The 71,927-nt window shown below is 46.1% G+C and overlaps 1 protein-coding gene and 4 non-coding genes across 7 annotated transcripts; 1 reads left to right on the forward strand and 4 right to left on the reverse strand.

The window, feature by feature from the left end:
* Nucleotides 1-30,516: 30,516 nt before the first annotated feature.
* Nucleotides 30,517-35,322, reverse strand: LOC125973204 (janus kinase and microtubule-interacting protein 3-like). Of its 3 annotated transcripts, XM_068651628.1 has the most exons (14): nt 35,188-35,322; nt 34,947-35,051; nt 34,690-34,800; nt 32,740-32,804; nt 32,454-32,516; nt 32,269-32,367; nt 32,077-32,175; nt 31,936-31,995; nt 31,756-31,821; nt 31,642-31,710; nt 31,487-31,564; nt 31,197-31,430; nt 30,992-31,032; nt 30,517-30,622 (listed from the first exon to the last, which is right to left on the reverse strand). In XM_068651628.1, the coding sequence occupies exons 4-11, from the start codon at nt 32,797-32,799 to the stop codon at nt 31,538-31,540; spliced, it is 543 nt and encodes a 180-aa protein (XP_068507729.1). In that variant the 5' UTR covers nt 32,800-32,804; nt 34,690-34,800; nt 34,947-35,051; nt 35,188-35,322; the 3' UTR covers nt 30,517-30,622; nt 30,992-31,032; nt 31,197-31,430; nt 31,487-31,537. The 3 variants fall into 3 exon arrangements, with proteins under 3 accessions (XP_068507729.1, XP_068507728.1, XP_068507730.1); XM_068651627.1 differs by having other exon boundaries at nt 31,197-31,564; XM_068651629.1 differs by having other exon boundaries at nt 30,992-31,117; nt 31,197-31,564.
* Nucleotides 35,323-57,986: 22,664 nt separating this feature from the next.
* LOC125974404 (U5 spliceosomal RNA) lies at nt 57,987-58,098 on the reverse strand. The gene has a single exon (XR_007483523.1). It is a non-coding gene; the product is annotated as a U5 spliceosomal RNA (small nuclear RNA).
* Nucleotides 58,099-64,324: 6,226 nt separating this feature from the next.
* LOC125974405 (U5 spliceosomal RNA) lies at nt 64,325-64,436 on the reverse strand. Its single transcript, XR_007483524.1, has one exon. It is a non-coding gene; the product is annotated as a U5 spliceosomal RNA (small nuclear RNA).
* A 1,400-nt stretch (nt 64,437-65,836) lies between these two features.
* Nucleotides 65,837-65,918, forward strand: trnas-gcu (transfer RNA serine (anticodon GCU)). The gene has a single exon. It is a non-coding gene; the product is annotated as a tRNA-Ser (tRNA).
* A 4,924-nt stretch (nt 65,919-70,842) lies between these two features.
* Nucleotides 70,843-70,952, reverse strand: LOC125974403 (U5 spliceosomal RNA). Its single transcript, XR_007483522.1, has one exon. It is a non-coding gene; the product is annotated as a U5 spliceosomal RNA (small nuclear RNA).
* Nucleotides 70,953-71,927: the final 975 nt, after the last annotated feature.

Below are 71,927 nucleotides of genomic sequence, written 5' to 3' on the forward strand. Positions count from 1 at the left end.
CAGAGGGATGGCAAATCACCAGGGCAATGACCCCCCTGGCGACCCTCTATCCAGTGTTGGGAGGAGCATCTTGGCCGGCATATGATAATAATCAGGCCATGAAGAACCTTTATCTGGCCTTGGGCCATTGTTGGCCTTGGCCAAGGCCAGTCGGCCGGCCTGCCCCCGACAGTTATACAGAAAAGGCCGACGAAATGGCCTTGTTTGCTCGTGAGTCGGTTCTTTCCGCAGGAGGAACCGCAGTCCTTGGGGACCTGCTTGAGGGACCTTGGAGGCCCATGACTTGGGCTCGGTCTATAGCCCAGTTGTTGGCGTGCAAGGATGCACCATTGGTCAAAGTGGAGGCAGCCCCTGCGGAAACAAGCCCGACCGTGAGCAACATGTACTGCTATCGAAGTGTTTTGGACACAAGTAACAAAGACTTTCAGTATGTGACCAAAAAGGGAATATACTGTTTTGCCCCTGGGAATAAAGTCGGATCAGTCCTTATAGTGAATGAGGGTGAAGCAGCACTGGTAGGGATTACAGTGAAAATGGCCATCATTCCTTACGAAGGAATATATTCACTGGGAATCAAATTGGAGGCCAAAAGGCTTAGCCAATTTGTAGCCATAAGAAACACCGGGTCCCAGATACGGGATATTTTTAGGGAACAAATACAAACGAGAAAGGAGCACGGCACAGTAGCGGAGATAGAACCTCAAGAAAAGGCCAAGGAGACAGATGACCTTGACCGGTCGGAAGCAAGAGAATGGGATAAAGGTCCCAGCCAGGAGTTGGCACAGGGATGTCCAGCTGGAGGAAGCATGTTCCAATCGGTGGTGACGGAGGAAAATTCAACCACTTCTCTCCCGCCAGAAGCAGGAGCCCAAGTGGAAATTCAAACAACTTCTCTCCCGCCAGAACCAGAAGTCCGAGTGGAAAGTCAACCCACTTCACTCCTGCCAGAAGCAAAAGTCCAGGAGGGAAACTTATCATGTCCAAAAGCGGAGGGCGGTGGCGTAAGTGACCAACCCAGGAGGATTCTACAAGACTGGACCCCTTTTGATTGGACGAAGTTGTATCCGGCAAATTGCCCTACTCCTGGCTGCGACGGGAGCGGTAGCGCCCGACCAGGGGCAACACACCACCGCTCATTTAGAGCTTGCCCGGTGTATGTGGGGAGCCTCGAGGTGTGTCCCACGCCTGGATGTGATGGAAAAGGAAACACCAGATGGGGTCCGGAGCGTCACCGCACCCTTAAGACATGTCCAGTGCTGGCAGAAATGAAGCGCAAAGCCTCCGAAACCAGGAAACAAGCCGGTAGCCAAGAGAACAACATGTCGAATGATGCGGTAGACACCAGGCCCGAGGAACCAGGTCCGTCTGCATCCGATAGGCCGCTGGGAACGTTGGCTCGAACGGCCTCCTATTATGCAGTGTGGTCCACAAAAACAGAACCTCAAAAGAAAAAGAGGGGTCGGGCCGCAGTAGAGGAATTGACTAGGCTGTGGAGCCAGCCAGATTCCCAGGGGGAAGACAACTGAAAAAAAAAAAAGAAAAGAATGTGTACATACGTGTATATGTAAATGAATAGGCATGTAATTGTGTATGTATACATGTGTATATAGAAGTATGATGACAATGTATCATTAATGGACTGTACATAACCAAGAACAGAAAGAAAACCAGACGGGGACAGCAGAAGGAGTGACCACCTTGGCCAAGGAGGTGGACGTTTTCCTTGGCACAAGGGAGGAGCCAGGGAAGGAGGAGGGGCTGGAAGATCCCCTATAAAGCCAGGAGAGAAGAACCAGATCTTCATTCAGCCCTGAGAAGTGACCAACCATGAACTTCCCGCGCGGAGTCAAGAGAAAGAGAACAATGAGCCTGGAGAGTGGGGAGTCACCAATGGCCCCCCCAGGCTACACGGATGATCCCGCTGGTTGCAACCCGGTGGAACCAGCGGGTAGGCTGAGCCCCGGGACCGGGGCTTCCACAGACAACGATGGGAAGAACTGGAGGAATCCGTTTTTCATGGAAGAAGAGCAAGAGATTTATGTAAATCAGGAATGGATAGCTCTGGAGCCAATCTACGCGAACGCAGTTCCCGTGAAAAAGGATCCAGAGCCGAACTTTGAAAGTCCAGGAGCAACTTTATTTGCAGACAGCGGGTATGAGATTCCCAGCACTTCGCCTTTTTGCAACGAACCACCGAATCTACCCGACAACCCTCCAATGGATTGGAGTACAATTGAATGGAGACCATCTACTTTCCCTCAGCCGGCGATATCATGGAAGAAGAATCTGGTGACGGATTGGCTGACAGCTATAATACTTTCAGTCATTTTGACAGGCATCCTACTCAGCTTCACACTTTGGAAGAGCGCGGCCCGCTATGATCCGATGGAGATGATCAATATCGAGTACGATGGAACGAAACTCTTCAATCAAACCTGTTGGGCAGTGGACTTTGGAAGCGTCACCGTGAAATGGAATACATCCATAGCACCAGACATCGCTACCAGACAATATTGGACATCGGTGCTGCGACGACGAGAGAAGATGATCGCCTTGCCACTGGAACCAGGAGCAATTCCGCGCGCAGGAGACGAGGAGGAAAGACGGTATAAGACAAAAAGGGAAATAGTGAGTGAAGTAACTCACTTTCCCGATCATTTGGGTCTCGTGAATTGGACAGGGCAAATAATAAGTAACATCAGTGCTTGTGATATGAGGTACTTCAAGGCGCCAGAAAACTTTGCTAATCTAACGATAAGCTTGATTTGCAAGAACAAACGTGAAGAGAAAATTGTTAAAAGAAATTGGATTTTGAAAGTGGGCGAGGAGCATGCGGAATGGTATAGCAATGCCTCGTGTGTCCCGTTGCCCGAATCAAAAGGAGGGTATTGGGAAAAGAGTGGGAAAAGGCCGGATGAATTTTCATTCCCGGCCCCAATGAAAAACTCCACGTGCCGTGGCACTTATCCCGGATGGGAGCCGTGCTGGAGTTGTTTAGATTTGGTTTGTGAAAAAACTCAGGATTATTTAAGTAAGCGTCGCCTTAACCGGGTGCCGAGAAGCCTGTCCGACAGCCAGAAGCCAGTATTTTGGGACTGTCAGAGAGTTTTTAGTAGGTTAAATGCGTGTTACTTTAACGTGGGACAATTTTGTGAGAATAATTATCATGTGATAATGTGGGCCTATAAATTTCAAAAGATGAAGTCCCCTGTCGCAGTGTCAACAAGGGGAGGGAGGAAGTTCAACCCAAATAAGGAACCAGTGGATTTTGAATTTTGGCTAAATAGTTCATTTCCATGGTTATGGCAGGTACAGAGACAAATTGCTGTGCCCAGCAGTGACCAGGGCAGACACCGGTTGTACCCGTCGGCAAGGCACTTATGGGTTCAACGGTTACCCACTCCTGCCGATTTGTTGACGGTAACTCCGGGAGAATTTGATAAAATTGACCAATGTGTAGTGGGCAAAATTTATGCTGGATTGCATGGGAAGGATGTGCGGATTTGATGACCACCGCGACTCTGCTCGAGACAACTACAGGGCCCCTGATGGCACGTACGGTTCTCATGCATGGAGCAGGAGTAACCCACGGCACTATCTGGCCTTTGATTCACATGACCTGGCGTCAACAGAACGGCACCCGATGCGTCACTTCACATTGGCAATGTGGGCGCTGTCTGACAGTGAGCGCTCCTCATCGCTTTCTCCCGGCTGACTTTTACACACACCCAAACGCAGGATATGGATTACACCGACCTATGGGGATGCCCAGCGAGGCCCCTGTGGGGCTTGTCCGGCCTGCGCGTCGGGGAGGAGGACGGTGTGTTGGACATTGGACCCTGGATGGGTCTTACGTCCGGTGCAGAGAGCCATGCGAGGGTTGCATGGGGCGTCGGGATCCAGACGGCAGCCGTACGTATGGAGGGCCTGGCTACAATGATGATCCTCCCCTCGACTCGCCCACCAGCCCCGTACGGCTGATAAGCCCGCTGGATGTGGATGCAGCTCCTTCTGAGTCTGAGGACGACGATGAGGCTCGAGACGGAGGACGCGGGAGCGAGGCTGAAAATGAGGAGGCAGATGTCGAGAGTGTGGCCACGGGGCGTTCAACACCGGGGCTGAGAGCCCTCGCCGTGGAGAACCACGCTGACGACGACAACGCTGCTAGTCGGTTGTCGCGCCTGATCAACGCCCTCGCAGAGATCGCCCGGCAGGGAGACATGGCAGCGGCCTGCCCTACTTCAACAACCGCTGAGGTTGTGAATATCTCAGACGAAGACGACAACATGGCTGTGTAGCTCTTGGGGATCAGGGATAATTTATACCTGTTTTCAATCCAAGGGGAGGGTGTCGTGTAACATGGGGGTAGAGATGGCCCAAATGGTAGAATATGGATTGTTCACAGGAATAAATTGGCAGAGCTGAAATTCCAAATTTGTCCAAAAGATGGCGCCAGACCGAAACGTGAGACCAAAAGAGGGGCCAGAATAAGCTAAACCGGTTAAAATGGATATAAAAAAGGAACACGGTGTCAGAGTGTGAGTCACGCATGGAAGCACAAATGTGATTTTTATTTTTATTTCTTTGCTTGGCTAAAAATGTATTCTGTAACCGCTTTAAGCAATATTATTTGTCAATTTGATCAAGAGACCCGTCACTGAGAATAGTGGCTTCTCAGTGGCGTGACAAATTGTTTGGAGAAGCACAAATGAGATTTTTATTATGTGATTTTTATTTTTTGATTTCTTTGCTTGGCTAAAAATGTATTCTGTAACCGCTTTAAGCAATATTATTTGTCAATTTGATCAAGAAACCCGTCACTATGGGAATAGTGGCGTGACACAAATTGCTTAAGAAAGTAGGTCAAAGGTGAAAAGGGGAAGTGAAAGGTTTTACCACTAGCTGTGCATTTGGTGGAAAGTACTGCGTGGTCAGGGCGGAAACAGCGGCTGAAGGCCACAGATAACAAAGCGTGGGGAGGCTGGCCAGTTCCCTCTATGGGCGTGGGAAACTGGCCAGTTCCCTCTATAGGCGTGAGAAAGCTGGCCAGTCCCTTCTATAGGCGTGGGAAAACTGGGCAGTCTTACCCTATAGGGAAAGTACCGGAGAAAAGAAAGGGGAGGGGGGGGACGGAGAGGTCTATAAAAGGTCCTGCTGGAGAAGCTTCAGGGCTTTTCCCCCCAAAGGAGCTCTGATACGTGAAGAGGCCCGGAGGAGTTTCAAGATTTTTTCCAAAGTCCCAAAGATCTTTGTGTGAGACGCAGGATCACTGGACTGAAATTAACTTGGATTTACTCCTAAAAATTGGACTGGACAACTTTAAACGAGAAATTGGTGAGGATGACCGTTTTTATGTATTTTAGCGAGAGGGGGGAATAGTCATCGGGCCGCCGGCTTCCTCGTGGCCAGCCTGTTTCTCTAATTTGGATTTTAGAAGCAAGATCGAACTGATCACTCGACTTTGCTTCCACCAAAAATAGCACGCAACTGGTATTTACCTCTTCCCTTTTTTATGAACTGTGTTTTGCAATCGAATTGTTCTGGGATTGAATGATTTTATTAACACGGGTATCAGTGAGTGAAGTTGTTCAGTTTCTGGAGTAATTGAGATTTGTAATTCTATTCCATGTTTCTTCAATAAATGTGTTTTGTATATTACTTACTTCGTTGTGCGCGGATTTGTACTAAATATGCAACCGAAGGCTCAGGCCCGCTTCCCCTTTTAGACGGGCCGCGTAAAAAGGAACTCCGAACAAGTTAGAGACTTAAATAACTTCCGTAGTTATCTGAGCCACGAGTGAATTTCGATCTGTTCGAAAGTTGTTTCGTCTGAATAAAATTAAAGGAAGTGTTTAAATCAGATTATTGGTTTTGTGTAGAACGGAAAGTTATTTAACTATTTGAAAGGCTCAGGCCCGCTTCCCCTTTTTGACGGGTCGCGGAAAAAGTAACTCCGAGGAAGTTGGAGAATTAAATAACTTTCGTAAATATTTAAAGGAGGAGTGGATTTCGTTAAAAGTGAATTGTTGGAAATTTACTTCCTTTAAATAACATAACGACGATGATTAAAATAAATCAGTGAAGTTGGTGGAGGATAAAAGTATTTCGATTGTCCGTCGGGCGCGGCCCAGTTCCCCTTTTTGACGGGCCGCGTAAAAAGTAACTCTGAGCAAGTTAGAGAATTAGATAACTTTCGTAAATATTTAACGGAAGAGTTGAGTTCGTTGAAAGTGAATTCGGTTGAGAATTTACTTCCTTTAAATAACATAACGACGATGATTAAAATAAATTAGTGAAGTTGGTGGAGGATAAAAGTATTTCGATTGTCCGTCGGGCGCGGCCCAGTTCCCCTTTTTGTCGGGCCGCGTCAAAAGTTAAATAGGACACGATCAAAAAATAGACTTGCCTTCCAAATTAATTATTGGGCAAATCTAAAGACAGCACGACATTTTTATTCGGTTTAAGAAAGTCGCTATTCTCTTCGAAGCAATTAAGTGGGGTGAAGAACTCCGACGGTCAAGTGCTAGATCTACGTATACGAAGTTAGAATTAATCATATAGGGTGCATTAATTTTCTTCTTAAATGCTATTATTGTCACACTTTTATTAATTCGATTCTCTTTCGAATAAAAAAGTTGGTCGGCTCGCTGCATGAGCGACCAAGTGGAACGGACCCATATTGACATTTACTTCGGCAAAACTAGTGCTTGGGTGCGCTATACAAACGAATCCCTGAGGTCTTAACAAAGACATCTAAAAAAATATCCGTAACGAATAAGAACTTCAAACATTAGCGGGGAGCCATCAATACGATGCGGTCACTTCGAAGTCCTGCCTCGAATTGAGTTACTCGGCACGCGCTTCGGGTGACTTGAGAGGGATTGGCGTCGTACAGAAATTAGATTGATTCCGGAGGAGTTAATTTAACTCGGGTGGTTAGATTACGGACGAATCTCCGAACCCGGCTAAAACAAACCCGTTACTGGGAAGCCGGGGGCACCTTAATTCGAGAGGTGCGTTTGACAGCAGCTAGTGGCAAAATGCACCCTGTTAGAGTTGCGCTCGCTCCAACTTATTTTGCAAGAACCACACGGGAGACAAGTAAGTTCTTTTGGACACCTGCAGGTGGAGAGTCCATCCGTTGTACGAATGAAGTCTGACTCTCGGCTCCTGCACGAGCATTTTAATTAAGAGAAACAGGGTGGGTGTAAGAGTGGATTGAATAGAGGAAGCCCTTGACCTCTAGTCAAAACATAGCAAGGGGTGTTTTACGACTTTGTGTAGGAAGGGATAAGCGATAGGGATAAATAAGGGATAAATAATATTATTTATTACAGGTCGCAGTCAAAGTCAAAGCAACACAATGATACGATAAAGATAATCTGGAAAACCCTGACACACCCTGTAGTTGTCACTTTTGGAAAAGACGAGCGTCCCTCCAATCATCGCCGGTGACGTGTTTTTCAGGCTCTGGAGACAGGAGCTCATGTCAGAAATGTCATTGTGAGTCGCGTTTGTTTCTGCGCCGGAGCCGTTCGTTCCCTTTGCATCCAAAGAATCTCAAAGGCGGATTATTTGTGTCGACAGGAGAGAGATTTGCTGCTACGATACCGACGTCGAGAATCTCTGAGGAGGAACAAAGCGTGAGGTCCTGCAAGGTGAGTCTGTTTGTTTGCGGCTGCTTGGTGTTGCGCAAGATGAAATGGCCTTTTTCTCGCTATCGTTCCTCTCGTCGATTCATCGTGAGGTGTCGCTTCAGTTTGTTCAGAGAGATGTTTGCTTCCGCGCCCGCAGGTCATCGAAACATTTTACGGCTACGACGAAGACGTGTTGGTGGACCCGGACGGATCGTCCTTGTCTTTTCACACCGACAGAACCCCCGACACGGAACCCGAAGAGGTAGCCCGCCATTTCTGCCAGCGTATTGGCACCAAACATTCCTCTTCAGCCTGGAATCGGACTCGTCTTTGCGTCGCGGGTGCTTTGTCGCCGGTCTGACTGATTCTGGTACTAGTGCTGTGTTGCATTGGTGTGTGCATGAAGAGGCGGAGCTTCGCTACCGCCAGCTGAGGCAAGAATATCAAGCGCTGCAACGAGCCTACGCTCTGCTAGCCCAGACCAACGAAGGGGACTACGACGCCGAGAAGGAGATCAAGGTGGCGCCCCTTCCCGCAACCCCCGGCCGGGTCGCAGCCTCCCCGTTCTCACCCAGCCTCGGGTGTTCTCTGGTCTGAAAGGAGGAGGAGGAGCCTCCCTCCTCCTCCTTTCAGACCAGAGAAAAGCTGATGGTAGAAATGGGTCACTATCAAAGCAGAGTAGCAGATCTGGAGTCAGCGCTGAAGCAACAAGGACAGGTAAGCTCATCAATGAGCACACCTTTTTCTCAGACAAAATAGCTACATTCTTCAGTCACTCATCCGTCTGGCATTACTGGACCAACCCCCCCCCCCCCCCCCCCCGAACGTGGCTGGGAAAATGCGGAGAAAAGCAAATGTCATTTTCCAGTCAACCAAAGAATTTGTGGATGAAAATGACACAACATTCCAAAGCTGTCCACGCGTTTGTCTCTTCTAGAATGTCAAGTGGGTGGAGGAGAAGCAGCTGCTGCGTCAGAGCAATCAGCAGTTGGCCGAAAAGGTGACGGAAAGAAAGGCGCTGGGCGGAGTCGCTTGGCGTCACACCTGTCGGGAAGCCCCGCAGATGAGGTCTGACTGTCTTTTCAGGTCAGGCGGATGGAGGCGGAAGAAGCGCGTCTGAAAGAGCACATCCAGGATATCCGAGACCAAAACGAACTGCTTGAGTTCCGCATCCTGGAGCTGGAGGTGGGAAGACTCGCACAAGCGTGTTGAGGCCAGAGATGTGACGGACGGACGGACGGACGGACGGACGGACGGACGGACGGACGGACGGACGGATGCATGCCTCTGCCTTTCAGGAGAGGGAGTGGCGCTCCCCCGTCTTGAAGTTTCTGCAAGTCCGTTTCCCAGACGGCCTCAGCCCTTTGCAGATCTACTGCGAGGCCGAGGGCGTGAGCGTACGTAAGGCGTCCCTTGCAACCCTAACCTTAACCCGAGGTCCCAGAACACCTTACATTGCTCCTTGCGCCTTTCCCCCGGACATCGTCATCAGTGATCTGATGAAGAAGCTGGACATCCTGGGCTATAACGCCGTAAGTGTATGTCGAACTCCTTATGTTCGCACTCCACGAGACTCGGCGGCTCAAATGTGACTTTTGGAAGGCTTTGCGCTGAAAGAAGCTTGTTGACGCTGTGCCTTTGGGCTCTTGCAGAATCTCACCAACGAGGAGCAGGTGGTCGTGATTCACGCCAGGACCCTTCTCACCCTAGCCGAGAAGGTAACGCGCACGTCCACGCACGCTCTCGCATTCTGCTTATGTGACAGCAGCCTTTCCTCAGTGGTTAGAATACATCAAAGTGACCAAGTCAGCACTTCAACAGAAGATGTTGGACATTGAAAGTGAGAAGGTAGACAGACACGCGACATCAGCCAAGGGGAACTCCGGCAATGTGCCCCAACAATTCTGACCTTGAGCTGTGCTAGGATATGTTCTGCAAGCAGAAGGGCTACCTGGATGAAGAGTTGGACTTCAGGAAGTGTTCCATGGACCAGGCTCATAAGGTAAGCCGCCCTCAAATCTCCCGCCGGACCACTGATGGACGAGGTTTGCGGCCCAGAGGATCCTGGAGCTGGAGGCCATGTTGTACGAGGCGCTACCGCAGCGGGACTGCCCCGCCACGGACGGCGAAAAAGCCAGCCACGCTGGCGTGAATGACGTGCTGACGGCGGATCAGAGAGAAGAGCTTAGGAGCGCCGTGGACCAATGGAAGCGAGCCCTGATGTGCGAGTTGAGGGAGCGCGACGCTTGCATCCTCCAAGAGAGAATGGATCTGCTGCACAGCGCGCAACAGGTAAGGGCCCAAAGCCAGCCCGGCACTTACTTGCACGCTTACTGGCTTTTGAATGCCACTTTCCATTTGTCCGTCCTAGAGGAACAAAGAGCTGAAAGAATTCATCGAAGCTCAGAAGAGACAAATCAAACAATTGGAGGAGAAGTTTCTGTTTCTCTTTCTATTCTTCTCCTTGGCCTTCATTCTGTGGCCCTAACACCAGCTGGTGAGTGAGCTCCAGCGGCACCGCACTCGACACCTCCGATACACTGCCAGCCGGTCTCAGACGTTGGCAGACGCTCCGATGCCAACGTATACCCCCCGCCACGGTGACAGAGGCACCGCGTCACACCGGCGCTCATCCAATCAGAAGGCAGGAAAAGCAAATTCACATGCAGGGCACTTTTGAACCAGAAGAGAGCGCCACAAAAAACGGTTGTTGCCCCAAACGCGCACTAAAAAGGGTCAGAATAACAAGAGTCCCACTGGCCAGCCGGGGCCACCCGTCCAGCTGTTTCTTCAGGGGGGAAAAAAATTGGAGTCACCGGTGAGTACATTTTGCATTTAGCTCTGCTTTTCTGCTTCTGTCTTCAAGTGTGTGGCATCCTGCGATCAAAGATTCAGCCAACCCCAAAGCGGTTGACCTCAACGTCCCACCACCATGCCTACCAGAGCAGGTGACGTGATGCTTTGGACATCCTTCCGTCTCAGATGCCCAAAAGTACTCTTTGCCACATCTGCGGCAATACGGTGTCTTTTCAAAGGTGCAAATAAATCCAGCGTGGGCGGAACACGCACGTCTTCGGTTTTTCCCGCTTTGTTTGTGTGACAGCTGTTGTGAAAATTTTATACAAATAAAGTTGTATAGTACAGGTTTGGCCAAGCCGCAACTCCGGAACCGCATGCGGCTCTTTTATGTTCATATCAACATTTGTGTGTGTGTGTGTGTGTGTGTGGGGGGGGTTGTGCGTGTTGGCTTCACTTGAGTTCAATTTGGTATTTTGGTCAAAAGCGCATGTGGTGAAATTCCACAAAGTAGGATGGGCAAACACATTTCTTTAAACTATGAGTGTCAATTGGGCTCTCGAAATGGCAGGGAAAAGATGCACAGCAAAACGAAAATACGTAGATGAACACAGGACGTTTTAATCAGAGTGGGAAAGTTTCTATTTTTTGTTGAACGTGATGGCAAACCATTCTGCCTGATATGTCAGACCTCAGCGCATTTCAAAGATTCAAATCTTCAGCGCCATGCACTTCAGCTCACTCCATGCTAACATTGATCAGGCGTCGAACCCGCAACATCATGCTTAAGAGGTGGCCATGCTAACCAGTGCGCCATTATGTCAACGCATAATAACTGTAAGTCTACTGATCAAAACAGCGGTTACTATATGACGTCGCTACGTCGTGGTCACGTGACGCAGACAAGACGTCAATGGACGTGGGCAGAGTTAACTTGTTTAAAAGGGAGTGGGCAGAAGAAATATTTAATTTATTTAAATCTATTTTGAGTGCACACCATTATGCCAATGCATAACAACTGTAAATCTACTAAACAAAACAGCGGTTGCTATATGACATCTGCCACGTCGTGGTCACGTGACATACGTGACGTCGATGGGCGTAACTTTCGCCGGAATTCAAATCCGCGGGGAGAGTTAACTTGTTTAAAAGAGAGTGGGCAGAAGAATTATTTAATTTATTTAAATCTATTTGGTGTGTGCGCCATTATGTCAATGCATAACAACTGTAAGTCTACTAAACAAAACAGCGGTTGCTATATGACGTCTGCCACGTCGTGGTCACGTGACGCGGACGTGACGTCGACGCCTACTTTACATCCCACCGATCACAGGACCCCTCGGCTGCATAACCGTGCCCCCTTCCCAACCAATCGGATTTGCTATACGCGAAAACGACGCCAATGGAAAGAGCTTCCGCCCAAATTTAAATCCGTGGGCGTGGCTCGCAGCAGGAAGTAGGAAAACGGCGGCGATGTTGACAAAGACACAGCGGATGGTAACATACGACTAACAAGAGAAATATTTTTATTTTCTGCTTGCAACTGGACCGTCCAGAGCGTACACGGTAAGTACAACTCATCGTTTTTAAAAAGAAGTACTTTTGTTGCCCTGAAAAGCGAGTGAGCGTGGCGTTTGTGGGGGACGTCGAATTTCGACGATTCTTTCTGGTCAACGGTTGTAAATGATTGTGTTGATTAAAAAAGAAAACTTGATGTAACTCTACTTTTAACTGCCGTTTCAGATAGATTTGGAATTGCATCACATCCAATTTTGCCTAGAGCGTACACGGTAAGTAACACTCATTGTGTTTAAGGAGATTTACGTTTGTAATAGCAGAAGTGTAGCCGCGTTGCGTTGTACGTGTGAAAATTGGTCGAGGCGAAATGTTAATGTTTAATTTCATTCCTTTAGGTTCCACGGTGTTTGTTGGCTGCAAGTTTTCCACTGCAAGAAGAGGCTCGTATCATTGACCAGGAGCGAGCTACAATGGTGAGTAGCCATAACATTTATGTTAAACACTTCCTATTTCATGTCTAACAGTACTTGATTTAACAAATAACCATAAATAAATACAGTGTGGGCACTGAAGTTAACATATGTGATTATACTGCCTAATCTGTCACCGAGTAGATTGTTGCAAAGTAATATAAGATCCAAAGTTGTAATTCAGAATAGTTTTCAAAAGAAGGCCATTAGAATTATATACAAGTCTGATTACCCTGAACAAGCTATTAATTAAATCACAAATTCTTCAATTCAAAGATTTGGTAGATTATCAGACAAATAATGTCTAACAGTAATTGATTTAACACATCACGATAAGTAGATTGAGTGTGGGCACTCTCAAGTTAACATATGTGATTATACTGCCTAATCTGTTACAGAGTATGTTGTTGCCAAGTAATGTAGAATAGATCCAAAGTAGTAATCCAGAATAGTTTTGAAGAGGCCATTAGAATGATAAACAAATCTGATTACCTTGAACATAATAACAAGCTAAGTGTTTAATATGTCCTATGAAGTCAAAATTGGGCACCATCATGTGGTGAAATTTGGAATTGCATCACATCCAATTTTGCCTGGGAACAAACAGATTACATAAATCTTAGTTTTGAATAAACCACTCCTTCTCAAACAAGTAAACTCTGCCCATTTTGCGCAGTAGATGTTCTGTTAATATCTAGTATTTATACAAAGTCATAATTTAAATTGCTTTCAACCTTCATTCATCGGTTCAACCAACATTACTCGCTCTTATTACCAACTTGTATTGATTTAACTAAGCGTTTAATACTTCCTATCAGGTCTCAAATCGAGATTTGGCAAAATACAATTTCAGCAAATCCAATTTTGCCAGGGAACAAAAATAGATTAAATAAACTAAATAAGTCCTCTTCCCATTAAATAAATCAGAAAAGTCTGTCTTGTAACCAGTCCTCTTCAAACAAGTAAAGTCTGCCCATTTTGTGCCGTAGATTTTGTGTCTATGCCTAGTATTTAAACAAAATCATAATTTAAACGACTTCTTTCCTTCATTCACTTTGGAAATTTGGAATTGCAGCAAATCGAATTTTGCCAGGGAACAAAAATAGATCAATTAAACTAAATAAGTCTTCTTCCCATTAAATAAATTAAAAAAGTCTGTCTTGTAACCAGTCCTTTTCAAACAAGTAAAGTCTGCCCATTTTGTGCCGTCGATTTTGTGTTTATGCCTAGTATTTATACAAAATCATAATTTAAAGGACTTCATTCCTTCATTCACTTTGGAAATTTGGAATTGCAGCACATCAAATTTTGCCTGGGAAGAAAAGTAGATTAAATAAATTTAATAAGTCTTACTACTTCCCATTAAATAAATTAAATACGTCTTACTTGTTTCCACTCCTTTTCAAAACAGTAGTTTAAAATGAGGGCCCTTCACTCAATCTTTAACCTCAACCCCGCACGTTGTGTTGTATCTGTGAATGTTGGTTGTGGCCAAATGATAGTTTTCTTTCATTCGTTTAGGTTCCAAGAAAACTTGATGTAACTCTACTTTTAACTGCCGTTTCAGATAAGCGGGTATTACGTCGCAGTCATGTGCCGCGGATATGACGTAATTGCCGGAACCTCCGCCAAAATTCAAATCTGTTGGCGCGATGGCCGTGAGCCACTGAGCAGCGACGATTATCAACAGAAATATCTTTATTTTCTGCTTGCAACTGGACCGTCTAGAGCGTACACGGTAAGTAACACTCATTGTGTTTAAGGAGATTTACGTTTGTAATAGCAGAAGTGTAGCCGCGTTGCGTTGTACGTGTGAAAATTGGTCGAGGCGAAATGTTAATGTTTAATTTCATTCCTTTAGGTTCCACGGTGTTTGTTGGCTGCAAGTTTTCCACTGCAAGAAGAGGCTCGTATCATTGACCAGGAGCGAGCTACAATGGTGAGTAGCCATTACATTTATGTTAAACACTTCCTATTTCATGTCTAACAGTACTTGATTTAACAAATAACCATAAATAAATACAGTGTGGGCACTGAAGTTAACATATGTGATTATACTGCCTAATCTGTCACCGAGTAGATTGTTGCAAAGTAATATAAGATCCAAAGTTGTAATTCAGAATAGTTTTCAAAAGAAGGCCATTAGAATTATATACAAGTCTGATTACCCTGAACATAACAACAAGCTATTAATTAAATCACAAATTCTTCAATTCAAAGATTTGGTAGATTATCAGACAAATAATGTCTAACAGTAATTGATTTAACACATCACGATAAGTAGATTGAGTGTGGGCACTCTCAAGTTAACATATATGATTATACTGCCTAATCTGTTACAGAGTATGTTGTTGCCAAGTAATGTAGAATAGATCCAAAGTAGTAATCCAGAATAGTTTTGAAGAGGCCATTAGAATAATAAACAAATCTGATTACCTTGAACATAATAACAAGCTAAGTGTTTAATATGTCCTATGAAGTCGAAATTGGGCACCGTCATGTGGTGAAATTTGGAATTGCATCACATCCAATTTTGCCTGGGAACAAACAGATTAAATAAATCTTAGTTTTGAATAAGCCACTCCTTCTCAAACAAGTAAACTCTGCCCATTTAAAGTCCCAATGATCATCGTCACACACACATCTGGGTGTGGTGAAATTTGTCCTCTGCATTTAACCCATCCCCATGTGATTTTGATCCATCCCCTGGGGGAGAGGGGAGCAGTGAGCAGCAGCGGTGCCGCGCTCGGGAATCATTTGGTGATCTAACCCCCCAATTCCAACCCTTAATGCTGAGTGCCAAGCAGGGAGGCAATGGGTCCCATTTTTATAGTCTTTGGTATGACCCGGCCGGGGTTTGAACCCACAACCTTCCAGTCTCAGGGCGGACACTCTACTACTAGGCCACTTCGCGCAGTAGATGTTCTGTTAATATCTAGTATTTATACAAAGTCATAATTTAAATTGCTTTCAACCTTCATTCATCGGTTCAACCAACATTACTCGCTCTTACTACCAACTTGTATTGATTTAACTAAGCGTTTAATACTTCCTATCAGGTCTCAAGGCAAGATTTGGCAAAATACAGTTTCAGCAAATCAGATTTTGCCAGGGAACAAAAATAGATTAAATAAACTAAATAAGTCTTCTTCCCAATAAATAAATCAGAAAAGTCTGTCTTGTAACCAGTCCTCTTCAAACAAGTAAAGTCTGCCCATTTTGTGCCGTAGATTTTGTGTCCATGCCTAGTATTTAAACAAAATCATAATTTAAACGACTTCTTGCCTTCATTCACTTTGGAAATTTGGAATTGCAGCAAATCGAATTTTGCCAGGGAACAAAAATAGATCAATTAAACTAAGTCTTCTTCCCATTAAATAAATTAAAAAAGTCTGTCTTGTAACCAGTCCTTTTCAAACAAGTAAAGTCTGCCCATTTTGTGCCGTCGATTTTGTGTTAATGCCTAGTATTTATACAAAATCATAATTTAAAGGACTTCATTCCTTCATTCACTTTGGAAATTTGGAATTGCAGCACATCAAATTTTGCCTGGGAAGAAAAGTAGATTAAATAAATTTAATAAGTCTTACTACTTCCCATTAAATAAATTAAATACGTCTTACTTGTTCCCACTCCTTTTCAAAACAGTAGTTTAAAACGAGGGCCCTTCACTCAACCTTTAACCCTATTTATTCACCTTCTAGGCTAAGTGTTAAAGGCTAAGTGTTAAAGGCTAAGTGTTAAAGGCTAAGTGTTAAAGGCTAAGTGTTAAAGGCTAAGTGTTAAAGGCTAAGTGTTAAAGGCTAAGTGCCAGAGGCTAGGCGCCAGAGGCGAGTTTTTGTGGGCTGAAGTTTTAGTGGGGTTAGTGTGAATACAATCCAAAAGAATACAACAGAATACAATACAATAGAATATAATACATAGATTAAATTCAATAGCTCTTACTACTTCCCATTAAATAAATTAAATACGTCTTACTTGTTCCCAATCCTTTTCAAAAAAGTAGTTTAAAACGAGGGCCCTTCACTCAACCTTTAACCTCAACCCCGCACGTCACATTGTGTTGTATCTGTGAATGTTGGTTGTGGCCAAATGATAGTTTTCTTTCATTCGTTTAGGTTCCACGGTGTTTGTTGGCTATGTTTTCCACTGTCAGAAGGATGAAAATACAAAGTACAACGCTTGGACGTGGGCGAAGACGTCACCGGTGAGTCCTTCCTTCCTATTTATTTACCTTCTAGATGCTAGAGGCTAAGTGTTAGAGGCTAAGTGTTAGAGGCTAAGTGTTAAAGGCAACACAATACGAACAACACAACACAATACGAACAACTCAACACAATATGAACAACACAATATGAACAACACAACACAATACGAACAACACAACACAATACGAACAACACAACACAATACGAACAACACAACACATTACGAACAACACAACACAATACGAACAACACAACGATACTGCACTGAACAACACGATACCGCACTGAGAAACACGATACCGCACTGAACAACACGATACCGCACTGAACAACACCATGCCGCACTGAACACCATGCCACACTGAACAACACCATCCCGCACTGAACAACACCATGCCGCACTAAACAACACCATGCCGCACTGAACAACACCATGCCTCACTGAACGACACCATGCCGCACTGAAAGACACCATGCCGCACTGAACGACACCATGCCGCACTGAAAGACACCATCCCGCACTGAACACCATGCCGCACTGAACAACACCATCCTGCACTGAACAACACCATCCCGCACTGAACAACACCATGCCGCACTGAACAACATTATGCCGCACTGAACAACATTATGCCTCACTGAACATTATGCCGCACTGAACATTATGCCGCACTGAACAACACCATGCCGCACTGAACAACACCATGCCGCACTGAACAACACCATGCCGCACTGAACAACACCATGCCGCACTGAACAACACCATGCCGCACTGAACAACACCATGCCGCACTGAACAACATTATGCCGCACTGAACAACACCATGCCGCACTGAACAACACCATCCTGCACTGAACAACACCATTCCGCCATTGAACACCATGCCGCACTGAACAACACCATCCCGCACTGAACAACACCATCCCGCACTGAACAACATTATGCCGCACTGAACAACATTATGCCGCACTGAACAACACCATGCCGCACTGAACAACACCATGCCGCACTGAACAACACCATGCCGCACTGAACAACATTATAACGCACTGAACAACACCATCCCGCACTGAACAACACCATGCCGCACTAAACAACATTATGCCGCACTGAACAACATTATGCCGAAATGAACAACACCATGCCGCACTGAACAACACCATGCCGCACTGAACAACACCATGCCGCACTGAACAACACCATGCCGCACTGAACAACACGATCCCGCATTGAACACCATCCCGCACTGAACAACACCATGCCGCACTGAACAACACCATGCCGCACTGAACAACACCATGCCGCACTGAACAACACCATGCCGCACTGAACAACACCATTCCGCACTGAACAACACCATGCCGCACTGAACAACATTATGCTGCACTGAACAACACCATGCCGCACTGAACAACAACATGCCGCACTGAAAAACATTATGCCGCACTGAACAACACCATGCCGCACTGAACAACACCATCCCGAACTGAACAACACCATGCCGCATTGAACAACACCATGCCGCACTGAACAACACCATCCTGCACTGAACAACACCATCCCGCACTGAACAACACCATGCCGCACTGAACAACACCATGCCGCACTGAACAACACCATGCCGCAATGAACAACACCATCCCGCACTGAACAACATTATGCCGCACTGAACAACATTATGCCGCACTGAACAACATTATGCCGCACTGAACAACATTATGCCGCACTGAACAACATTATGCCGCACTGAACAACACCATGCCGCACTGAACAACACCATGCCGCACTGAACAACACCATGCCGCACTGAACAACACCATGCCGCACTGAACAACACGATCCCGCATTGAACAACACCATGCCGCACTGAACAACACCATGCCGCACTGAACAACACCATCCCGCACTGAACAACACCATGCCGCACTGAACAACATTATGGCGCACTGAACAACATTATGCCGCACTGAACAACACCATGCCGCACTGAACAACACCATGCCGCACTGAACAACACCATGCCGCACTGAACAACACCATGCCGCACTGAACAACACCATCCCGCACTGAACAACACCATGCCGCACTGAGCAACACCATGCCGCACTGAACAACACCATCCCGCACTGAACAACACCATGCCGCACTGAACAACACCATTCCGCACTGAACAACACCATGCCGCACTGAACAACATTACGCTGCACTGAACAACACCATGCCGCACTGAACAACACCATGCCGCACTGAACAACACCATGCCGCACTGAACAACACCATGCCGCACTGAACAACACCATGCCGCACTGAACAACATTATGCCGCACTGAACAACATTATGTCGCACTGAACAACACCATGCCGCACTGAACAACACCATGCTGCACTGAACAACATTATGCCGCACTGAAAAACACCATGCCGCACTGAACAACACCATCCCGCACTGAACAACACCATGCCGCATTGAACAACACCATGCCGCACTGAACAACACCATGCTGCACTGAACAACACCATGCTGCACTGAACAACACGATCCTGCATTGAACAACACCATGCCGCACTGAACAACACCATCCTGCACTGAACAACACCATCCTGCACTGAACAACACCACCCCGTACTGAACAACACGATCCCGCATTGAACAACACCATCCCACACTGAACAACACCATGCCGCACTGAACAACACCATTCCGCACTGAACAACACCATTCCGCACTGAACAACACCATGCCGCACTGAACAACACCATGCCGCACTGAACAACACCATGCCGCACTGAACAACACCATGCCGCATTGAACAACACCATGCCGCACTGAACAACACCATCCTGCACTGAACAACACCATCCCGCACTGAACAACACCATGCCGCATTGAACAACACCATGCCGCACTGAACAACACCATCCTGCACTGAACAACACCATCCCGCACTGAACAACACCATGCCGCACTGAACAACATTATGGCTTACTGAACAACACCATGCCGCACTGAACAACACCATGCCGCACTGAACAACACCATGCCGCACTGAACAACACCATGCCGCACTGAACAACATTATGCCGCACTGAACAACATTATGCCGCACTGAACAACACCATGCCGCACTGAACAACACCATGCCGCACTGAACAACACCATGCCGCACTGAACAACACGACGTCGCACTGAACAACACGACGCCGCACAGAATAACACAATACCGCACAGAACAACACAATACCGCACAAACAGTTTTAGATAATATTACGTCGCAGTCATGTGACGCGGACATGACGTCAATAGGCGGAACTCACGGCAAAATTATAATCCGTGGGCGTGGCTTGCAACAGGAAGTAGGAAAGCGGCAATTCTGGCAAACAAGACACAGCGGTTAGTAACACGATGACTTACAAGGCAAATATTTTTGTTTTCAGCTTGCAACTTGACCGTCTAGAGCGTACAAGGTAATTACAACTGTTTTTTTTTTAGCCCTGAAAAGCGAGGGAGTGTGGCGTTTGGGAGGAATGTCGAACTCGGCGTCTGCTTCCAGCCACAGACGCCAAATTTCGACGATTATTTCGACTGGTCAACGGTTGTAAATTATTGCGTTGACTAAAAACTTTATTTAACTCTACTCTTAACTTTGCCGTTTCAGATATGCGGGTATTACACCGCGGAAATGACGTCAATAGGCTGAACTCTCGCCAAAATTCAAATCTGTGGGCGCAATGGCCTTGAGCGAGACACCGGATACAAACACGACGATTATCAACAGAAATATCTTTATTTTCTGCTTGCAAGTGGACCGTCTAGAGCGTACACGGTAAGTACAACTCATTGTGTTTAAAAAGATTTACGTTTATGTAGTTTGCGTTGCCATGGGCTCACCACCTGTGGGAGGGGCCGAAGGGGTCGGGTGCAATGTGAGCTGGGCGGCAGCCAAAGGCGGGGACCTTGGCGGTCTGATCCCCGGCTGCAGAAGCTGGCTCTTGGGACCTCTCTGGCTGGAAAGGAGCCCGAGCTGGTGTGTGAGGCAGAAAGATTCCGACTAGATATAGTCGGACTAGCCTCCACACACAGTTTGGGTTCCGGTACAAGCCCTCTCGAGAGGGGCTGGACTCTCTTCCACTCTGGAGTTGCCCACGGTGATAGGCGTCGAGCAGGTGTGGGTATACTTATTGCCCCCCGGCTGGGCGCCTGCACATTGGGGTTCACCCCGGTGAACGAGAGGGTAGCCTCCCTCCGCCTTCGGGTGGGGGGACGGGTCCTGACTGTTGTTTGTGTCTATGCACCAAACAGCAGCTCAGAGTACCCACCCTTCTTGGGGTCCCTGGAGGAAGTGCTGGAGAGCGCTCCTTCTGGGGACTCTATCGTTCTACTGGGTGACTTCAATGCTCACGTGGGCAATGACAGTGAGACCTGGAAGGGCGTGATTGGGAGGAACGGCCCCCCTGATCTGAACCCGAGCGGTGTTCTATTGTTGGACTTCTGTGCTCGACACGGATTTTCAATAATGAACACCATGTTCAAACATAAGGGTGTCCATGTGTGCACTTGGCACCAGGACACCCTAGGCCGCAGTTCGATGATCGACTTTGTAGTCGTGTCATCGGATTTGCGGCCGCATGTTTTGGATACTCGGGTGAAGAGAGGGGCGGAGCTGTCAACTGATCACCACCTGGTGGTGGGTTGGCTCCGATGGTGGGGGAAGATGCCGGTCCGACCTGGCAGACCCAAACGCTCTGTGAGGGTCTGCTGGGAACGTCTGGCAGAATCTCCTGTCAGGAAGGGCTTCAACTCCCACCTCCGGCAGAGCTTTTCCCACGTCCCGGGGGAGGCGGGGGACATTGAGTCTGAGTGGACCATGTTCCGCGCCTCCATTGTTGAGGCGGCCGACCGGAGCTGTGGCCGTAAGGTCGTTGGTGCCTGTCGTGGCGGCAACCCCCGAACCCGCTGGTGGACACCGGCGGTAAGGGATGCCGTCAAGCTGAAGAAGGAGTCCTATCGGGCCGTTTTGGCCTGCGGGACTCCGGAGGCAGCTGACAGGTACCGGATGGCCAAGCGGAACGCGGCTTCGGCGGTTGCTGAGGCAAAAACCCGGGCGTGGGAGGAGTTCGGTGAGGCCATGGAGAATGACTTTCGGACGGCTTCGAGGAAATTCTGGTCCACCATCCGGCGTCTCAGGAGGGGGAAGCAGTGCAACGTCAACACTGTTTACAGTGGGGATGGCGTGCTGCTGACCTCGACTCGGGACGTCGTGAGTCGGTGGGGAGAATACTTCGAAGACCTCCTCAATTCCACCTACACGCCTTCCATTGAGGAAGCAGGGCCTAGAGACTCTGAGGCGGATTCTCCAATCTCTGGGGTCGAAGTCACTGAGGTAGTTAAAAAACTCCTCGGTGGCAAGGCCCCGGGGGTGGATGAGATCCGCCCAGAGTTCTTAAAGGCTCTGGATGTTGTGGGGCTGTCATGGCTGACACGCCTCTACAACGTTGCGTGGACATCGGGGACAGTGCCTCTGGATTGGCAGACTGGGGTGGTGGTTCCTCTCTTTAAGAAGGGGGACCGGAGGGTGTGTTCCAATTACAGGGGAATCACACTCCTCAGCCTCCCTGGTAAGGTCTATTCAGGGGTGCTGGAGAGGAGGGTCCGTCGGGAGGTCGAACCTCGGATTCAGGAGGAGCAGTGTGGCTTTCGTCCTGGCCGTGGAACAGTGGACCAGCTCTACACCCTCGGCAGGATCCTCGAGGGTGCATGGGAGTTTGCCCAACCAGTCCACATGTGTTTTGTGGACTTGGAGAAGGCGTTCGACCGTGTCCCTCGGGAGGTTTTGTGGAGGGTGCTTCGGGAGTACGGGGTGCCGAGCCAACTGATAAGGGCGGTTCGGTCCCTGTATCACCGATGCCAGAGTCTGGTCCGCATTTCCGGCAGTAAGTCGGATTCGTTCCCAGTGAGGGTTGGACTCCGCCAAGGCTGCCCTTTGTCACCGATTCTGTTCATAATTTTTATGGACAGAATTTCTAGGCGCAGCCGAGGCGTTGAGGGGGTCCGGTTTGGGGACCTCAGCATCGCGTATCTGCTTTTTGCAGATGACGTGGTGCTGTTGGCTTCTTCAGGCCGTGATCTCCAGCTCTCGCTGGAACGGTTCGCAGCCGAGTGTGAAGCGGTCGGGATGAGGGTCAGCACCTCCAAATCCGAGTCCATGGTCCTCGATCGGAAAAGGGTGGAATGCCCTCTCCGGATCGGGGATGAGATCCTGCCCCAAGTGGAGGAGTTCAAGTATCTTGGAGTCTTGTTCACGAGTGAGGGGAGGATGGAGCGTGAGATCGACAGGCGGATCGGTGCAGCGTCGGCAGTAATGCGGACCCTGTACCGGTCCGTTGTGGTGAAGAGAGAGCTGAGCCAAAAGGCAAAGCTCTCAATTTACCGGTCGATTTACGCTCCTACCCTCACCTATGGTCACGAGCTATGGGTCGTGACCGAAAGAACGAGATCTCGGATACAAGCGGCCGAAATGAGTTTTCTCCGCAGGATGTCCGGGCTCTCCCTTAGAGATAGGGTGAGAAGCTCGGTCATCCGGGAGAGACTCGGAGTAGAGTCGCTACTCCTCCACGTTGAGAGGAGCCAGATGAGGTGGCTCGGGCATCTTATCAGGATGCCTCCTGGACGCCTCCCTGGGGAGGTGTTCCGGGCATGTCCCACCGGTAGGAGACCCCGGGGACGACCCAGGACGCGCTGGAGAGACTATGTCTCTCAGCTGGCCTGGGAACGCCTTGGGATCCCCCGGGATGAGCTGGATGAAGTGGCTGGGGAGAGGGAAGTCTGGGAGTCCCTCCTGAAGCTGTTGCCCCCGCGACCCGACCCCGGATAAGCGGAAGAAGATGGATGGATGGATAGTTTGCGTTGCGTTGTATCTGTGAATGTTGGTTTAGGCTAAATGTTAATGTTTAATTTCATTCCTTTAGGTTCCACGGTGTTTGTTGGCTGTATGTTTTCCACTGCAAGAAGAGGCTCGTATCATTGACCAGCAGGAGCTACAATGGTGAGTACCCCTTTCGTCTTCCATTTATGTTAAACACTTCCTATTTCATGTCTAACAGTACTCGATTTAACAAATAACCATAAATAAATACAGTGTGGGCAGTCACGTTAACATATGTGATTATCCTGCCTAATATGTTTATCACAAATATGTCACTAATCACTAATATGTTTATTTGTTTATCACAACACCTTTGGACCTTCAGCAATCGATTATTTCCCTTCATCTACATAGAGACAGAACGATGGTGTCTTAAACATCTCATTCATTTCACCAAATAACTTCACGCAGGTGGATAACGGCCGTCTCGGTCACGCTATGTTGCGTGATGCAGTTTTGAAGAACCAAATGCATTTATTCAATGAATAAGTCAAGCTAGTTCTATGTTTATGATGTTGTAAGTTACGGTACCGATTGAAGTTGAGTTCGAAGCCAGTGGAAAACAGCGCTGCGTTTGTGCTCTCCAGGTACAAATGTTGTGATCTCTGACTGACGACCGGGCGAGACTCGAGTAAGAGATGTCCAAACGAGCTCCGGCAGGGCGGGCCAAGGCGGAGCGAACGGACGCCCTTCAGGCCGCCAATGACGAGCTGAGAACCAAACTGATGGACGTCCAGTTAGAACTTCAGCAGGAGAAGAACAAGGTGAAAACCTCAACAGACAGACACTGCCTGCCTCCCTGCCTGCCTCCCTGCCTGCCTCCCTGCCTGCCTCCCTCCCTCCCAGTTTTCCCGATGTAGATTAGACATGCGTGTGCCATGACTGTGTCAGCCTACATCAACAAATGCACCGAGGACGTCAGCACCACTAAGAATATCATCACCCGGGGCAACCAACGACCCTGGATGACTGAGGAGGTACGTCAAACGCTACGAGCGCGAACTCTGCCTTCAAGTCTGGCGACAAGGAGACACTGAGGACAGCGAGAGCCAACTTGAACCGTGCCATCAGAATAGCGAAGCGAGACCGCAGTCGAAAATTTCAGGATCGTTTCCACGACGTCAAAAACATCAGGAGTATGTGGCAAGGCATACGGGCGATTACAGACGACAACTCACCCTCCCCCCCCCCCGGTGGGTGTAGTTGATGCTGACTTTCTAAATGGTCTAAATAACTTCTTTGGGAGGTTCGAGGCACTAAACGGCACTCCAGCAGTTAAAACTGTCCCCCATCAGGAAGAGGAGGTACTCTGCCTTGACTCCACCGATGTGTTGAAGACCCTGAGGAGAGTCAACCCCTGTAAGGCCCCTGGCCCGGACAGCATTTCTGGGCGTGTGTTCAGGGAATGTGCAAGTCATCTGGCTGGGGTCATCACAGACATTTTTAACACCTCGCTGGGCCAAGCCACAGTGCCGGCGTGCTTTAAGACTGCCTCCATCATTCCGGTGCCGAAGAAACCTCAAATCACCTCATTTAATGATTACCGGCCTGTTGCACTGACTCCGGTTATGATGAAGTGCTTCGAAAGGCTGCTTAAAGGTCACATCGTTTCCAGACTCCCCCTATTATTTGACCCGTTCCAGTTTGCCGACCGGCAAAACCGCTCCACTCAGGAAGCCATCTCCTCCGTTCTTCACCTGAGCCTGGCTCACCTGGAGGAGAAGAACACCCATGTGCGGAGGCTGTTCCTGGACTTCAGCTCAGCGTTTAACACCATCATCCCACAGCATCTGGTAGGAAAATTGGAACACCTGGGCTTCAACACCCCCCTTCGCAACTGGCTGCTAGACTTCCTCACCAACAGACCTCAGTCAGTCCGGGTCGGACAGAACACCTCTGATGTCATCACCCTCAGCACAGGCTCCCTTCAGGGCTGCGTCCTGAGCCCCCTGCTGTGCACCCTGATGACACACGACTGCGTCCTCAGGTTCACCACCAATCACATCGTGAAGTCAGCAGACGACACAACGGTGGTGGGGCTCATCAGAGACAACAACGACCTGGACTACAGAGAGGAGGTGGAGCAGCTGGTGGGCTGGTGCAGAGAAAACAGCCTGATCCTGAATGAGGAGAAGATGAAGGAGATCATCGTCGACTTCAGGAAAAAACAGCCTCACCACGCTCCACTGATCATCAACAGCTCAGCTGTGGAGGTGGTCAGCAGCACCAAATTCCTGGGGGTCCACATCACAGAAGACCTCACCTGGACTATGAACACTACGGCACTGGTCAAGAGGGCACAGAAGCGCTTGTACTTCCTGCGGAGGATGAGGAGAGCCCACCTGCCCCCACCCATCATGAGGACGTTCTACAGGAGCACCATAGAGAGCATTCTGACAAGCTGTCTCTCTGTGTGGTGTGGAGGCTGCACCGCCTCCGATTGGAAGAACGTGAGGAGAGTGGTGAGGACAGCAGAGAGGATCATAGGGGCTCCTCTTCCCTCCATTCAGGACATTTCATCTCAGCGCTGCATGTCCCGTGCCCGTAACATCATCAATGACCCATCACACCCCCACCATGGACTGTTCTCCCTGCTGCCCTCTGGGAAGAGGTTTGCAGCATCCGCTGCAGGTCCACCAGGTTCTGCAACAGCTTTTTCCCTGCTGTCATCAGACTGTTGAACACTAGAACTGTTGAGCTCTAAACTGAACTCTGCATCACACATTCACAGAACTGTACTTTATGACACTACGGACCTCTATCTTGCACTATCTCGCACTACCAACTTTACTGAACTTGTATAAACCCTTTAAATAGAAGTTTAATACATGGTTTAGCATTCCTCTGCACACTCTTGAATACTGTTTTGCCTACTTGCACTATTGCATAATTATCACTGCTGCACTTTATACTTATTTTTAATATATATATATATATATATATATAGTATATGTATATATATATATTTTCATAGGATATGTTACTTCTATTCAACTGCAATATCACTACTTTGTTGTAAGACGTATGCAACGGAATTTCGTTTTGTATGCACCATGTGCAGACAAGATGACAATAAAGTTTGTCTAAGTCTAAGTCTAAGTCTAAGTCATGTCAGGTCAGCTGTCTGGAGAGAGAGAGAAGTCAGGACCTGCGGGCGGAGCACCACCGTGCCACCGCCGCCATGACGGAACTCAAAAGCAAACTCCATGAGGAGAAGCAGAAAGAGTTAGCCATTACCAGGGAGACATTACTGCGGCAGCATGAAATGGAGCTGATGAGAGTGATCAAAATCAAAGATGGAGAGATCCAGCGACTGAATGCCTTGGTCCTCAGCCTGAGGGACGGCTCCATGGACAAGGTGATTCGCTCTATCCGTGTCTGACTATCCGCACGCCACGTCGGGCTTCGATGCGGCCGCTACCGTATTGTGTAGCTTGTCCCCAGTAAGCGTCGCGGCGCTCCGTTGCAGTCTCAACGGCCCGGTGTGGCGCAATGTCTGCTCAGGTGAGGAGGGGGGGCGCTTTGCTGGCGGAGGTGGAGGAGGCGCGGCGGTGTCGGGAGACGCGGCGGTGTCGGGAGACCGAGCGGTGTCGCCTCCACCAGGAGCGCGGAAGAAGCCCTGGCAGCGGCCCAGCAGGCCTGGCAGTCCCGAGCGGCCGAGCTCCGATCGGCTCATCACCAGCATCGGGAGGAGCTGAGCCGAACCAAGAGAGACTGCGAGAGGGAGATCCGCCGACTGGTAGGACTGATCAGATGCGCGGTGCGTGGCTATGTTCCCAATTTCGTTGTATACCTGCAGTGCAATGACACCTAAGGCATTCTATTCTATTCTATTTCACAAGAAGAAAATGTCCGGTTGCTCGCTTCGCTTTTGTCACAGCAAAGGTGTTCTAGTCGATTCAAGAAAAAAATTGGCCGGTTGCTCTCTTTGTTTTTGTCACAATTCTGGCAAATGAGTTTGCCCGCCTGCCTGAGCGCTCCCCGTTTGTACATCCAGACGGATGAGATCAAGCTGAAAGACAGAGCGGTTAGTGTTTGGATGAAGCCCTGGGGCCGGCCACGTCCACCGCCTTCAGCTGCAGACTCAGGCTGCCGAGCAGCAGATCGCTGCCCTGAGGGATTCCCAAAGGGCGGGCCTAAACTACCCTGGAAGTGGGGTCAACGCCGCTACTAGCAATCCTCTTCATTGCGTAAGCCACCTCATCACACACTTGCAGTACGCATGACTTAGTTTGTTGCTGGAGGAAGGTAGCACAAAAACAGTTTTGAACTTTGAACGAGTGCTTGTGTGTGTGTGTTGCGGGGCGTTTTCAGTCTCAGGAGGATCGGGACACGCGACGGTTTCATCTGAAAATCGCTGAGCTCAGCGCAGTCATCAGGAAACTGGAGGATCGAAACGCCCTGCTTTCTGAAGAGCGCAATGAACTGGTAATTTATTGACGGCACGCTTGAAGGTTTGCGCTACGTTTGATGCGCGCCATCCAGCGAGGCACCCATTGCGCTTGCTTATTAGTTGAGCGGCGCGGCGAGTCGGTTGCCTGGTAGATGTCTTTTATTGGGAGCCAAAGCCACGATTCCGTTCAAACCGATGCAAAAGGAATGGATACGTTCTGGCCCGCGTGTTGTGCGTCTTTCACATCCCGCACTTCATGCTTGCAGCTAAAGCGACTGAGAGAAACAGAAAGCCAGTTTCTGCCACTCCTGTACAAAAACAAACGCCTGAGCAGGAAGAATGAAGAACTCTCGCTGGTGCTGTGTCGCCTTGAAAACAAAGTGCGCTTTGTCACCCAGGAGAACGAGGAGATGGCAAGCTTGGTAAGTCGACGCGGACAACGGCGGCGTGCCAACAGAGTCCACTGCATTTGTGTTCCACAGAGAAGGCCTAGTTCGCTCAATGACCTGGACCGCGGTTGCGGCCAGCAGGACGGTGAAATGGAGTTCCTTCAAGTTGTGGAGCAGCGGCACATCATCGACGACTTGTCCAAGGTCTTCAGGCAGGCGACTCGGTGCACGTACGGCAGCGCCGCGCTCGCTCGCTGTCGCCAGGAAACCTTTTCCGTCCAAAGCTTGGCCGGCGGCCGCCATCCAAAAAATTGGCCCCTTAAATTCCGACCTTTCAAGCAGGAGCATTGTGCGCACGCGTTTGAACACGCTTTAGACTTGTTTTGCCGTTTTCAGCAGCTCAAAGCTCCCGTTTTGTCAGCGCCTTTGCCACTCGCTGTGCGCTGAAAACGACGGACTTGCCCGGCTGCTCAGCCCGTCAACCATGAGCCGCGAGCGCGACGTCATTGTCCGTAGGCAGCTAGTGGCAAAATGCACCCTGTTAGAGTTGCGCTCGCTCCAACTTATTTTGCAAGAACCACACGGGAGACAAGTAAGTTCTTTTGGACACCTGCAGGTGGAGAGTCCATCCGTTGTACGAATGAAGTCTGACTCTCGGCTCCTGCAGGAGCATTTTAATTAAGAGAAACAGGGTGGGTGTAAGAGTGGATTGAATAGAGGAAGCCCTTGACCTCTAGTCAAAACATAGCAAGGGGTGTTTTACGACTTTGTGTAGGAAGGGATAAGCGATAGGGATAAATAAGGGATAAATAATATTATTTATTACAGGTCGCAGTCAAAGTCAAAGCAACACAATGATACGATAAAGATAATCTGGAAAACCCTGACACACCCTGTAGTTGTCACTTTTGGAAAAGACGAGCGTCCCTCCAATCATCGCCGGTGACGTGTTTTTCAGGCTCTGGAGACAGGAGCTCATGTCAGAAATGTCATTGTGAGTCGCGTTTGTTTCTGCGCCGGAGCCGTTCGTTCCCTTTGCATCCAAAGAATCTCAAAGGCGGATTATTTGTGTCGACAGGAGAGAGATTTGCTGCTACGATACCGACGTCGAGAATCTCTGAGGAGGAACAAAGCGTGAGGTCCTGCAAGGTGAGTCTGTTTGTTTGCGGCTGCTTGGTGTTGCGCAAGATGAAATGGCCTTTTTCTCGCTATCGTTCCTCTCGTCGATTCATCGTGAGGTGTCGCTTCAGTTTGTTCAGAGAGATGTTTGCTTCCGCGCCCGCAGGTCATCGAAACATTTTACGGCTACGACGAAGACGTGTTGGTGGACCCGGACGGATCGTCCTTGTCTTTTCACACCGACAGAACCCCCGACACGGAACCCGAAGAGGTAGCCCGCCATTTCTGCCAGCGTATTGGTACCAAACATTCCTCTTCAGCCTGGAATCGGACTCGTCTTTGCGTCGCGGGTGCTTTGTCGCCGGTCTGACTGATTCTGGTACTAGTGCTGTGTTGCATTGGTGTGTGCATGAAGAGGCGGAGCTTCGCTACCGCCAGCTGACGCAAGAATATCAAGCGCTGCAACGAGCCTACGCTCTGCTAGCCCAGACCAGCGAAGGGGACTACGACGCCGAGAAGGAGATCAAGGTGGCGCCCCTTCCCGCAACCCCCGGCCGGGTCGCAGCCTCCCCGTTCTCACCCAGCCTCGGGTGTTCTCTGGTCTGAAAGGAGGAGGAGGAGCCTCCCTCCTCCTCCTTTCAGACCAGAGAAAAGCTGATGGTAGAAATGGGTCACTATCAAAGCAGAGTAGCAGATCTGGAGTCAGCGCTGAAGCAACAAGGACAGGTAAGCTCATCAATGAGCACACCTTTTTCTCAGACAAAATAGCTACATTCTTCAGTCACTCATCCGTCTGGCATTACTGGACCAACCCCCCCCCCCCCCCCCCCCCCCCGAACGTGGCTGGGAAAATGCGGAGAAAAGCAAATGTCATTTTCCAGTCAACCAAAGAATTTGTGGATGAAAATGACACAACATTCCAAAGCTGTCCACGCGTTTGTCTCTTCTAGAATGTCAAGTGGGTGGAGGAGAAGCAGCTGCTGCGTCAGAGCAATCAGCAGTTGGCCGAAAAGGTGACGGAAAGAAAGGCGCTGGGCGGAGTCGCTTGGCGTCACACCTGTCGGGATGTCCAAAGCATCACGTCACCTGCTCTGGTAGGAATGGTGGCGGGACGTTGAGGTCAACCGCTTTGGGGTTGGCTGAATCTTTGGTCGCAGGATGCCACACACTTGAAGACAGAAGCAGAAAAGCAGAGCTAAATGCAAAATGTACTCACCGGTGACTCCAATTTTTTCCCCCCCTGAAGAAATGGATGGACGGGTGGCCCCGGCTGGCCGGTGGGACTCTTGTCATTCTGACCCTTTTTAGTGCGCGTTTGGGGCAACAACCGTTTTTTGTGGCGCTCTCTTCTGGTTCAAGAGTGCCCTGCATGTGAATTTGCCTTTCCTGCCTTCTGATTGGATGAGCGCCGGTGTGACGCGGTGCCTCTGTCACCGTGGCGGGGGGTATACGTCGGCATCGGAGCGTCTGCCAACGTCTGAGACCGGCTGGCAGTGTATTGGAGGTGTCGAGTGCGGTGCCGCTGGAGCTCACTCACCAGCTGGTGTTAGGGCCACAGAATGAAGGCCAAGGAGAAGACTAGAAAGAGAAACAGAAACTTCTCCTCCAATTGTTTGATTTGTCTCTTCTGAGCTTCGATGAATTCTTTCAGCTCTTTGTTCCTCTAGGACGGACAAATGGAAAGTAGCCTTCAAAAGCCAGTAAGCGTGCAAGTACGTGCCGGGCTGGCTTTGGGCCCTTACCTGTTGCGCGCTGTGCAGCAGATCCATTCTCTCTTGGAGGATGCAAGCGTCGCGCTCCCTCAACTCCCACATCAGGGCTCGCTTCCATTGGTCCACGGCGCTCCTAAGCTCTTGTCTCTGATCCGCCGTCAGCACGTCATTCACGCCAGCGTGGCTGGCTTTTTCGCCGTCCGTGGCGGGGCAGTCCCGCTGCGGTAGCGCCTCGTACAACATGGCCTCCAGCTCCATGATCCTCTGGGCCGCAATCCTCGTCCATCAGTGGTCCGGCGGGAGATTTGAGGGCGGCTTACCTTATGAGCCTGGTCCATGGAACGCTTCCTGAAGTCCAACTCTTCATCCAGCTAGCCCTTCTGGTTGCAGAACATATCCTAGCACAGCTCAAGGTCAGAATTGTTGGGGCACATTGCCCCGAGTTCCCCTTGGCTGATGTCGCGTGTCTGTCTACCTTCTCACTTTCAATGTCCAACATCTTCTGTTGAAGTGCTGACTTGGTCACTTTGATGTATTCTAACCACTGAGGAAAGGCTGCTGTCACATAAGCAGAATGCTTGCGCGTTACCTTCTCGGCTAGGGTGGGAAGGGTCCTGGCGTGAATCACGACCACCTGCTCCTCGTTGGTGAGATTCTGCAAGAGCCCAAAGGCACAGCGTCAACAAGCTTCTTTCAGCGCAAAGCCTTCCAAAAGTCACATTTGAGCCGCCGAGTCTCGTGGAGTGCGAACATAAGGAGTTCGACATACACTTACGGCGTTATCGCCCAGGATGTCCAGCTTCTTCATCAGATCACTGATGACGATGTCCTGGGGAAAGGCGCAAGGAGCAATGTAAGGTGTTCTGGGACCTCAGGTTAAGGTTAGGGTTGCGAGGGACGCCTTACGTACGCTCACGCCGTCGGCCTCGCAGTAGATCTGCAAAGGGCTGAGGCCGTATGGGAAACGGACTTGCAGAAACTTCAAGACGGGGGAGCGCCACTCCCTCTCCTGAAAGGCAGAGGCATGCATCCGTCCGTCCGTCCGTCCGTCCGTCCGTCCGTCACATCTCTGGCCTCAACACGCTTGTGCGAGTCTTCCCACCTCCAGCTCCAGGATGCGGAACTCAAGCAGTTCGTTTTGGTCTCGGATATCCTGGATGTGCTCTTTCAGACGCGCTTCTTCCGCCTCCATCCGCCTGACCTAAAAAGACAGTCAGACCTCATCTGCGGGGCTTCCGGACGGGTGTGACGCCAAGCGACTCCGCCCAGCGCCTTTCTTTCCGTCACCTTTTCGGCCAACTGCTGATTGCTCTGACGCAGCAGCTGCTTCTCCTCCACCCACTTGACATTCTAGAAGAGACAAACGCGTGGACAGCTTTGGAATGTTGTGTCATTTTCATCCACAAATTCTTTGGTTGACTGGAAAATGACATTTGCTTTTCTCCGCATTTTCCCAGCCACGTTCGGGGGGGGGGGGGGGGGGGGGGGTTGGTCCAGTAATGCCAGACGAATGAGTGACTGAAGAATGTAGCTATTTTGTCTGAGAAAAAGGTGTGCTCATTGATAAGCTTACCTGTCCTTGTTGCTTCAGCGCTGACTCCAGATTTGCTACTCTGCTTTGATAGTGACCCATTTCTACTGTCATGTAACATGGGGGGAAGAGATGGTGCAAATGGTAAAATATGGATTGTTCACAGGAATAAATTGGCAGAGCTGAAATTCCAAATTTGTCCAAAAGATGGCGCCAGACCAAAACATGAGACCAAAAAAGGGGCCAAAATAAGCTAAGCAAGTTAAAATAGAAATAAAACAGGAACACGGTGTCGGATTGTGAGTCACGCATGGACGCACAAATGTGATTTTTACTTTTTGATTTCTTTGCTTGGCTAAAAATGTATTCTGTAACAGCTTAAAGCAATATTGTTAGTCAATTCGATCAAGGGACCCGTCACTATGAGAATAGTGGCGTGACATAAATTGTTTGGAGAAGCACAAATGTGATTTTTACTTCTTGATTTCTTTGCTTGGCTAAAAATTGATTCCCTCTTTCATGAACTGTGTTTTGCAATCGAATTGTTCTGGGATTGAATGATTTTATTAACACGGGTATCAGTGGGTGAAATTGTTCGGTTTCTGGAGTGATTAAGATTTGTAATTCTATTTCATGTTTCTTCAATAAATGTGTTGTGTATATTCATCTACTTTGTTGTGCGCTGATTTGTACTGAATGTACAATCGATGGTTCGGGGTTGATTTGACAATTTGATTAATGTGCGGGGGGTTATTATGGTATAACATAGGACCGTAATAAATAAAAGTAACATCAGACAATTTTAGAGAATTGAATAACTTTCGTAGTTATTTGAGACACGAGTGAATTTCAATCCGTTTGAAAGTTTGCTTCGTCTGAATAAATTAACGGAAGTGTTTGAATCGGATTATTGGTTTGGTGTAGAACTGAAAGTAATTTAATTATTTGAAGGGCGCAGGCCCGTTTCCCCTTTTGACGGGCCGCGTAAAAAGTAACTCCGAACATGTTAGAGAATTAAATAACTTTCGTAGATATTTAAGGGAAGAGTGAATTTCGTCAAAAGTGAATTCGTTTGAAAATTTACTTCCTCTAAATAAAATAACGACGATGGTTAAAATAGATCATTTGAGTTGGTGAAGGATAAAAGTATTTCGATTGTCCGTCGGGCGCGGCCCAGTTCTTGATTTTGTCGGGCCGCGTCAAAAGTTAAACAGGACACGATCGAAAAATAGATTTGCCTTCCAAATTAATTACTGGGCAAATCTAAATAGAGTAAGACATTTTTATTCGTTTTAAGAAAGTTGTTATTCTTTTTAAAGCAATCAAGTGGGGTGAAGCACTCCGACAGTTAAGTGCTAGATCTACATATAAGAAGTTAGAATTAATAACGTAAAGTGCATTAATTTTCTCCTTAAATGCTATTATTGTCACACTTTTATTAATTCGATTCTCTTTCGAATAAACAAGTTGGTCGGCTCGCTGCTTGAGCGACCAAGTAGAACGGACCCATATCAACATTTACTTCGGCAAAACTAGTGCTAGGGTGCGCTATACAAACGAATCCCTGAGGTCTTAACAAAGACATCTAAAAATATCCGTAACATAATAAGAACTTCAAACATTAGCGGGGAGCCATCAATACGATGCGGTCACTTCGAAGTCTTGCCTCGAATTGAGTTACTCGGCTCGAGCTTAGGGTGACTTGAGAGGGATTGGCGTCGTACAGAAATTAGATTGATTCCGGTGGAGTTAATTTAACTCGGGTGGTTAGATTACGGACGAATCTCCGAACCCGGCTAAGACAAACCCGTTACCGGGAAGCCGGGGGCACCTTATTGAAAGAGGTGCGTTTGACACTACCATCAGCTTTTCTCTGGTCTGAAAGGAGGAGGAGGGAGGCTCCTCCTCCTCCTTTCAGACCAGAGAACACCCGAGGCTGGGTGAGAACGGGGAGGCTGCGACCCGGCCGGGGGTTGCGGGAAGGGGCGCCACCTTGATCTCCTTCTCGGCGTCGTAGTCCCCTCCGCTGGTCTGGGCTAGCAGAGCGTAGGCTCGTTGCAGCGCTTGATATTCTTGCGTCAGCTGGCGGTAGCGAAGCTCCGCCTCTTCATGCACACACCAATGCAACACAGCACTAGTACCAGAATCAGTCAGACCGGCGACAAAGCACCCGCGACGCAAAGACGAGTCCGATTCCAGGCTGAAGAGGAATGTTTGGCGCCAATACGCTGGCAGAAATGGCGGGCTACCTCTTCGGGTTCCGTGTCGGGGGTTCTGTCGGTGTGAAAAGACAAGGACGATCCGTCCGAGTCCACCAACACGTCTTCGTCGTAGCCGTAAAATGTTTCGATGACCTGCGGGCGCGGAAGCAAACATCTCTCTGAACAAACTGAAGCGACACCTCACGATGAATCGACGAGAGGAACGATAGCGAGAAAAAGGCCATTTCATCTTGCGCAACACCAAGCAGCCGCAAACAAACAGACTCACCTTGCAGGACCTCACGCTTTGTTCCTCCTCAGAGATTCTCGACGTCGGTATCGTAGCAGCAAATCTCTCTCCTGTCGACACAAATAATCCGCCTTTGAGATTCTTTGGATGCAAAGGGAACGAACGGCTCCGGCGCAGAAACAAACGCGACTCACGATGACATTTCTGACATGAGGTCCTGTCTCCAGAGCCTGAAAAACCCGTCACCGGCGATGATTGGAGGGACGCTCGTCTTTTCCAAAAGTGACAACTACAGGGTGTGTCAGGGTTTTCCAGATTATCTTTATCGTATGATTATGTTGCTTTGACTTTGACTGCAACCTGTAATAAATAATATTATTTATCCCTTATTTATCCCTATCGCTTATCCCTTCCTACACAAAGTCGTAAAACATCCCTTGCTATGTTTTGACTAGAGGTCAAGGGCTTTCTCTATTCAATCCACTCTTACACCCACCCTGTTTCTCTTAATAAAAATGCTCGTGCAGGAGACTCGACAACCAAACACTGAGGAAGGAAACACGAACTGAAACGGAAGGGATAACAAAATAAAACAGGAAGTAAAGTTACGACACCGACGAGACAGAAAACCGGAAAAATAAACGCGACCGCATGACAACCACTACACCATGGAAACTACACTACATGTATAGCCTTTTGAAGAGCTTGGCAAAATTTCAACAAAAGTGCGAATGGTTTTCACCCAGTCTCAAATCAGGTACCCTTTAGCGAAACTACCGTAATTTCCGGTGTATAAGCTGCGACTTTTTTCCAAAATGTTGAACCCTGCGGCTTATAGTCAGGTGCGGCCTATATAAAAAAAAAAATTCGTGATTTTTGTGACGACTTGATCACTTTTACTCTTAACACTATTATATATTGTAAAAGCTACAAAACAAACTGACAGATGACTCGTTTTCAAATCAGATTAGTAAAAACTGGTCAAATATTTTTAAAAAAAGATATTATTAAAAGTGAAGACAATTTGCAATTCTAGTAATGACACACGAATTTGATGCACAATTTGTCTTCGTGGGCCACATAGAATGATGTGGCGGGCCGTACCTGCCCCCCGGGCCTTGAGTTTGACACCTGTGCTCTAAACCTTTTCTCTTACTCTGCCATGTGACTCAGAGATTACACAAAGCAGTGGCGCTGTTTGGACCATCTGCATTGTATTAAAACCCAATCAATCAGCATTTAAATTCAATTATGCTCACCAAAAACAAGTTGTAATGAATGTGAACTTTTAATGCATTTTATTCAGAAGGTTACTTTGAACCCTGAGGCTTAAATGGCGGCGCGGCGTACTTATGGATTTTTACGGCCTCCGGCCTCCAGGGGGCGCTCTCGCAGGAAGCAAGAGCGAGACGGGCGAAGAAGAGATAATGTGCCGAAGAAGACGTGCTGGTTTGTGTTCACAACATTTCGCGCATCACGCAGAACGCGATCAAGACGGACATTACTGAAAGGAAGCTTTTATACACAAACCGTCATTATGGGGGAAAAAAGAAATGCATATGATGCCGCTTTTAAGCTAAAGGCAGTCGATGTTGATGACATTGTGTTGCGGCACCCTTTTCTTTATTTCGTGGTCCCGTCTACTCGTGTCGCTCGCAAGTTTAATGTAATTTAGCGCTTCGTGCATGAATAAGATGAGCATGAACAGACCCTCATCATGGAAAATGCCAGAAGAAATGGATAAAAACGACTACGAAAGAGATATTGAGAAAGTGTGTGGCGAAGGATATCTAACGCTATTCCAATCGGAAATTGAGGAGGAAGACTTCGACGGTTTCAGTGCACAGGAGGAAGATGAAGACGATGAAGCTCTTTTTTTTACTTTTACTTTAACCAGCCCTGTTAGTGCTCTGCTACCGTGTTGCTGCTGTGTTACCGCCGCGTCTCAGTGACTTTTACCGGTATGTTTTATTTAATCAAACCCTATTAGTGCTGTGTTACTTCCGTGTTGCTGCGGTATTACTGCTGCGTCACAGGCAGTGTTTGGAAAGAAATGTTAAGGTATGTTATTAAAACTTTAAAAAAGCTTTCTGTGTCCAGTATTTCTTTGTTGATAACTCAGGTGCACACTTCCGTGTTGCTGCGATACTGCTGCTGCGTCACAGGCAATGTTTAGAAAGACATGTTAAAGCATGTTATTGAAACTTCAAAAAGGATTTCTGTGTACTGTCTTTCTTTGTAAAAAACTCGTGTGCACGTGCGGCTTATGTAAGAAAAAAAAATAAATTTTCCCCGAATTTTAGCTGGTGCGGCTTATTCACCGGTGCAGCTTATACACCGGAAATTACGGTATTCAATATCGGCTTGGCAAATCGGGCTTCATCTCCCCGACGCGGAGTTTATTTCTTTGTATGAAAAAATAGTTTTTGCTGGCACACTTTTGAAAAGCAAATCAAAAAGTTCACAAGTGCCTGCTTTTTTCTTCACTCACTTTTGTTGAACTTTTGCCGGGCTTCTCAAAATGCTTTGGACGTCACAGCAGTTTCCATAGCGTAGTAGTCATCGTGTTCTTCTCAGCTGGAAACACCCCCTCTTTGAGACTGAGTGGAAACAACATTTTCTAAATATATTTGTCAGTGCTGTCTGCTTTGCAAAGTGTGCCAGGGACACTTCGGCAAACAGGAGCCAGAAGGTCTCTGAGTCAGCAACAGCCAGGTGTGCGACACTCCGCTACAATGGTCACCTGACCACATGTCGGACGAACCAGCCTCTAATCTGTGTTTGCATTTTTTTTTTTCCTTCAACTGTCAAGCCAACTCTTTACTTCTTGGCTTGGCTAGCTGATTGCAGACCCACTCCAGAGCTGCCTCCAGTTAATCCAACCAAGAAGACATTCAGTGAGTGCATCTTATCAGAGCCTCATGCAGCGCTTTAGCACAATCCTAGCTGCTACCTGGAGCTTTTGCAAAAATGCATGAAAATGGAAAAATATGTTTTTTTTTTTGTTTTTTGTGTTTTTTAAATATGGTTTTTAGATGGTAATCATGACACAAACATTCTTATTCTGTAGAAAATGTATGTAGTTGTGAATATATTAAAAATACTGAATATCAGAATGGCGCAAAATTGCGTCATACCAAGCGACACAGCACAGGCGAGTTGTAAACAAACAGGTGTTTGAGTGACGGGCCATGGATTCTAAAGGCAAAAAGAGAAAGATTGCTGATAAGAACAGAGGGTTTAAGAAAGAATGGACTCAACCATTTGCTTTCATTGCCAATGCTGAAGGATTGCCTGAATATTTGATTTGCAATGAGAAGTTGTCAAATATGACAAAAAGAGCAATTTGGAGTGACATTTTCAGCTAAAGCATGCTAAATTTGCTTCTGATCACCCAGTTGGAACTGAGAGGAAAGGTGCAATTTGAGGAACGAAAAAACTGTTTCAAGAAAAGGATTGCGTCTCCAAACTCTACTACTGCTGCAAGTTTTGTTGCAGCCCGGTAGATAATAAAGCGCGGAATGTCATGCGGTCACGTTTATTTTCCGGATTTCTGTCTTGTCGGTGTCGTAACTTCACTTCCTGTTTTATTTTGTCATCCCTTCAGTTTCAGTTCGTGGTCCCTTCCTCTGTTTCTGTTGTCTTGTATTCCCTGATCCCAATTGTGTGCACCTGTGTGGTTGACGCTAATTGTCAGCACCTGTTTCCCAGCCCTTTTGTGTGTATTTAGTCCGTGTCTTCCCCTTGTCTTGTGCCAGTGTGTCTTGCCTCGTCCCGACCACCAGCGATTCCTTGCCGTCCTAAGTCCTAGTAAGATTCCTCTTTTCTGTCTCGCCACAGAGCGACGCTTTTTGTTAGTGCCTTGTTCTCCCTAGCTCTTTTTGTCTCGCCCGAGTGCGACGCCTACACTGCCATCATCCAGTCTGTCCTCTGCACCTCCATCACTGTCTGGTTTGGATCGGCCTACAAACAAGACAAGCACAGACTGCAACGGACAATAAGGACTGCAGAAAAGATAATTGGAATCAACCTCCCATCTATCCGAGACTTGTACCTGTCCAGGACCAGGAAACGTGCAAGTAACATCTCAACAGACCCTTCGCACCCAGGTTGCAGCCTGTTTGAACTACTCCCCTCCGGATGCCGTTATAGAGCTCTGTACACTAAAACCAGCAGACACAGAGACAGCTTCTTCCCCCAGGCTGTCGCTCTGATGAACTCACACCACTCTTAGAGTCTCAGAGTCATTACTGTGCAATAACATCCCGCTTTCCACACCTTTTTGTCTACACTGTTTGTACTATGTGTCCTCTCTGCATCCATTGCAGCCTGGTCATCCTAGAAGAGGGACCCTCCCATCTGTGGTCTCTTCTCAAGGTTTCTCATTTCCCCTAGCTGGAGTTTTGAGTTTTTCCTTGCCCTCTTGGGAGTTTAAGATCAGTTTAGGATCAGGGGATGTTTGAGAATATCTTTCATTTTTCACATGTCCTGAGTGTTGTTGTTAGTCACCTAAATGTTGAACAGAGGCTGTGATTTACCGAAGTCAAATTCCTTGTTTGGCACGCTCAAACATGGCGAATAAAAAACTCTTGAATCTTGAATCTTGAAGAAGAAATTGATACCACTAAAAGGCCAAACACGGGGGGAGGACATCTGCGAGGCTGTGCTGCAGTGTTTAAATGACAGCGATACACACTGGCCATCTGATTTCAGACCCTACAGACGGCACACCAAGTTTGAGAGGGTCGCAAAAGTTTGTGACCTTACGACAGAAAGCATTGGATCGAAATTTGTTTGCATTCCATTGCATAGGGCACCAAGAGGCGCTGTGTGCGTAAACATTCCCACCAGATTGTATGGAGGTAATGAACCTTGTCATCCAAATTGTGAAGAAAACAATCGCAAAAGCATTAAACCACCACCAGTTCCGTGAATTGCTAGATGAAGTTGAGAGCGAATATGCCGATCTCCTGCTGCTCAACAAAGTCTGCTGGGTATCCAGAGGCAACGTCTTGCGTCGCTTTGTTGCTTTGTATTTGTAGCCTACTTAATTATTTTAATAGTAGGCATACAGGTCATGTATTGACAGTCTATATTGCCTTATAAAAAGTTTTTAGATTTTTGCCGCTCTAGACAGGTATGTTTTTTTTGGGGGGGGTGGGTCAACATGGCTTTTTGAACATTTTGGGTTGCCGACCACTGGCCTAACACGTGAACGATCCCCAGTTTGAGACTGGGTGGAAAAAGCTTCTTCTACTATTTCTTGTCATTGTTGGTTCCTATGCAAAGTCCATGACACATTAAAACGATTTTGTGCTGCAATTATGTTGTGGTACCTGATTTGAGACTGGGTGAAAATTGGCTTCTTTCACTAATTCAGATGGAATCATGCTGAGTCTGATACATTCCATTTGGTAGTTCTTAGCCATGTCTAAATTCAAAGTCAAAAGTCAAAGTCTGCTTTATTGTCAATTTCTTCACATGTCAAGACACACAAAGAGATCGAAATTACGTTCCCACTATCCCACGGTGACAAGACATAGTACACAATATACATACAAGTAAACAATGAATAAATAAGAGTGATGATGTCATGCTGTCATGTGTCGTCCTGGTCACTTCCTGTTTTATTGTGTAATTTTCCTCTCGTTCCAGTCGGTGTGTCCTTCCCCTGTGCGTCCGGTCACGTGACTCCCTGATTCCAAGTGTGTGCACCTGCGCCAATGACCAACTGTCTTCACTTGTGTTCCCCTCCTGTGTCCATATAACCCGCGCCTTTCCCTGTGTCCAGTGCCAGTGCGTCTTGCCTTGCTCAGAACACTAGCGATCACGAAACCCTCGAGTTCCACGTAGAAGCCTTCTTTGAACGACTTTGATCACCTATGTTAACTTGGTTACATAGTTATCTTCGTTATAGTCTTTCCCTCGGTTCGAGGCGCTTTGATTTCCCCTTTTTCTCTCTCGGTTCGAGGCGCCTTAGTTTCCCCCTTTTTTCCCTCATATTGAGGCGCTTTTTGTTACTACTGCCATTGGAGAAAATAAACACATCTTTGGACTTTGGAAACTCTGCATTCGAGTCCTCTCCCTGCTCCGCGCCTGACAGATAAATAAATAATAAATAAGCAAATAATATAATAAATACGAGGAGCAAAAATGGAGCAAGTGTGCATACAGCAGACAGTCAGAATATAGCGCAAAAATACAGGACGCTACGCAGAAGGGGGGAGAGAGTTCAGGATCCTAACGGCCTGAAGTATGAAGCTGTTGGTGAGTCTGGTGGTGCGGGAGCGCAGGCTCCTGTACCTCTTCCCAGAGGGCAGAAGATCAAACAATGAGTGAACGGGGTGACTCACACCACTCACAATCGTGGTTGCCTTGCGGGTGAGATGGGAGGTGTAAATGTCCTTCAGGGAGGGGAATGAAGCACCATTAATCTTACCAGCCGTGTTCACTATGCGCTGCACGGCCTTCATGTTGTATTCAGTGTAGCTACCACCCGAAACATCACGTGTCACACAAATGCAGCCTGTAAATGATGCGCATGTGACATTGGCCTGTCGAAAATGGCAGAGAACGGGAGACAGCTGTGTTTCAAAGTAGGCCTCATTCGATAGTTGAATCCGAGACCTCTCCTACCCTAAGCGAGAATCATGCCCCTCGACCAACGAGCCCTGTATCAAATTAGCTGACGCCGTTACATTCCGATTGGTAGCGAATATGACATTGACCTGAGGACTGCATTTCGGTGATTAACGAATTTTGATAAATATCATGGCGTGGGTTTTCTCCGGGCACTCCGGTTTCCTCCCACATTCCAAAAACATGCTTGGTAGGCCGATTGAAGACTCCAAATTGTCCCTAGGTGTGAGTGTGAGTGCGATTGGTTGTCTGTCTCTGTGTGCCCTGCGATTGGCTGGCAACCAGTTCAGGGTGTCCCCCGCCTACTGCCTGATGACGGCTGGGATAGGCTCCAGCACGCCCGCGACCCCCGTGGGGACTAAGCGGTTCAGAAAATGGATGGATGGATCATGGCCAGTTTGCGCGTATTCTTTCAGGGTCATAATTGTATGTCTACCGCTGCCTCGTGGCAGCCAGGCCTAAAAAAAGATGAAATAAAGTGGATATTAAAACATAGGTGGACGTAATGTCTGGAAGCTTGTGTTTAACAGAAGACTGTTTGGCAACAATGAACAATGGACAAATTCAGCAAGGTAATTTAATTAGGCCGTGACCCAGATTTGTTCCGGGGATGCTGCGGCCACAACGCTACACGATCATGCAATAGCATACAATGAGTTTAGGGTCTTTTTTTAGGATCTGCAGCCAGGACACCCAGGCATAAAATGAAAGAATGTTGATGTTAAAATGTTGGTGGAACTATCAGACTTCCAAAGACTTGAGATGAGACAACATTGGAAAAACTTGACAGTGTCCTTAAGTCACTTCAATGCATAAGTTTCAAGTGCACATAGCTAATGTTGACCAAAATGTGCCATATAAGGTAGCGAGGAATTGAAACTAGAATCTTCTGTTCCGTAGTCAGATGCATTATCCATTGTGTCCATTGCCCAGGAATAGGTTGTACCTTCCAAGCTTGTGTGTAATACTTTTGCAAACATGATTCAACCGGAGTTGCTGGGGCCGCAACGCAGAGTACTTATCACTATACGATCATGGCTTATATGCGGAAGCATAAAATGAGTTCAAAACCTTTAGGATCTTCAACCAGGACACCTAGGCAGACCATGAAAGAATGTTGATGTCAAAATGTTGGTGGAATTATCCAACTGCGCAGATCCGATAATCCCAAAGATTTGGGGTGAGACAACATTGAAAAAACGTTTTTCTTTGTTGACAGTGTCACTTCTTTTGTGGCTTACCTCTTCATCATTTCACATCTAAAGTATCGTATCATATTACCTTGCGGGTTATACCACACCGTACATACCATATCATGTCGCCCATACAACTCATGCATGAGATGCAGTGGCTGAGATATTCAGGCGATGTGTTGCTACCCGATTGTGGTCTCCACTCATCATTTCATATCACATCCTCGCCGGATTTTCAATATCTTCACATCGAAAGTATCTTGGCACAACGTACATAATGTGATGTGTCAACACAAATTGTCCAAGAAGAGGCGGCCGAGAGTTTAAGGTGATGGATTGATAATCCGCTGTGCTCTGCACGCATGGATTCCCATCCTCGTCGAAGGGTGGTTTTGAATCTGGAATCTGGCTTGTATTTGACTCTACATAATAATATTTATATGCTCTTTGGCGGCTTGGTGGTACACTGGTTAGCACGTCCACTTCACAGTTAGGAAAGTGCGGGTTCGATTCCACCAACAGCTGTTGCATGTTGTTGATGATGTCTGTTGCTGGGTCAGGAAAACTAAGATGTGGAGTAACGGTTTGTTCTTTATTGGCAAGATCTTGGGATTGTTTAATGGCGGTCAATGCACACGGCACTTCAGCAGATGTAACAACATCCCCCATCTCCAGGTCAAGCTATTATACTGTCCGGAAAAGGCGGGAAAGCGTCACCTGACTATTTTGTATCTATGTTTATGAGAGTCACTGTCCTGTGTGTGTGTGTGTGTGTGTGTGTGTGTGTGTGTGTGTGTGTGTGCGTGCGTGCGTGCGTGTGTGTGTGTGTGTGTGTGTGCGCGCGTGCGTGCGTGCGTGCGTGCGCGCGCGCGTGCGTGCACGCGTGTGTGTAAGTGTGAGTACGTGTGTGTGTGTCTATTCCATGGTGTAATGGTTAGCACTCTGGACTCTGAATCCAGTGATCCGAGTTTTAAGTTTCAGTGGTACCTCAAATAATTGGTCAAATAGTATTTGATAAAGTAATCACATGTTCTCCGAGTTACAATGTCAACTGGTGGAACTTACTTTAGATCTTGGATGGTTCGAAAGCTAATGCTCTTCTAGATTACCGTATAATGTTGGCATGGTGTGATTGTGAGCACTCTGAATCTAGCAATACAAGCTCAGGTCTTGGTGGAACTTACAATTTGTAGTCATTTGTCTGGAACAAAAATTTGGAAATTCCAATCCAGTACATTGTGTACAGCACTATGAGTGTGTAATCACTGCTTCCACTAATTTTGTCAGTTTAGTAAAATGAGCGCCTTAGAGAGTGCATTGTGCTTAGAAAAATGATGCCCCTCCTTCTGTCACTGCCAGGGTTCCATAGTGTAATGGTAAGTACTCTGGACACTGAATCCAGCATTCTGAGTTCAAGTCTTGGTGGGACCTCAAATATATTGTCATATAGCTGGGTAGAAATTGTGAAATGGTTGCTTGTGTGCTGCCCCATGAAAGCCTATGCTTCTATACACCTGAGGGTTCCTTGAACACTCAACTCTGAAACCAGTGATCCCAGCTCAAGTCTCGGTTGGACCTCAACCCTTTGGTCATATACGGTCATATGCAAAAGTTTCATTCGTATGCAAAATCAATTTCAAGATTTTCCTTTATAAATCATTGGCTGTTCAGATCAGCAATATCAGTTAAATATATCATATAACGGACAGAGACAAAGATATTTGAAAAGTGAAATGAAGTTCATGGGAGTTACAGATTTGTCAAGAAGAATGGTCCAATATACCTTCAACCAGAATCCACACTCACATTAGAAGCAGCTATAGAAGCTTTAGGAAGTATCTAGAGCAGTGGTTCTTAACCTTGTTGGCGGTACCAAACCCCAGCAGTTTCATATGCGCATTCACCAAACCCCTCTTTAGTGATTTTTTTTTTTTTTTTCAAGACAGAGATGTTTTTACTGGTGCACAAAATGAGCCGTGCATAAACATCACCTTGTTCAAAGAATAAAACAAACACAATGCATGAATTCACAACAAATGACATACCAGCAAATCAGTGTGACTTCTGCTTTTGCCTTTGCGAGACCAGTTCAGATATGTGGATATATAAATCAAGTGTGTTCGGACCTCTGCAGTGGAGGCTCTGTCGAACCCCTGAAAACCACTCACCGAACCCCCAGGGTTTGACCGAACCCAGGTTAAGAACCACTGGTCTAGAGGCTGTTATTTCTGCAAAAGGAGGATCTACTAAATTTATGTACCTGCCTACCTTTGTTGAAATAATGATTGCACACTGTCTGCAAATCCAATAAACTTCTTTTCACTTCTCAAATATCACTGTCGCCATCCACCGTGTATGGATTCGGGCTAGCCCCCAAGATTAAATTGGGCTAGTTGATCAACAGCAATGTTTTAAAGAAGGGTTCGTGTGGGAGTTGAACCCAGGACCTCCCACACCCAAAGCGAGAATCATACCCTTAGACCAACGAACAAGAATGAGGGCTTGCGGACCATGTTACATTCCGTGTAACGTTGGCCTGTCAAACGCTCCACATAATGATAGACAACAGTGTTTGCAAGAGGAGCTTGTCCGGGAGCTAAACCCAGGCAATCGTGCACCCAAAGCAAGAATCATGCAAGAATCATTCCCCTGTACCAATGAGCCCCATAGTCGACCAGCTGACCCCGTTACATTCCGATTGGTAGCCCATGTGACATGGACCTGAAGACTGAATGTCAGTGATTAATGGAATAAATGGAATCTGGTTGGCCTAATGCTCCTAATTCCCTAACTTCAAGCCCTAACGCTAACTCTAAAACCCTAATAATAACCAAACCCTAATAATTAACCCCTAACCTGCTAACTCGCTAACGGTAACCCCCTCACATTTAACCCTAACCTTCAATGCTCCCCCTAAAGGTAGTGCCCTCTAAACTTGAAGGCAGGCATATATGAACCAGACCAGCAGATTGTCCCATTTCAGTACTGTTTTAGAAACCTTTACAGATGGTTAAAATCCACATAATAGGTATATGCGCATGTGTTCCGTGAGCGTTCTCCTTTCTGTCCCCTCCCTTTCCTTTCTTCCGCCAAGCAGCGCATCTTGCCCCAACACAGGGCATGTTCCTCGTTAGTATCGTGAATAGTATCTCTGCTTGTTGCGTGAAAGACCGGGGTTCGCTTTTCAACCCAAGTGCGTTAACCTATGTTTGCAGCAGAGTTATTATATAGCTGCATTGGTTGTGCGTGCGTCTGAACTTGAGTGACCTTTAAGTTTTTCAAATTGAACTGAAACGTTCATCTGTAGCCACCTTCTACTAAATCAGTGGTCCCCAACCTCTTTTGTGCCACGGACCGGTTACGTCTCAGAAATATTTTCGTGGACTGGCCTTTATATAAATAAATAACACATTTATACACCGTATGTTTCGGACTATAAGTCGAGGTTTTTTTTCATACTTTGGGTGGGGGGGCGACTTTTACTCAGGAGCGACTTATATGTGAATTTTTTCACAAATTTTTACTTTATCATTAACACTTTACTTATTTACTAGTATAGTTGATCACTTCACATGTTATTTTCACTTTTTAACCGCATGAGGGGGCACTATGGCTGTGGAATAATTGGAGCCTCACTGACAATGAGTTCCATTTACTGACTTCCGAAGTCGGGAGATTTAGTGATTTGGAGTTATACAGATTATTCGATAAACTTGTTATTTATTTTATAGTTATTTGATATGTAGTTTATTTAGAGTAGCAACGTGTATGTTGTTAGACTTCAGTAGTTTCCGATTTTTTAGGGAGGCCGTGAAGGCAGCAGGGCGTGGGGGGGGCGGAAAGAGCGATCCTGGGCGCTTGCGTGTGTTGGCTCACATGTTGAGCTCTTGATTTGTGAAATAAAGAGCCGGCCTGTTACCAAACCCACGTCTTGCCTGGTACTTCTGTAACGCTACGATATAGTTATATATGTAGATCTGTGGAATAATTGGAGCCGCCAACTGAAAATGAGGCTGACATCAGCGCCGCACGTAGGTCCGGAATCGACAGCTGTTTATTTTGGGGTTTTTTTTACACATAGGATGAATATTCCGGTGGATTTAATGATTTGGAGTGACACGGATGGTTTGTTAAAATTGATGTTTATATTACATTTATTTGATATATCTAGTCTGACGTCCGTGGCACACGTATTCTTTCCGGCGTCAATTTTTTTTCTTTTTTTTTTTCTCAAGTGACACGGAAGACGAAGATTCTGATGGATTTATTGATTTGGAGTGACATGCATGGTTCGATAAAATAGTTGTTTATATTTTTGTTATTTCATACATAGTTTATATATTGTTATATGGGCCTGTAGCAAAATTTGAACTGCAACGCGCCGCTGACATCGGACTTGTTGACTTGACTTAAATCACTGACATTCAGTCTTCAGGTCCATGTCACATGGGCTACCAATCGGAATATAATGGGGTCAGCTGGTCTAGTATGGGGCTCATTGGTGCAGGGGAATGATTCTTGCCTAGGGTTCTTTGATTACCCGGGTAAAACTCCCGGACGGGCTCTTCTTTGAAACACTGTTGTCTATCGTTGTATGGAGTGTTTGACAGGCCAATGTTACACAGAATGTAACATGGTCTGCAAGCTTTCTTTGAGGCTCGTTGGTCTAGGGCATGGGTGTCAAACTCATTTTTGTCGCGGGCCACATTGTAGTCAAAGTTTCCCTCGACGGGCCATTATGACTGTCAACCCAAATAAATAAACGCCTCATATTATATACAGTATAAGCTACAAAACAAACTGACAAATAATTGCTTTTTCAAATCAGACTCGTGGAAACTTTTCACATATTTCAAAAATAATTTTAAGAAGATTCTTAAAAGTTCCGACAATTTGCAATGTTAGTATGACATAGATTTAATGCACAATTTGTCGTTGCGGGCCACAGAAAATGATACGGTGGGCCATAACTGGCCCCCGGGCCTCGAGTTTGACACCAGTGGTCTAGGGGTATGAATCTTGCTTTGGGTGTGAGAGGTCTGGGGTTTAACTCCCAGATGATCCCTTCGTTAAAACATTGCTGTTGATCAACTAGCCCCATTTCATCTGAGGTGCATGTCACATGGGCTGTCAATTGAAACGAAACGGGTTGTGTTCATTTACCTTGGGTCTCTTGAATCTGTTGTTTCGATTCTCATCACTTGAATCTGCTGTTAGGGTTTTCCAGGTTATCTTTATCATAGGATTATGTTGGAATGTAGACTGTAATGATTAAATCAATCCTGTCTGGCCCTCACAATGTAATAATTAAATCAATCACGTCTGGCCCTCACAATGCAGAGTCTGTTTCCCACAATAGTGTAAAACACCCCCTGCTCTGATCTTATCAGAGGCCGGGGGTTCACCAAACCTGTCCACTCCCACCCCCACTCTGTTCCTCCTAATAAATATGCCCTTGCAGGGAGGAGACTTTTAGACTTCATTCCTGTAGCGAGTGAACTCTCCACCTGCAGGTGTCTAAAAGAACTTGCCTGTCTCCTTGTGGTTCTTGCAAAATAAGTTGGAGTAAGCAAATCTCTAACATTTTGGTGCCGAAACCCGGGACCCTCATACCCATCATCTGGCTGACGGAGGACGACGCGCTGTACACCGTCGACGGGCCAGCGTCCACTAGCCGGACCTGGTAAAGAAAGACCTGGGAAGGAAATTTTTCGCTGGGCCAGCATCTTAGGTCTGCCTTCGTCTGACAGAGGTGGATTGACGGGACCCGGCAGTGCAACGAACCAGGGGACAAGTAAGTTAAAGGCTTGAAATTGTGTTGTGTTGTTAAACGCGTAACACATAGAGGTGCACGGGAGATAGCTTGGGTTCAAGTCCCAGTGGAAGAAACAGGCTAAGAAAGGCAGAGCTTCTTTTTCGTTCATCGAAGTGTGTAGACTCTTCTTTGTCTGTTTTTCCGAGCTGAGGGATCTGGCTTGGGTTAAAGTCCCAGTGGAAGGAACGTGCTAAGAAACACGGAGCTTCTTTTTTGTTAATCAAAGAAGGGCGTAGATTTTTCTTTGTATGTTTTTCCAAGCCAAAGAATAGCTTGGGTTCAAGTCCCAGTGGAAGAAACGGGCTAAGAAAAACAGAGCTTCTTTTTCTTAATTGAAGAAGGGCGTAGATTTTTTCTTTTGTCCGTTTTTCCAAAGCTGTTTGGGAGGGTTTTACACCCATCCCTGGATAGGCCTAAAAAAGCGCTGGAGTTTGTGTGATTGAGTGTGTGACTGGTAGGATAAATTGACTAAGAAGCAGTTCTAGCGTTGATCCATGGCAATAAAACAGGCTAGTAATTTGTTGAAAGGTCAATTTAAACCTGCATTGAGGATCCTCAAAGAAAAAAAATTGAAAAAAAAAAAAAATTGTAAAACCTTAAGCTACTAAAATTAAGATGGGAAATAAAAACGGTAAATCTCTACCTCTTGACGGAGATGAGAAGTACATGGCGAGTAGATTTCTTAATTGCATGCAATATATGCCGAAGTGGAAGAAAAAGTATGGAGTAGAAGGGAAGTTGAGAGTTGAAGTGTGGAAGATAGTAGTTGATGTTTTAGAAGAGAGTGTGGATAAAAAGAAAAATGGACTGAAAAAGAAAACAAAAGAAAGAGAATTGGATTGTGCTAAAGTGTGGTTGAAAGCTTCACAAGAGAGAAAAGAACAAATCCAAAAGACAAAAGATAGAAAGATGAAAGGTGATGAGGCTGAGACTATGTTTGTCAGGCCGGAAGACAATGAGGCCGGAGTGCGCAGGCGCACTGCCGCGGCCACGGCTCCCGCCGACGCTGAAGGCGCAGCTCGAGCAGAGGAGCAAGAGGGGCCTTCCGCTCGTACACAAAACTTGTATCCAAGCTTAACAAACCTGCAGCCCCCCCCATATAACAACAAAAGAAGTCAGGGTCACATTACTAGAAGTCCTGTACAAACAAGAAGTTTGACCACTGCTGCTAGATTTTCTCAAAATTTGGACAAGGTTGATGTGTGCCCAATGATACAGGTGCCAAACCCTAATGTAGGGGAAGGCCAACTCCCACATACATATGTTTTCCGGCCATGGACTTTGGAAGAGGCAAGAAAAGCTGTTGAAGGGGTTACCCCTGTTGCTGAAGACCCAGCTATATGGGCAGAGGACATGGCTGGAATTATACATTCCTATAGACTGAATGGACATGAGGCAGGAGAAGCTGCAATGTCCTCCCTGGGAAAAGACTGGGCAAAGGTTAGGGGAAATTATACAGGTAGAAATAATCAAGGGCCTTTTCCCTATCCCGTTGAGGGAAATCAATTGGGAGGGGAGTATGCAGCACAATGGAATGGTCTTGTGCAAAGAGTGCGAACTATATTTCAAAGACGAGCGAATTATGGTCATTTGGCAGGAATAAAACAGAAGCTTGGCGAAGATACTGATGATTTTCGTTTGAGATTTGAAAAATAATTCAGGGTGCATAGTGGCATCCCATTCAATGATACAGCTGAGAGTGCTTATCAACAACAGCTTAAAAATGCGCTCCTCACTAATTTCTGCCCTGAAATAGGCAACTGGGTGAGGAAACATTTGGTGGAAGTGGATGTTGCAAGTGTGACAACAACTATGCAATGGGCCAGACATGCTGAAAAAGTGATCAAAAAAGGCAAAAGTTCTGATGTATTTCATCTAGATAATGATGATGATGAACTAGATGAAGATACAACAGTCTTCTTCCAAGGGTCCCAGGAGGTTAGAGGGAGAGGTAGAGGCCAACAAGGTCGCAGGCCGCCATATAATTCAAAACCCCCACGAGATTCTGACAACTGTTGGAACTGTGGGAGACGAGGACACTTCGCACGAGAGTGTCGTTTTGCAAAACAATATCAATCAAAGGGTAGAGGAAATAGCAGAGGAGAAGCCAAATTTTTAGCATGACAAGCTTCCTCCTCTTTGACCGCTTATGCTCATACAGAGAAAGAAAGAATAGATGCCCATATGACAGCAAAACATGTCATTGTCAGATTATTAGAATTTTTTTTAGATTTTTAGAAGTCCTGTCCACACAAGAAGTATGACAATGCTGTTTGTATGCCCAAATTACAAATGACTAGAGCTCAAATTGTGTTACACTGAAGTTAAAATATGCAAATCAAGTGGTAAAGAAATGCAACTTGCTTCTAGAAGATAAATAAATAAAATTAGAATGTGCTGTCCTCGTGTGCATGGGAGGGACCAGCTCATGATCGACCACAGGAAATGGCCAGCCTGTGACGAATCATTGTTGCTGGGAACTACCTTTTGCATGCGAGAGCTGTGCATGTGTGTGCGTATATGTTAAAATGATGAACATTGGCTAAAGTTTTAGTATAAAAAAAAAATTGCTAGACTGTGGTCTATCCAGGCGGCTCGGTGGCGCACTGGGTAGCACGTCCGCCTCACAGTTAGGAGGGTGCGGGTTCGATTCCACCTCCGGCCCTCCCTGTGCGGAGTTTGCATGTTCTCCCCGAGCCCGCGTGGGTTTTCTCCGGGCACTCCGGTTTCCTCCCACATCCCAAAAACATGCTTGGTAGGCCGATTGATCACTCCAAATTGTCCCTAGGTGTGAGTGCGAGTGCGAATGGTTGTTTGTCTCTGTGTGCCCTGCGATTGGCTGGCAACCGGTTCAGGGTGTCCCCCGCCTACTGCCCGATGACGGCTGGGATAGGCTCCAGCACGCCCGCGACCCCCGTGGGGACTAAGCGGTTCAGAAAATGGATGGATGGATGGTCTATCCAATTTGCACCGCAGAACAGAAATGATTTTGAAAGATAAAAATGAGAGGAAAAAGAAATCTGTTTGCAAGCAGAAACTAATCCACACTAGTGCATGTAAAGTGTCGAGCCCACATGAGAAATTCGAAAAAAAAAAAAAAATGACAGAACATGCTTTCAGGAATTGGAAGAAGCTAAATTGTGAATTTAAGATTTTGCAATGCTACATTTAATAGGAATAATTGATTGGTTGTGTTATAAGATTATACAAAATTCTAAATGCAAGCTAAATCTGAGAGATTGGGTTCTTCAAATTTAAAAACAAAGAAAAAATTCAGATTAATTTGCCAGTTGGTTGTTATAGTTAAGTTTTTTTGAATTGGTGGATTGTTCTACCAGGAAACCTGAGTTGAAAATGATATATGAATGTTGTGTGGTGAGCTTGGATGAATTGGGACCAATGTAATAGAAAGACTCCTTTTTGGAGACTGCGTGTGAGATGCAAATGAACATTGATGAATGATAGCCTGAATGAAAAGAAATTACAGGTTGAATGTTAGAAAGAAACACGTAGCTTTTGGATTGATAATTAACTAGAAAAAAACTGGAGAACCAGTAACACATGTAGAAGATGTGTGAACTGAGAAATTGAGAAGCGTTTTGGAAAGAAAGTCAAATTAAATGATGATGGAATCGTATGTAGTAAAGAACGCATTCTCCCAAAAAGTTTGTCAAGGTGTGAGGCATGGGCGTTGCCAAGCCTCAAAAGGGGGGGGGAGCGAGTAGGACAGATAGTGGAAGATAGTAATAAGACAACACTTTATGATGAATTTTCGAATACATTTGGTGTTATATTGTGGTAATTTTTTTGTTCTGGTGTAGATAGTTTAGCAACACGAGAGATTTAGAGGTTCAAAAGAAAGACAGTTAAAAGAAAACATTTTTGATTTGGACAATTGCAGGCTAACAGGAACATGAGAAAGATAAGAACTACGAGGTGGGATCCAATTTCATTGGGGAGATTGAGAATTCACAGCACCATACTCTAAGTAACATTTTTGAGCAAGCATGACAATAACATGTGAGAGGTCAAGACATACAGATCAGGGCTTGATGTGGAAAGCAGACCTCGATGAGTTGATTTTCAATAATGATACAGAAGACAACATACTGTCTGATTAAATTGGAACTATAGATAAAATGTAGCTCAAAAAAATAGGATGAGTTGCAGGATTTACGATATAAAAACGAGACCTCTGTTATTAGAAGAATTTGAAGTTTGGTAAACAAACATTACCAGCAAATTGATGGAAGCAGCTACATTTGGAGATAGTCTTACAAGTGTTCAAACCAGCCTGTCATTCTCAGTGTCAGGGCCCCTGAAACCCAATCCGAGTCTTCGCCTGCAGCCGTGAACAACTACAAAATGGTGCCTGGCTCTGAAGCACCTTTGACCTTTGGCGAAGGACAAGAAAAGACTGCTGTTGTGCTTGGAGGAGGACAAGTACACTCTGGAGGAAATACAACATCCTCGGGGACGAGAAAAGACAGTGAAAAGCGGAGGAACTCACAATGATGAAAATTGACTCATTTGAACAATGGACTCATTCAAGAGTGATGGATGGGGTCGCTCTGAAGCAACAACAAAAGAACACCAACTTGATAGGGTGAAGTGCGGCAAAAAGATATGGACTTGGAGTGTCCGACAACCAAATCGCACTCCTTGCTACGGCGTTCCCAAATTTGGTGGAGCTTGGTTCAAAGTGGAAGGGAGGTTCATTGTGCACTGAGTTTGACAGAACTGAGGAGATTTGATAAATAAATAAATAAATAGAAATTTGAAAAATACGTAGGGCTACAGATTATAATCGGAGATTGAACGGATTTGGATAAAACAAATAGGCTAAAACGGTAGGAAACAAGAGCAAGATCTTATATTTTGGCTCATCAAGCTTAAGACGTAGAGGTCGAGTTATATAAATTTTAGAACAGGACATTTGGCAGTCAGGAGGAAGCTAGGTTGCTCAATGTACCTACTCAATACAATAGTAAGGGTTTTTATACCACAGTGGAGGTTGGATGGTCAGAAAGTTAGGTACGTTCAATTTTTGACATTCACACAGTCATGCATAGGAGTCACAAGGCGACAGTTAACAAGACAATGACTGCAATAGGGGCCACCTACGACTGCACCGACATGAAAAAGTAGAAGTGAGAGAGCAGAGTATGGGATTATATGCTAAAACGTCTGCTATACAGTTACCAACAGGAGATTCTATCAAGAGAAGCTACATGAGAGATGGATTAGAATCTCTTTGTCTGCGTGGGTGCGTGCGTGTGTGTGTGTGTGTGTGTGTGTGTGTGTGTGTGTGTGTGTGTGTGTGTGTGTGTGTGTGTGTGTGTGTGTGTGTGTGTTCACACCCTGTGTGGGTGCGAGCGTGTGAGGACAAAGAAGGCATGGATAAGACAATCTCTTTTAAACCAGGAGGCAATAAATGGGAACGCCCCTGTCATAAATAGTTTTTGGTTAAAGGGAATCATTAGGAAGTGTTCAAACTCTTCCCGCAAACATTCCTATTTGCCAGTTAAATGGGCACTACAATTGACTACGAGAGTTGCAAACAACAGATGAAGAGCAGTCCTTGGCAGATTATATGATCAGGACGCTCAAACTGTGTCAAAGACAAATTTACTGCCGCTTGATCTTTCCTCCTCACAGGTCGACAACCCCATAAATCCAGTAGACTGGGTCTACATCGAGGTCATCAAAGGAAGGAACTGGGCCAGCCACGACGGGAGGGACCATTCCAAGTCTTGCTGACTACACATGTTGCACCCAAGGTTGCAGGACCCACAAATGCATTAACGACGACTGCTCTCCAGGAGGAAACTGGATGGGAGCTTTGGACATCACCGCTGTGTGCCAGGATGAGAGAGCCGTTTTCAAGGTGTAAGGGCTCTACTACCAACATGGCTGCACCATCGGACGGGACCTACTTCAGCCAGAAGTTCAGAGGCACTGCCCCACCTGCATCCTATGAGTGCACGTGCCTGTTCAGTACGGATCATGGTTTTGTGGTCACAGGAGTTGTCCGATGCTGCCTGCCAACTGGACAAGAGTGTGTGCGCCAGTGTGTGTGACAGACCTCACCTACAGACTAGAACATCATCAGCTGACGAAAACACGAGCACATATACAACTTCTTAGACGTGACAGACGTGATAATGATAATGAGACGTGGATTGCGTAGATGCTGTTCTGTTGAGCATGTTTTACAGAAACTTGATGATTTGACCATCGAAAATGCTTCGCAAGTGATGGATACAATGATGTACTGTTTCTGTGTTTTTGTTTTTTATTGATAGCATTCTGGTCGTCTTAGGCAAAGGGACCGTGTAAGAATTTTCCTGCTAATAACATCTGGCCAGCAGGTTTTTCGCTTACACAATAAGTTTGATCTGGGGTATTAAGGTAATGCCTCATCTTCACTGGAAAGTGTTGCTATCATTGTTTGTTGTTTTTATTTTTCCTATTCTTCTTTCTTCATTATACATATATATGTGTTTTTTTCTTACTTGTCTTTGTTGTTTGGGGTAGCATAATCATATGATAAAACAGGAGGGAGATGTTAGGGTTTTCCAGGTTATCTTTATCATAGGATTATGTTGGAATGTAGACTGTAATGATTAAATCAATCCTGTCTGGCCCTCACAATGTAATAATTAAATCAATCACGTCTGGCCCTCACAATGCAGAGTCTGTTTCCCACAATAGTGTAAAACACCCCCTGCTCTGATCTTATCAGAGGCCGGGGGTTCACCAAACCTGTCCACTCCCACCCCCACTCTGTTCCTCCTAATAAATATGCCCTTGCAGGGAGGAGACTTTTAGACTTCATTCCTGTAGCGAGTGAACTCTCCACCTGCAGGTGTCTAAAAGAACTTGCCTGTCTCCTTGTGGTTCTTGCAAAATAAGTTGGAGTAAGCAAATCTCTAACATCTGCCGTCATGTGTCATCCATTGCGCCACTCACCCTACAAGACTGTATCGACTGTAAACTTGTGTGGAAAACTGTCATTGTCCAAAGGAAGGCTGTTTAGCAACAGTGACCAGCAGACAAATTCAACAAGGTCATTTGATTATACCATAACCCGGATTCGAATCGAACATTAACCACTACACGATCATGGCCTGTACGCAGTAGCGTTAATAAGATGCACATGTTGGCCATGATCGTATAGTGGTTAGTACTCTGCGTTGTGGCCGCAGCAACCCCGGTTTGAATCCGAGTCATGGCACACTCCAATTACTGTGTGGAATTTGTCCCTTTCTTACTATTGCTAAACAGCCATCTTTTGGACAATGACGATTTTCCACACGTTTGCGGTCGATAGCCTTAACTTGTAGGGCGAGTGGCGCAATGGATAAAGCATCATGGCGTATTCAAATAATGTCACCCATTTTTTATTTTTATTTTCATTTTTTGCAAAAGCTTACAAGCCACATATTCCCGTGGGGCTCGTGGAGCAATGGATAACGAACGCATCTGTCTACAGATCAGAAGATTCCAGGACTCCTGGCCAGCTCACATGCCATTTTGTGGTCAACATTAGCTATGTGTAATTTCTGTGAACTATTGGGTTGAAGTAACTCACAGACACTGTCAACCAATAGTCTTTCCAATTTTGTCTCATCTCGAGACTTAGGGATCATCGGATCTGCGTAGTTATTGGATAGTTCCACCAACATTTTAACATCAACAATCTTTCATGGTCTGCTTGAGTGTCGTGGCTGAAGATCCTAGAGAAAAGACCCTAAACATGCAACTGCATGTTGGCCATAATATAGCATTGAGGCGGCTGCAACCCCAGTTTGAATCTGGTTAATAGCCGAATGAACTTGTTGCAGTTATTTTTTATTCACCCTCAACAGTCTTACGTTGGACCATGACAAATTTACATACACGCAAGCTTACAGAAAATGACAACTTCCCGTGGGGCTAGTGGCTCGTTCCTTGCTCTGAACGGACAGCCAAAACGATTCCTAACACTTACTAATTAAGTCCTAACCAATTCCTGTGTGTGTATGGGGGAGGGGGGGGGGGCAAAGGAACCAATCAGATGGCCCGAATCCATGCATGGCCGATGACGGCAGTGATCAACACAGTGATATTTGAGAATTGAAATGAAGTTTATAGGATTTGCAGACAGTGTACAATCATTATTTAAGCAAAAGTAGGCAGGCGCATACATTTGGAAACCCCAACAGAAAAATGACATCAATATTTAGTAGTTCCTCCTTTTGCAGAAATAACAGCCTCTGAACCAGTGGTTCTTAACCTGGATTCGGTCAAACTCTAGGGGTTCGGTGAGTCGGTCTCAGGGGTTTAGCAGAGCCTCCCTCCACTGCGGAGGTCCGAACACACCTGATTTATAAATTCGTGATAACGCATATCTGAACTGGTCTCGCAAAGGCAACAGCAGAAGTACTACTGATTTGCTGGTATATCATTTGTCGTGAATTCATGCATTGTGTTGGTTTTATTCTTTCAACAAGGTGGTGTCCATGCACTTCTGCATAAGTTCCGCTCTAGTCTTCTGGCCCAACTCTTTCGTACATATGATGACCATGGAAAGTTCTTTGCGAATGATCAATCTTTGCCTTTCATGTTCATCGGGACTACCCTTTTAATAGGTACCTACACTGTGTATTTGGATAGAGACTGCTGAAAGGGGACACATATATGCCTCGTGAACTACATGCATTACTGCGGGTGAAGAAGAGTGAACAAATAAGTCAGCAGACAAGCTTGCCGATTTATTAGTGCCCAGAAGAGCAGCACTCTGTTCCGTACTGTAACCTGCTAGGTTTGTTCCCGGTTCTTTATCTTTAATGCTCGATATGCTAACAGCAATTACCAAGAGGCAGCCTTCACAGTTTAACTCTTTAATGTATGCCAGAATGATCGATGCACAGCTGTGGAGCCCTTTCTGCCAGATGCGAAAGAAGGTCCCTCTCTCAGCGCCAAGGTTCCTGCTCTTATACTACTCTGGGCCGCCTTCCTGCAAGGAGGCGACTCTGCCTAATCTGTATGATAACGTGTGACCTTGTCGTCTTAACTGAGAGCGAATTCTACATATGTGCAAAGGGTGTCATAGAGAAGAGAAAGCTAATAAAGCAAGAGAAGGGTTGCAGCGATATAACGGCATAGCTCAAGCTACCCAGCTAAACACATGTGCCAAAGAGGCCTATTCTAACAAACCGTTGGTGAGAATGGCTAGAGATAGACTCTTATTGTTCCTCCCCACGGAAATCTTTAGTAAAAGGCGAACGATTTATTCGATCTGAAGAGAAAAAAGAATGAGCTGATAATCTGGGTGAAAACGGGCCACCCCACTGCTGGTCTCACCAAATTCACAGGCGGTCTCACACTCAAATTGCAGCAACCATTCCTTCTAATACAAACAATAGACGTTCATAGATTTACTATACTTAGAAGGCCTCAACCTAAATAGAAGGTTTAAACGAACGAGTATTTTGTGTTCATTAATGTCTTTTTTACTTAAAACATTGTTGGCGCACAGGATTGTAGGTACCTGATCGAACACATTCTTTCAAACAGCGATTGGGCGTCTATTTTGAGTATTGAAGGTAAAAACAGTTGTATGTCTTGGTACGTGTACTTTTGATATCAGAGAATGGGAAATGATCCCATATCTGTGTTTTATTTGAAAACATGTGATTTCATAACGACACAAATCGGGAAAGAAAATACGATCGTAATTTCTCAAATGATTTCTCAAATTTCAGAAGTGCTCTATATCTCTCGTGTCGCAAATAATTGAGGCTTTTGTCGTTGCAGTGGAGGTGAATTTGGAGTGTAATTCACCTCCACTGCGACGGTGGCGTTCGAGATTTGACATTTGAATATAAATCTGTCCGTTACATTCCGATTGGTAGCGAATATGACATGGACCTGAGGACTGCATTTTAGTGATGAACGAATTCTGATTAATATCATAGCCGGTTTGGGCGTGCCCTTTCAGGGTCATATTTTGTTTCTACCGCTGCCTCGTGGCAGCCAGGCCTAAAAAAAGATGGGAACACCTGAAGGAGGGAGTTTCACCAAGATGAATTTGGAAGAACTTTATGAAATAAAGTTGATGTTAAAACATAGGTGGACGTAATGTCTGGAAGCCTGCGTTCAACAGAAGGCTGTTTGGCAACAGTGAACAACGGACAAATTCAGCAAGGTAATTTACTGACGCCATGACCCAGATTCGTTCCGGTGATGCTACGGCCACAACACTATACGATCATGACCAATATGCAATCGCATACAATAAGTTTAGGGTCTTTTCTTTAGGATCTTCAGCCAAGACACCCATGAAAGAATGTTGATGTTAAAATGTCGGTGGAACTATCCAACTGTGCAGATCCGATGATCCCAAAGATTTGGGGTGAGACAACATTGAAAAAACGTTTTGCTTTGTTTACAGTGTCACTTATTTTGTGGCTTACCTTTTCTTCGTTACACATCTAAAGTATCGTATCATTTTACCTTGCGGCTTATACTACACCGTACATACCATATCACGTCGCCTATTCAACTCATGCATGAGATGCGATCGCTGAAATATTTAGGCGATGGGTTGCTACTCCATTGTGCTCTCCACTCATCATTTCATATCACATCCTCGTCGGTTTCACATTCACATCCAAAGTATCTTGGCACAACATACGTAACATGACTTATCAACACTAGACGAGGTGGCCGAGAGGTTAAGGCGATGGATTGCTAATTCGTTGTGCTCTGCACGCATGGGTTCAAATCCCATCCTTGTCGAAGGCTTGCTTTGAGAGAATATTTGCCACAAACTAAACAGGAAAGAGGGTTCTTACCTGTGTATGTGTTTTGAACTGTTGCTTCTCTGAGAATCTTTGACCACAAACTGAGCAGGCAAAAGGTTTTTCTCACCAGTGTGGGTTCTTGTGTGTCTTTTGAAGTTTCCCATCTCTGAGAATCTTTGGCCACAAACTGAGTAAGAAAAAGGCTTTTCACCTGTGTGTGTTCTTGCATGTGTTTCTAAATTTACCTTCTGAGAGAATCTTTGGCCACAAACTGAGCAGGAAAAAGGGTTCTTACCAGTGTGGGTTGTTGTGTGTCTTTTCAAGCTTCCTTTCTCTGAGAATCTTTGGCCACAAGCTGAGCAGGAAACATTTTTTTCACCTGTGTGTGTTCTTCCATGTGTTTTTAAGTTTACCTTCTGGGAGAATCTTTGAAATTCTGCTGGAATGTAATGGGGTCAGCTGGTCTACTATGGGGCTCATTGGTGCAGGGGAATGATTCTCGCCTAGGGTTCTTTGATTGCCCGGGTTAAACTCCCGGACGAGCTCTTCTTTGAAACACTGTTGTCTATCGTTGTGTGGAGTCAAAGTCAAAGTCAAAGTCAGCTTTATTGTCAATTTCTCCACATGCCAAAGACACACAAAGAAACCGAAATTCCGTTCCCCCCTATCCCACGGTGACAAGACATGGCTCACAACAGACAAACAAGTAAACAAGTATAACAAAAGCGTGCTGAATAAATAATGAATAAATAACACAACAATAATAAATAAATAAATAAATAAATAAATAAATAAATAAATAAATAAATAAATAAATAAATAAATAAATAAGAGGAGCAGAAAAAAAAGGAGCAAGTGCGCGTACAGCAGACATTCCCGAAAATAGCGCAACAGTGCCGCACGCTACGCAGAAGGGGGTAGCGAGTTCAGGGCCCTAACAGCCTGGAGAAAGAAGCTGTTGGCGAGTCTGGTGGTGCGGGAGCGCAGGCTCCTGTACCTCTTCCCAGAGGGCAGAAGGTCAAACAAAGAGTGAGCCGGGTGACTCACATCTCTGGCAATCGAGGTTGCCTTGCGGGCGAGATGGGAGGTGTAAATGTCCTTCAGGGAGGGGAGCGAAGCACCAATAGTCTTACCAGCCGTATTCACTATGCGCTGCAGGGCCTTCAAGTTCTGTTCAGTGCAGTTACCACCCCAGACAGCGATGCAACTGGTGAGGACGCTCTCAATGGTGCCATGGTAGAATGTAGACAGGACTGCCTGAGGAGCACATGCACGCCTGAGCTTCCGCAGGAAGTACAGGCGGCGCTGAGCTTTCTTTGCCAGTGACGAGGTGTTTGCGGACCAGGAGAGGTCCTCACTGATGTGCACCCCCAGGAACTTGGTGCAGCTCACCCTCTCCACCACAGCACCGTCGATGATCAGCGGCAGGTGTGTTGTTTGACCCTTCCGGAAGTCAACAATGATTTCCTTGGTCTTATTGACGTTCAGCAGGAGGTTGTTGTCCCTGCACCACGTGGTCAGAAGGTCAACTTCCGACCTGTACCGAGTCTCGTCGCCTTTCGTGATGAGACCCACCAGAGTCGTGTCGTCAGCAAACTTCACTATGTGGTTGTCGCTGTAGGTCGCAGTGCAGTCATGCGTCAGCAGGGTGAAGAGCAATGGACTGAGCACGCAGCCCTGGGGGGCCCCCGTGCTCAGCGTGATGCTGGCGGAGATTTTGTCGCCAACACGCACCACCTGAGGCCTCTGACAGAGGAAGTCCAGTATCCAGTTGCAGAGGGAGGTACTGAGGCCCAGCTCATCGAGTTTGCAGATGAGTCGCTGCGGCACAATGGTGTTGAAGGCAGAGCTGAAGTCCACAAACAGCAACCTCACATATGAGTCCTTTCTCATATGACAGGCCAATGTTACACAGAATGTACCATGGTCTGCAAGCTTTCTTTGAGGCTCGTTGGTCTAGGGCAGGGGTGTCAAACTCATTTTTGTCGCGGGCTACATTGTAGTCAAAGTTTCCCTCGATGGGCCATTATGACTGTCAACCCAAATAAATAAACGCCTCATATTATATACAGTATAAGCTACAAAACAAACTGACAAATAATTGCTTTTTCAAATCAGACTCGTGGAAACTTTTCACATATTTCAAAAATAATTTTAAGAAGATTCTTAAAAGTTCCGACAATTTGCAATGTTAGTATGACATAGATTTAATGCACAATTTGTCGTTGCGGGCCACAGAAAATGATACGGTGGGCCATAACTGGCCCCCGGGCCTCGAGTTTGACACCAGTGGTCTAGGGGTATGAATCTTGCTTTGGGTGTGAGAGGTCTGGGGTTTAACTCCCAGATGATCCCTTCGTTAAAACATTGCTGTTGATCAACTAGCCCCATTTCATCTGAGGTGCATGTCACATGGGCTGTCAATTGAAACGAAACAGGTTGTGTTCATTTACCTTGGGTCTCTTGAATCTGTTGTTTCGATTCTCATCACTTGAATCTGCCGTCATGTGTCATCCATTGCGCCACTCACCCTACAAGACTGTATCGACTGTAAACTTGTGTGGAAAACTGTCATTGTCCAAAGGAAGGCTGTTTAGCAACAGTGACCAGCAGACAAATTCAACAAGGTCATTTGATTATACCATAACCCGGATTCGAATCGAGCATTAACCACTACACGATCATGGCCTGTACGCAGTAGCGTTAATTAGATGCACATGTTGGCCATGATCGTATAGTGGTTAGTACTCTGCGTTGTGGCTGCAGCAACCCCGGTTCGAATCCGAGTCATGGCACACTCCAATTACTGTGTGGAATTTGTCCCTTTCTTACTATTGCTAAACAGCCATCTTTTGGACAATGACGATTTTCCACACGTTTGCGGTCGATAGCCTTAACTTGTAGGGCGAGTGGCGCAATGGATAAAGCATCATGGCGTATTCAAATAATGTCACCCATTTTTTATTTTCATTTTTTGCAAAAGCTTACAAGCCACATATTCCCGTGGGGCTCGTGGAGCAATGGATAACGAACGCATCTGTCTACAGATCAGAAGATTCCAGGACTCCTGGCCAGCTCACATGCCATTTTGTGGTCAACATTAGCTATGTGTAATTTCTGTGAACTATTGGGTTGAAGTAACTCACAGACACTGTCAACCAATAGTCTTTCCAATTTTGTCTCATCTCGAGACTTAGGGATCATCGGATCTGCGTAGTTATTGGATAGTTCCACCAACATTTTAACATCAACAATCTTTCATGGTCTGCTTGAGTGTCGTGGCTGAAGATCCTAGAGAAAAGACCCTAAACATGCAACTGCATGTTGGCCATAATATAGCATTGAGGCGGCTGCAACCCCAGTTTGAATCTGGTTAATAGCCGAATGAACTTGTTGCAGTTATTTTTTATTCACCCTCAACAGTCTTACGTTGGACCATGACAAATTTACATACACGCAAGCTTACAGAAAATGACAACTTCCCGTGGGGCTAGTGGCTCGTTCCTTGCTCTGAACGGACAGCCAAAACGATTCCTAACACTTACTAATCAAGTCCTAACCAATTCCTGTGTGTGTATGGGGGAGGGGGGGGGCAAAGGAACCAATCAGATGGCCCGAATCCATGCATGGCCGATGACGGCAGTGATCAACACAGTGATATTTGAGAATTGAAATGAAGTTTATAGGATTTGCAGACAGTGTACAATCATTATTTAAACAAAAGTAGGCAGGCGCATACATTTGGAAACCCCAACAGAAAAATGACATCAATATTTAGTAGTTCCTCCTTTTGCAGAAATAACAGCCTCTGAACCAGTGGTTCTTAACCTGGATTCGGTCAAACTCTAGGGGTTCGGTGAGTCGGTCTCAGGGGTTTAGCAGAGCCTCCCTCCACTGCGGAGGTCCGAACACACCTGATTTATAAATTCGTGATAACGCATATCTGAACTGGTCTCGCAAAGGCAACAGCAGAAGTACTACTGATTTGCTGGTATATCATTTGTCGTGAATTCATGCATTGTGTTGGTTTTATTCTTTCAACAAGGTGGTGTCCATGCACTTCTGCATAAGTTCCGCTCTAGTCTTCTGGCCCAACTCTTTCGTACATATGATGACCATGGAAAGTTCTTTGCGAATGATCAATCTTTGCCTTTCATGTTCATCGGGACTACCCTTTTAATAGGTACCTACACTGTGTATTTGGATAGAGACTGCTGAAAGGGGACACATATGCCTCGTGAACTACATGCATTACTGCGGGTGAAGAAGAGTGAACAAATAAGTCAGCAGACAAGCTTGCCGATTTATTAGTGCCCAGAAGAGCAGCACTCTGTTCCGTACTGTAACCTGCTAGGTTTGTTCCCGGTTCTTTATCTTTAATGCTCGATATGCTAACAGCAATTACCAAGAGGCAGCCTTCACAGTTTAACTCTTTAATGTATGCCAGAATGATCGATGCACAGCTGTGGAGCCCTTTCTGCCAGATGCGAAAGAAGGTCCCTCTCTCAGCGCCAAGGTTCCTGCTCTTATACTACTCTGGGCCGCCTTCCTGCAAGGAGGCGACTCTGCCTAATCTGTATGATAACGTGTGACCTTGTCGTCTTAACTGAGAGCGAATTCTACATATGTGCAAAGGGTGTCATAGAGAAGAGAAAGCTAATAAAGCAAGAGAAGGGTTGCAGCGATATAACGGCATAGCTCAAGCTACCCAGCTAAACACATGTGCCAAAGAGGCCTATTCTAACAAACCGTTGGTGAGAATGGCTAGAGATAGACTCTTATTGTTCCTCCCCACGGAAATCTTTAGTAAAAGGCGAACGATTTATTCGATCTGAAGAGAAAAAAGAATGAGCTGATAATCTGGGTGAAAACGGGCCACCCCACTGCTGGTCTCACCAAATTCACAGGCGGTCTCACACTCAAATTGCAGCAACCATTCCTTCTAATACAAACAATAGACGTTCATAGATTTACTATACTTAGAAGGCCTCAACCTAAATAGAAGGTTTAAACGAACGAGTATTTTGTGTTCATTAATGTCTTTTTTACTTAAAACATTGTTGGCGCACAGGATTGTAGGTACCTGATCGAACACATTCTTTCAAACAGCGATTGGGCGTCTATTTTGAGTATTGAAGGTAAAAACAGTTGTATGTCTTGGTACGTGTACTTTTGATATCAGAGAATGGGAAATGATCCCATATCTGTGTTTTATTTGAAAACATGTGATTTCATAACGACACAAATCGGGAAAGAAAATACGATCGTAATTTCTCAAATTATTTCTCAAATTTCAGAAGTGCTCTATATCTCTCGTGTCGCAAATAATTGAGGCTTTTGTCGTTGCAGTGGAGGTGAATTTGGAGTGTAATTCACCTCCACTGCGACGGTGGCGTTCGAGATTTGACATTTGAATATAAATCTGTCCGTTACATTCCGATTGGTAGCGAATATGACATGGACCTGAGGACTGCATTTTAGTGATGAACGAATTCTGATTAATATCATAGCCGGTTTGGGCGTGCCCTTTCAGGGTCATATTTTGTTTCTACCGCTGCCTCGTGGCAGCCAGGCCTAAAAAAAGATGGGAACACCTGAAGGAGGGAGTTTCACCAAGATGAATTTGGAAGAACTTTATGAAATAAAGTTGATGTTAAAACATAGGTGGACGTAATGTCTGGAAGCCTGCGTTCAACAGAAGGCTGTTTGGCAACAGTGAACAACGGACAAATTCAGCAAGGTAATTTACTGACGCCATGACCCAGATTCGTTCCGGTGATGCTACGGCCACAACACTATACGATCATGACCAATATGCAATCGCATACAATAAGTTTAGGGTCTTTTCTTTAGGATCTTCAGCCAAGACACCCATGAAAGAATGTTGATGTTAAAATGTCGGTGGAACTATCCAACTGTGCAGATCCGATGATCCCAAAGATTTGGGGTGAGACAACATTGAAAAAACGTTTTGCTTTGTTTACAGTGTCACTTATTTTGTGGCTTACCTTTTCTTCGTTACACATCTAAAGTATCGTATCATTTTACCTTGCGGCTTATACTACACCGTACATACCATATCACGTCGCCTATTCAACTCATGCATGAGATGCGATCGCTGAAATATTTAGGCGATGGGTTGCTACTCCATTGTGCTCTCCACTCATCATTTCATATCACATCCTCGTCGGTTTCACATTCACATCCAAAGTATCTTGGCACAACATACGTAACATGACTTATCAACACAAGACGAGGTGGCCGAGAGGTTAAGGCGATGGATTGCTAATTCGTTGTGCTCTGCACGCATGGGTTCAAATCCCATCCTTGTCGAAGGCTTGCTTTGAGAGAATATTTGCCACAAACTAAACAGGAAAGAGGGTTCTTACCTGTGTATGTGTTTTGAACTGTCGCTTCTCTGAGAATCTTTGACCACAAACTGAGCAGGCAAAAGGTTTTTCTCACCAGTGTGGGTTCTTGTGTGTCTTTTGAAGTTTCCCATCTCTGAGAATCTTTGGCCACAAACTGAGTAAGAAAAAGGCTTTTCACCTGTGTGTGTTCTTACATGTGTTTCTAAATTTACCTTCTGAGAGAATCTTTGGCCACAAACTGAGCAGGAAAAAGGGTTCTTACCAGTGTGGGTTGTTGTGTGTCTTTTCAAGCTTCCTTTCTCTGAGAATCTTTGGCCACAAGCTGAGCAGGAAACATTTTTTTCACCTGTGTGTGTTCTTCCATGTGTTTTTAAGTTTACCTTCTGGGAGAATCTTTGAAATTCTGCTGGAATGTAATGGGGTCAGCTGGTCTACTATGGGGCTCATTGGTGCAGGGGAATGATTCTCGCCTAGGGTTCTTTGATTGCCCGGGTTAAACTCCCGGACGAGCTCTTCTTTGAAACACTGTTGTCTATCGTTGTGTGGAGTCAAAGTCAAAGTCAAAGTCAGCTTTATTGTCAATTTCTCCACATGCCAAAGACACACAAAGAAACCGAAATTTCGTTCCCCCCTATCCCACGGTGACAAGACATGGCTCACAACAGACAAACAAGTAAACAAGTATAACAAAAGCGTGCTGAATAAATAATGAATAAATAACACAACAATAATAAATAAATAAATAAATAAATAAATAAATAAATAAATAAATAAGAGGAGCAGAAAAAAAAGGAGCAAGTGCGCGTACAGCAGACATTCCCGAAAATAGCGCAACAGTGCCGCACGCTACGCAGAAGGGGGTAGCGAGTTCAGGGCCCTAACAGCCTGGAGAAAGAAGCTGTTGGCGAGTCTGGTGGTGCGGGAGCGCAGGCTCCTGTACCTCTTCCCAGAGGGCAGAAGGTCAAACAAAGAGTGAGCCGGGTGACTCACATCTCTGGCAATCGAGGTTGCCTTGCGGGCGAGATGGGAGGTGTAAATGTCCTTCAGGGAGGGGAGCGAAGCACCAATAGTCTTACCAGCCGTATTCACTATGCGCTGCAGGGCCTTCAAGTTCTGTTCAGTGCAGTTACCACCCCAGACAGCGATGCAACTGGTGAGGACGCTCTCAATGGTGCCATGGTAGAATGTAGACAGGACTGCCTGAGGAGCACATGCACGCCTGAGCTTCCGCAGGAAGTACAGGCGGCGCTGAGCTTTCTTTGCCAGTGACGAGGTGTTTGCGGACCAGGAGAGGTCCTCACTGATGTGCACCCCCAGGAACTTGGTGCAGCTCACCCTCTCCACCACAGCACCGTCGATGATCAGCGGCAGGTGTGTTGTGTGACCCTTCCGGAAGTCAACAATGATTTCCTTGGTCTTATTGACGTTCAGCAGGAGGTTGTTGTCCCTGCACCACGTGGTCAGAAGGTCAACTTCCGACCTGTACCGAGTCTCGTCGCCTTTCGTGACGAGACCCACCAGAGTCGTGTCGTCAGCAAACTTCACTATGTGGTTGTCGCTGTAGGTCGCAGTGCAGTCATGCGTCAGCAGGGTGAAGAGCAATGGACTGAGCACGCAGCCCTGGGGGGCCCCCGTGCTCAGCGTGATGCTGGCGGAGATTTTGTCGCCAACACGCACCACCTGAGGCCTCTGACAGAGGAAGTCCAGTATCCAGTTGCAGAGGGAGGTACTGAGGCCCAGCTCATCGAGTTTGCAGATGAGTCGCTGCGGCACAATGGTGTTGAAGGCAGAGCTGAAGTCCACAAACAGCAACCTCACATATGAGTCCTTTCTCATATGACAGGCCAATGTTACACAGAATGTACCATGGTCTGCAAGCTTTCTTTGAGGCTCGTTGGTCTAGGGCAGGGGTGTCAAACTCATTTTTGTCGCGGGCCACATTGTAGTCAAAGTTTCCCTCGATGGGCCATTATGACTGTCAACCCAAATAAATAAACGCCTCATATTATATACAGTATAAGCTACAAAACAAACTGACAAATAATTGCTTTTTCAAATCAGACTCGTGGAAACTTTTCACATATTTCAAAAATAATTTTAAGAAGATTCTTAAAAGTTCCGACAATTTGCAATGTTAGTATGACATAGATTTAATGCACAATTTGTCGTTGCGGGCCACAGAAAATGATACGGTGGGCCATAACTGGCCCCGGGCCTCGAGTTTGACACCAGTGGTCTAGGGGTATGAATCTTGCTTTGGGTGTGAGAGGTCTGGGGTTTAACTCCCAGATGATCCCTTCGTTAAAACATTGCTGTTGATCAACTAGCCCCATTTCATCTGAGGTGCATGTCACATGGGCTGTCAATTGAAACGAAACGGGTTGTGTTCATTTACCTTGGGTCTCTTGAATCTGTTGTTTCGATTCTCATCACTTGAATCTGCCGTCATGTGTCATCCATTGCGCCACTCACCCTACAAGACTGTATCGACTGTAAACTTGTGTGGAAAACTGTCATTGTCCAAAGGAAGGCTGCTTAGCAACAGTGACCAGCAGACAAATTCATCAAAGTAATTTGATTATACCATAACCCGGATTCGAATGGAACACAACCATTAACCACTACACGATCATGGCCTGTATGCAGTAGCGTTAAATAAGTTGCGCATATTGGCCATGATCATATAGTGGTTAGTACTCGGTGTTGTGGCTGCAGCAACCCTGGTTCGAATCAGGGTCATGGCATACTCAAATAACTATGTGGAATTTGTCCCTTGCTCACTATTGCTGAACAGCCATCTTTTGGACAATGACGATTTTCCTCACGTTTGCGGTCGATAGCCTTAACTTGTAGGGCGAATGGCGCAATGGATAAAGCATCATGGCATATTCAAATAATGTCACCCATTTTTTTTTTGTTTTTCATTTTTGCAAAAGTGTTACACACAAGTTTATAAGCCACATATTCCTGTGGGGCTCGTGGAGCAATGGATAACGCATCTGTCTACAAATCAAAAGATTCCAGGACTCCTGGCCAGCTCACATACCATTTTGTGGTCAACATTAGCTATGTGTAATTTATGTGAACTTTTGGGTTGAAGTAACTCACAGACACCATCAAAAAATAGTCTTTCCAATTTTGTCTGATCTCAAGTCTTAGGAATCATCGGATCTGCGTAGTTATTGGATAGTTCAACCAACATTTTAACATCGACATTCTTTCATGGTCTGCCTGGGTGTCGTGGCTGAAGTTCCTAGAGAAAAGACCCTAAACATGCAACTGCATATTGGCCATAATATAGCAATGAGGCGGCTGCAACCCCAGTTTGAATCTGGTTAATAGCAGAATAAACTTGTTGCAGTTATTTTTTATTCACCCTAAACAGTCTTACGTTGGACCATGACAAATTTACATACACACAAGCTTACAAAAAATGACAACTTCCCGTGGGGCTAGTGGCTTGTTTCTTGCTCTGAACAGACAGGCAAAACGATTCCTAGCATTTACTAATCAAGTCCTAACCAATTCCTGTGTGTATGGGGGGGCAAAGGAACCAATCAGATGGCCCGAATCCATGCATGGCGGATGATGGCAGTGATCAACACAGATATTTGAGAAGTGAAATGAAGTTTATAGGATTTGCAGACAGGGTGCAATCATTATTTAAACAAAAGTAGGCAGGTGCATACATTTGGAAACTCCAACAGAAAAATGACAGCAATATTTAGTAGATCCTCCTTTTGCAGAAATAACTGCCTCTAAACCAGTGGTTCTTAACCTGGATTTGGTCAAACTCTAGGGGTTCGGTGAGTCGGTCTCAGGGGTTCAGCAGAGCCTCCACTGCGGAGGTCCGAACACACCAGATTTATAAATTCGTGATAAAGCATATCTGAACTGGTCTCGCAAAGGCAATAGCAGAAGTCACACCGATTTTGTGGTATGTCATTTGTCGTGAATTCATGCATTGTGTTGGTTTTATTCTTTCAGCAAGGTGGTGTTCATGCACTTCTGCATGAGTTCCGCTCTATTCTGGCCCAACTCTTTCGGTGCAGCCGTTGTACATATGATGACCCTGGAAAGTTCTTGGCGAATTATCCATCTTTGCCTTTCATGTTCATCGGGTCTACCATTTTAATAGGTATCTACACTGTGTATTTGGATAGAGACTGCTGAAAGGGGAAGCATATATGCCTCGTGAACTATATTTATTACTGCGGGTGAAGAAGAGTGAACAAATAAGTCATCAGACAAGTTTGCCGATTTATTAGTGCCCAGAAGAGCAGCACTCTGTTCCGTACTGTAACCTGTTAGGTTTGATCCCAGTTCTTTATCTTTAATGCTCGATATGCTAACAGTAATTACCAAGAGGCAGCCTTCACAGTTTAACTATTTGATGTATGCCAGAATGATCGATGCACAGCTGTGGAGCCCTTTCTGCGAGATGCGAAAGAAGGTCCCTCTCCCAGCGCCAAGGTTCCTGCTCTTATACTACTCTGGGCCGCCTTTCTGCAAGGAGGCGACTCTGCCTAGCCTGTGTGATGACGTGTGACCTTGTAGTCTTAACTGAGAGCGACTTCTACATATGTGCAAAGGGTGTCATAGAGAAGAGAAAGCTAATAAAGCAAGAGAAGGGTTGCAGCGATATAACGGCATAGCTCAAGCTACCCAGCTAATCACATGTGCCAAAGAGGCCTATTCTAACAAACCGTTGCTGAGAATGGGTAGACGGGGAAGCCTGTAAGTGAGTCCGTCACTCGCATACTCCATCGCTTCTCGGCCTTTTGGCTAAAATCAAGTGTAGTCTCGGTTCTTGGGTTTGAGGGATTAAGAGAGCTGATCATAGAAGAGAGAATTTTAACCATAAAAGTGGTGCCAAAGAGGCCTATTCTAACAAACCGTTGGTGAGAATGGGTAGAGATAGACTCTTATTGTTCCTCCCCACGGAAATCTTTAGTAAAAGGCGAAAGATTTATTCCATCTGAAAAGAAAGAGAGATCTGATAATCTGGGTCAAAACGGGCCACGTCACTGCTGGTCTCACCAAATTCACAGGCGGTCTCACACTCAAATTGTAGCAACCAGTCCTTCTAATACAAACAATAGACGTTGATAGATTTACTATACTTACAAGGACTCAACCTAAATAGAAGGTTTAAACAAGTATTTTGTTTTCATTAATGTCTTTTTTACTTTAAACATCTTTGGCGCACAGGATTGTAGGTACCTGATCAAACCTTCTTTCAAACAGCGTCACCTATCGATTGGGCGTCTATTATGAGTATTGAAGGTAAAAACAGTTGTATGTCTTGGTATGTGTACTTTTGGTATGAGAGAATGGGAAATGATCCCATCTCTGTGTTTTATTTGAAAACGTGTGATTTCATAACTTTATTCAAATCGGGAAACAAAATACGATCGTAATTTCTCAAATGATTTCTCAAATTTCAGAAGTGCTCTATATCTCTCGTGTCGCAAATAATTGAGGCTTTTCTCGTTGCTGGCATGGTTTGGAGTGTAATTTACCTCCACTGTGATGGTGGCGTTCGATATTTGACATTTGAATATAAATCTGTCAATTTACTTTAGAAAGTAAATGTTGTTTTCTAGAAATCTATACTGAGATGTATGAGGAACAACAATCGGGCGTATTCTTAAAAAGACAGACCTACAGCCGACAAAAAGGTTTTGATACGTTCATATCATATGACGAGTCAGGAACGTGGTAATTCCATATTATTTTGCATTGACTAATTTGGTTAATACAGTTTAGCAAGCAAATGCACAGTTCCATAGTACAGTTAATAACATGCTCAAAAGCATTCAGTGTGTCACAGCACCGCAGACCTAAACTCCATGTACGTACGACTGCGTGTGATTTTTGTTTTAATCAGAAAGACCAGGGGAGAGCGCGAACGCAGTCCACGACTGTTGTGTTTATACGGAGTAGAGATGAACACGAATGCAACTTCTTT

This window comes from Syngnathus scovelli, chromosome 8 (assembly GCF_024217435.2).
Source record: "Syngnathus scovelli strain Florida chromosome 8, RoL_Ssco_1.2, whole genome shotgun sequence".
NCBI lineage: Eukaryota > Metazoa > Chordata > Actinopteri > Syngnathiformes > Syngnathidae > Syngnathus > Syngnathus scovelli.

What these genes read in the sequence shown, in the direction of transcription:
- LOC125973204 (XM_068651628.1), bottom strand. Translation starts at nt 32,799, where the DNA reads ATGGGTCACTATCAAAGCAGAGTAGCAAATCTGGAGTCAGCGCTGAAG. An exon ending in ATCAGCAGTTGGCCGAAAAG is followed by an intron (nt 32,368 to 32,453) that starts GTGACGGAAAGA and finishes CTGTCTTTTTAG; the next exon opens with GTCAGGCGGATGGAGGCGGA. An exon ending in TGGGCGATAACGCCGTAAGT is followed by an intron (nt 31,822 to 31,935) that starts GTATGTCGAACT and finishes GGGCTCTTGCAG; the next exon opens with AATCTCACCAACGAGGAGCA.